Source organism: Rattus rattus, chromosome 15 (genome assembly GCF_011064425.1).
Source record: "Rattus rattus isolate New Zealand chromosome 15, Rrattus_CSIRO_v1, whole genome shotgun sequence".
Lineage (NCBI taxonomy): Eukaryota > Metazoa > Chordata > Mammalia > Rodentia > Muridae > Rattus > Rattus rattus.
The window spans coordinates 51,747,563-51,819,441 of record NC_046168.1 but is presented as its reverse complement, the minus strand read 5'-3'; the positions used below and the strand labels follow the sequence as shown (position 1 = coordinate 51,819,441).

The following is a 71,879-nucleotide window of genomic DNA, read 5'->3' as shown; positions in this document are numbered from 1 at the left end:
CTGCGGGAGGCGGGCAACACTGACGGAAGGAGGACCTTCTCTGTGAGTAAAGCTCACACACACAGAGATGGCTACTGTCAATGCTGGTGCCATCTGGTGACTTTCCTCTGTCAAGCAGCAACACACACTTCATGACGCCTGGACGGCCATCAGTCACAAGTGTAGTTCTGTATGGGAACTGACTCCCAGTGAGTTCAAGGGTCAGCACTGCTGGGCCTCCTCCTTTCTCTAGTGCCAACCCCTACTCCCCAGCCCACCCCCCAGAAGGCAGGGAAATTTGGTTTATACTTTGGAAAATTTTCCCACTTCCTCCTGGAATTTGCTGCACAGACCTCAGCCACACAGCCTGGTTTTGCTTGGAGAGTTTATTCCCTTAAGCACTTTTTTTTTTTTTTAATACAAACTTCTTCATGGGGAGAGGTCATGAGATAGGATATCAAGTAGCCAAGGGTGCTCTGGGGCTCTCAGTCCTCTGGCCTTTGCCTCCCTGGAATTACTCCTATGCCACCACATTAAGCTTAACTCTGAAACAGTAGGCAGAGTATAAACACCACTTTTTTCTGTTCTTTAGAAAATCCTGTGAAGATCAAATTGTTTTTTAAATTTTTTACTGTTTTAACTGGTTTTAAAAGTTATACATATAAGTAAAAGGAATGTAAAGGTGGAGTACTGTTTCTGACCAAAAGCCAAAAGATGAACTAATTTCAATTTTAAATGAGAAAGGATAGACACTGGAGGCCATCTGTAAACAGGCTTCTTCTCACTTGCAGGGCACTGGCTTGACAGACTCTTTCCACACAGCCTCTGGGCAGCCTAGGGCGGCCTAAGCTGTAGCACCCACACCACTGGCCCCACACCACTGGCCCCACGAGAGTCACCGCTCAGCTCTAGTGGGCGCTATCTCCTGTAATGCCCACAGGAAGCACACTGGTGGGTGCTGTTTTATTTGTCTGAATCTCAAGGAGTTGACTCTCATGGGCTCTAAGCACAGGGGCAGTGTCTGACCCATGGTGACAGATCAGAGGGACTGCATTACCTTTAGAATAAGTGACTCTTCCTGAAACACAGGGACAGGCAGCACACGAGGACATGTGTCTGGGATGTGACTCCATGGACACAAAGCAGCAGAGCACATGCCTTCCCCAGAGATGGTAAGACCAGAAGAGGACAGATAGATTGAACCAACAAGACCACAAGGAAAACAGACAGGCCCATGGGAGGAGGAGACAGACAGATGGCGAGCAGGTCCACAGTGAGGATTCCTAGCATGGACAGCGGACTAGGCCAGCATGAGAGACCCAGGCAGAGCTTCATAGGAAGTGAAGCGCAGGCTCCACTCGGCTAAAGCAATGTTTGCAGCACTACAGTTTAAAATACACCACAAGAAAATTTAGGTTAATTAAAAATTACCTCAAAAATTAGAAACAGACAGCTGCAGGCCACAGCAATAAATGCCTACAACTGATAAGTTTCGCTTCCTCTTAGTGTAACATCCAATATTTATATTTTGTTCTTACAACCAGCTGCACAATTCCATAGAGAAATATTAGCAGATTTAATTCTGGAACATCTGAAAGCTTGAAAACAGCATATCAAATTCAATGTGGTAGAAGGATATAAATATGAATAATAGATGTAAATTTCCTCCCCAATATTTCAGCTTTCTGGATTCACTGTTGTCACAGCATACATGGACCAGTGCCAAGGTTTATTATTCAAAAAGATGCAGAACTATTTTAATAAACACAGTGCTGCTTTACAGCACGTCGAATGCTTTAAGAGTCACTGGCATCTCAAGTGTGCACTGATGACGCCCTGATCACACCTTGTGTGGTTTCTTTGGCAGACAGAGAGCAGAGGTCGGCAGTAGTCCATGGTGGTGTGTATTAGCCAGTTTACTCCTGTCTTCACTGAGTAGGGATGGGTCTGGGTCTGCTGCACAAGCAGATGCAAGGGTTTCTAACACAAATCAAAAGATTGGTTCCTGTGGCTATGCACGCACGAAAGTGTGTGACTTGGCGCACAGATAAAACTTTGTAGAGAACAAATGTTGTGCCTTCTCTTACACACACATTCACACACACTTTGAGAGGTGCGTCCTAGCATGTGGAGGTCCAGTTCTGAACAGGTAGAGCACAGAAACTGCTGTCGGGAAGCACGGTATGGTTCGCGTGTTTTATAAGACATTTGCCTTTCAGCTTTGGAGAGCCTGGACGCTCACACACGAGCGCAGGGGATACAGGTCTCCTTGAGTAGAAGCGCTTCTGAGTGGTTCTTGCCCCTCCTCCCTGCTAGCCCAGATACTCTGACTCAGGCCAGACTTCTCCATACACAGCAGTCCAAAGACCCGGAGCTTCCTTCCGCCCTCCCCCACAGGGGGAGCAACGTGGGTAAGCCAGCATCACACGTGAGGCTACAGCTACGAGCTCGTAACTGCTGGTCCCCACCCACCTCCTCTACGGCATGCAGCACTTCAGTGTGCCGTAGGCCCGAGGGTACACCTGTGTGCACAGGTAACTGCCAGGGAGAAGGAAGAACTGTACAGCACTCTGACCACGGCTGCCATGTACTTCCTTCTGCCTGAGGGTTTATGATACTGTTGGAGAAGTACGCTCTTGGTCTAAAGGGCCAGGGCTTCCTGCTGGCAAGGAAGTCTTCCCCTGCCTGAAAGCACCTTTACCTCACTGGAGAGCTTCTGGCCATCCTTTCCTGCCTTAAGTTTCCTCCAAATCTTCCATGTTCATACTTTTGCTGTGCTGTGTCTGTGTGGGTTTCTTATCTTACATGGGGCACGTTGAACTTTTGGGTCATATTAATCAGTGCCGGCAAGTCTGGGGAAGTCGTTAGACATTTATTCCAGACAATCTTCTTCTGCCGAAACTAGTTCTGTGTGAGTATCTCCGCAGCAGTGCTTACTGAGGTCCATCTAAATGTGAGAGTTGGGGCTAACGGAAGCCTCCAGAGAAAGGAAGGGATGGGGGAGGCTTGGTCAGCTGTCTTGGCCATGGTAACCACATGCTCTCAATGAGGAAGACAAGACCAGGAGAGGGAACTTGTATATGGAATTATTCCTTTATAAGGTAGGGCTATATTCTGTGTTCGCTCTGTCTGTGCTGTCATTCCTAGGGCAGTGGCAGATAAGAAGCAGGGCCTGCCCGGGGCTTTGTGTCCATTTGGCACATCCCAGGCTGCTTCCAGGTCCTCAGAGCCAGCATGTGTGGAGCACCAACAGAGAAGCCACCTTGAGATCAACATGCCCTAGACTCTATCACCCAAGGGTTACGTGTGGTCTGCAAAGCTGCTGTGGGCTTTGCCTTCACTTCCCCAGGACCTCCAGGAACAGACTATGGTCACGCTGCACTTCAAACCTGACAGCTGATGGCCATGGACCCTCACACACCCCCAAAAACGCTCCTGCTGGAAGGGAAGAGAGCCATGAGGGGCCACACCTGAGAGGTCATGAGAGGTCATGGTGCACTGCGTGATCGCCCTACTGGGTGGCAGACACCTAGCAAGCTCATGCTGGATCTCTCACCTAGGGAATGTGTACAGAGAGTGCAAGTGCCCTGCCTGCTGTGAGATGGGAAGGAGCACTTCTCGGTAGACAGGAACATAATATGGCCTCCTTCCTCTGCTAGTCATCTTCAAGTTCAAATGGTGCTGATTCTGAACAGCGTGGCTGCATGAGTCTGACAGGAAGTGCTGCCAAGCTGGGAACCACATGACATACCAAACCTGCATCTCGGCTGCAAGGCTTCATCACACACAGGAGCAGAAGTATTAGGACACTGGCAGAGATGTGAGACCCCTAAGCTGATGGGAGCTGGACCCGTCCAGAGTGCCGCCTTCCTGTCCAGTTTCTAAGAGGCTGGGCTGGCTCTGTTGGCCACCATATCTATCAGAGGCAGCTCGTGCATGATGGTATCAAAGGGAACTTGCAGCGCTCCCTGCAAGACCTGCTGTGGATGACATGGGTCTTGGGGGTGAGGAATGAGCAGAGGAGGTGAGGGGTGTCCTGTGTGTTTGCTAGCAGGCTCTCCTTCAGACTGTGGGCTATTTGTTCTTCTGCCCCCTCTAAGTTCCAAAATAATTAGTCACAACCAGAGTAGCAATGACAGAAACAGGAGCTCTTACCCAAGGAGCTAGTGAGTTGACAGGCCTGTTCCCTAGCGATCACATGAGCATATACCAGCCTAGTCCATCTTGAATGCTGCACCACAGGCCAGCTACACCCAAATGCCTTTTCCTAAATCAGGTGGGTTTTGCTTAGAGGACTCATCCTGACCCTGGCCAGCCTGGGTTCATTGAATAATGTTAAAATGGGGGTGTAGAGTAGATAAAATACAGGCAGGGATGTGCCCAAGAGCCCAGTGAGCAAGGGACAGAGCAGGGGCCAGAACCTTGCCCACCCCACTCCCCCGGGAAACATTCTGTGGTTCTCTTCAGCTTAAGAGGAGAGCGTCCCCTATACCCAAGACTGAGAATCTAGAGCTTCCTTAATTCCAGATCCACACAGAATTAAGACTAGAGATGCAGCTTGGATGTGACCTCTCTAACCAGAGGTGGCAACCATGGGCAGGACAAGTAGGGGAGAGCACGGCTCCAGCAGGTCTATGGAAACAGCTCCATGTCTTTCTGTCTAGACTGAAAGTCCAGCAGAGACTGTTAGAACATGTAGCCCACTTACATTCAGGCTCACCTGGGGGCAAGGGGTCTAATCCTAAGAGCAGACTAATCCGCTATGATTCCCTCCCCACGGCTGGCCCCAACATTCCCTAGGACCCTACTGTCTTCCCAGACACGAAGACATATCTACCAAAACACATGACTCCTGCTCAAAGACCTAGTACAGAACCTGCTCGTCTCTCTGAGTGTGACGTGACTGCAGCATTTCAGTGAGTCCAGAAAGTTCTCCTTCCTAACTACACAGCCAACCCTGAATCCTGCTCAGCCGCGATCCCAGCTATCCCAAGCCACTAACTATGGGGCTAGGACTAGCCCTCTGCAAGCCACCCCATCTCCAGTTGCTGCTGGTAACTGGACCTCAGTCACAGCATTCTGAGTGCTGCACTCACTACAGAATGGTCAAAGGGCAGGCCAGATGAGAGCGCACCGATGTAAACACCACTACTGCTACTCTCACTCAGCTTTCTCACGCCGAAGCCAGGAGGCTCACATCAGTTTCCACACCACACAGCCGCTGGAAACAGCACCACACACTGAGCTCTAGATGAGAGCCTGAGGATGTATCTCGCTTGCATTTCTTTGTGAACGGAGGCTCTGCCAGACTGCTGAGCTCGGTACTTCTCTCAGATGAGCTGGTTTATGGACAAAGCATGCTGGTGAGGTGGTACAGCCAGAAGCACACTCTGGGCTGTGAGGACCACACAAAGGACAATGCTAGGGATAAGACAAGACCCTGAGAGAGGGGATAGGGCAAGGCATCTGGGTCGAAGGGCCTACTGTAATGGAATTCTTGGACAAGGACACAGGACAGCACGATATTCTTTGCCAGAAAGCAGCTGTACTCATGTGGGCTTAGTGGATTCACATCCAAGGGCTGAGCGCCGAGTGCAGTGGGGCTTAGTCCCTTTGTCCCCTAATATGGTAGCATGCACTTTCACTGGGTATTTTATGGCCATGGGGCTACGTCACCAAGGCTACATGGATGCAGTAGGTCACGTGACATCAAGGCCACAGGAATGCCATATGGCTGTGTATGTATACACCGACACTGAGGAAGCCATGTTTTTGTTTTTTTCTATTTTTTCTAAAAGGGCCCTTAGCACATTGTTACTGAGCTCTGCCTCCCACCCAAAGCTGTGAGAGGACAACAGACACGTGTGCCTTTGTTCTCAGCTGTTCTTTGCACAGGCAGGCACACACGCTAAGCAAACACAAGTGAGAGAATTATCAGGCCAAGAAGAGACCAGAGGTGGTTATGGAATGATTTAGGTCAGAATAAATGCTGCATAGTCCCATAATTTAACCCTGAAATGTCTACACTGGCAGGACTGAGCAAGGAAACGGTTAAAGCACAGTCTTTCTCTCTTAACAGTGAAAATGTAACTCAGGAGTTAGAGAATGTCAACAGGGCAAGGTCAGGGCTGGGACACTTGACTTGGTTATCTTCTAGTCCATACCTTGTAGTGTTTTTCTGAGTTTTACATAAATCCACGTCAATCTGCTAAAGCACACTTTAAAGGCTGGCTAACGCGCTGAGGATGTGTCCTACCACCACCCAGTAACAGCATACGAGGCTCAACAGAGCAGACCAGGAAGCCCACCACATATCCAGAGACTCACTTCAAATTAGTGGCGAATAAGGGACCTCCCATTAGTAGGTCCCTCATTTGTTTACTAAAATAGGTGAACTTTTACACTGTGACGCCAGGAACCCAGCTCCCTCCACAGCTATGCACGAGGGCTATTTAGCAGCTGTGCAGTGGAACATCGAGGTAAAACCAGGTGATAGGCTAAAGAAACACATCGCAGAGATGAGACCATTTTGTCAACTGAAAAAGCACCAACGAGTCACTAAGAGGAGGGTGAAAAGACACGCATGGCTCCCAAACCCGTGACCAAGTACCACATGCTATTCTGACAGCAGCAGATGGAGCCGCTCGAGTCTTGCTCCACCACTAGACTGCCCACTAGTGACAGACACCCACTGCCCAGCGGAACTCGGCATCACGATGACCCCTAGATTTAGGAAGCGTTCCCCCCGGCAGGAGCACCTCATGTGTGTTTACACTTGTACACAGGAGACGGAGGACAAGGTAGCTCCCCCATGGGCTCAAGAGTGGACTCTTGGAACATAAGGACCATGCTCCTACAAGCAAGGCCAAGGGTGCACTTCAGGCCACTCCTTCATCCTGAGGTGGGGCAGCCAGAACTCTCAGTGCAGAACTGAGAACCTAGTCCCCATGGATGTCTGACAATTTGACAGTGATGAGGATGCCAACACAGGTGAGGTTTCTTTTCTCCCTTCCACTGTTGTGACAGTGACCTACATGATGTGATGTGTGGTACTGCCTGCTGTTTGCCTTCCCTTGAGCTTCCATGGTCTCTCCACTTGGACCCCTACTTCCCCACTCACCCTCCTTACCTGGGCCCACGCATGCCAGTGGTGCTCCTCTCGCCAGATGAGGGCAACCCTACAGGCTGCTCTCTTCGGATGCCTGGGGCCCTGGGCTTCCTGGGCTTTGGTGTTCTCTCCTGTTCATTGTCTTGGTCTTCTGGCTTCTTCTTCTCGCTGTCGCTGTCATCACTGCCTTCTCCAAGGATGTCGTCGACCTAAGGTGGAGAGTCAGTGAGTGAGCTGTTTTGCAAGTTAGCTTTCTGCAGGGGTCATGTGACCCACAGCTGCCCAGGAAGAACTGACAGATTCACACTGTCTTCATGCAAGAGCAGACACTCTGCAGTGCCACTCTGCAGGGGTTGGATATTCACTTCTGCTTTCTACTTGAATGCTGGGGACGGAAACTAAGCTTAAACGACAGCGGGGGAGCAGAGGAGCACTGAGACGTACCCCGGATGCCCACGGAGCCTGCACACTTGAGTCCTCAGAAGGGGTGCAGCTTCCATCCACAGGCCCACCCTCTCACATAGCGCTAGGACTTCTGTAAGTCACCTTCTCACATAGTGCTAGGACTTCTGTAAGTCACCCTCTCACATAGCGCTAGGACTTCTGTAAGTCACCTTCTCACATAGTGCTACGACTTCTGTAAGTCACCTTCTCACATAGCGCTAGGACTTCTGTAAGTCACCTTCTCACTTAGCACTACGACTTCTGTAAGTCACCTTCTCACATAGTGCTACGACTTCTGTAAGTCACCCTCTCACATAGTGCTAGGACTTCTGTAAGTCACCTTCTCACATAGTGCTAGGACTTCTGTAAGTCACCTTCTCACATAGTGCTAGGACTTCTGTAAGTCACCCTCTCACATAGCGCTAGGACTTCTGTAAGTCACCTTCTCACATAGTGCTACGACTTCTGTAAGTCACCTTCTCACATAGCGCTAGGACTTCTGTAAGTCACCTTCTCACTTAGCACTACGACTTCTGTAAGTCACCTTCTCACATAGTGCTACGACTTCTGTAAGTCACCCTCTCACATAGTGCTAGGACTTCTGTAAGTCACCTTCTCACATAGTGCTAGGACTTCTGTAAGTCACCTTCTCACATAGTGCTAGGACTTCTGTAAGTCACCTTCTCACATAGTGCTAGGACTTCTGTAAGTTGCCGGTCCTTTCCTAGATCAGTGAGACCCACAGCCTGAACATGGGCTTCCCAGCAGGAAGTAGCTCTGAGATACTGGCATTTGGAGTGCAATTGTGTTCAGGATGGTTGAGCTGGCTTTTCTCCCTTTCCCACCTACCTCAAGCTGGGGACCTGACATGAGGTTGATGGGTAGGAGGAACTGGCCGGCCTGCTGGTCTATGTGCCTGGGATTCTTGCTGATATTTGAGGGCAGGCAGAGGAAAGTGAGGTGTCATGGTCAGAGAACTTGGGGATGGGGGGAACGACAGTAAATAAAAGCCAGATGACAAGCAGGCATTTGGGGAACCTCACTTGGGTCCAACACTACAGTGAACTACCTTGTACCTCAGTACCAGAGAGGAGAGGCTGGTGTTACTCTGTTGTGCACATGGGAGCCGATGCTATGTAGAAAAGGCCCAGAGCAAGCACCTGACTTTGGCATTCTGGCCCCAGCTCTTAGCTCTTCTCCTGCACGGAAGAGATGGGCAAAGGAAAACCTCAGCGTAGAATGGGTCTGCGTCCCACTGTACCAGGGAAATGCTTACTGAATTTTAGCAATGATAATGTACTAGAATCCTGCCCATCAGTCCTGGGGAGTAGCTCCACTGTGGGCTTCTACCCACGGCATAGCTTTGCTGGGCAACCTGGGCGAGATACATGGCCACCAGTCTTTGTGTGGTCGATTGCATCTATATCCCAATCAGAAAGGCATTGTAAACATCTATGCCAGCATTCCTGTGTGGCAGACAGCTAACCTGAGCATTCATTAACTCGGCTGGCTGTCCAAAGACCTAGAAACACCTACCTTAAAAGCCAAACCACGGGGTTGGGGATTTAGCTCAGTGGTAGAGCGCTTGCCTAGGAAGCACGAGGCCCTGGGTTCGGTCCCCAGCTCCGAAAAAAAGAACCAAAAAAAAAAAAAAAAAAAAAGCCAAACCACAACTGTGGGCCTACACTGAGTCTGGCCTCATTTCAATCAAGTTTCTGTTTGGGAATGACATGAATTTTCCAAAGACATTCTTTTACAAATGTGTCAACTGCCCTTTGAAAGCTATTTGTGATAAACTGAACTTAAAATATGCAACAGAAAAGTTGTTTTAAATGTTAAGGCAAAACTTATGAGACATGGAAAGAAATCAATATATACCCCATTGAGTTCTCAAATGTACAAAAAATGGCAGCACAGCACATCACTTGTGTTGTCCTCAGCACACAGCCTCATGTGGCTCTCAGCTCTCTGAGAATCTGCCTTTTCACAACGTTGCAGCCAAAGGGTGTGGTGGGAGGGCAAGAGTACAAGGTAGACAGTGACACCCGAACATAAGGGACAGGAGACAGCAGCCAGTCCACAGCACAGAGGCCTGGTGGCCCTTCCTCCTCTGCAGAGATGGACAGAGAGCCTCTTCCTAGCCTGGTACAGAAGCCAGAGGGCAAGCATGCAGAGCCGACGTCCCGGAGAGCGGCTCCACACCAGTTTCACCACACAGGGCTAGGGCTGCCTTAAAGGTGCCACCATTCACAAGACTGTCCAGGAGATGGCCTCCAAGGAACATGTTTCTATTAACCTTAAACCTTATCAATGGATAAGGTTTTGGAACCCACATATATATTTATTTCTTTGTTCCAAAGAAATGATATTCAGAGTGGTAGAACTTTCTGACAGAAAGACTGAATGCATTATAGATGCAGGAAGTCACTCTTTTCTGGAAGTTTCTTGATGATGTTACAAAGGATAGAGGGGACTCCACACACATTTTTTTCCTGTTGGACAAGGCCTTGTATTTTACAGAGATGGCGCTGGAAGCTCCTCAGTGTTGGGCACTTGAAGGTCAGCAGGGACCAAGCACTCCACTGAGAGCAGGAATCTGTAGCTCACTACTGAGGACACTGTCAGACAAGGCTGCTTTGGCCACCTAGAAGAGACCCTCCCACGTGGTCCAGTAGCCTAGTGGTCATACCAAGTAGAGTGTCAGCCCAGCCCTCTGGACTGCACTCCTACAGCAGTAAGAATTAACCTGTACCAGCAGAAGCAGGGAGACACTGAGCTTGTTGGCTGACAAGAATGCTCTGAGGCCCTTGCACTTGACTCCTGACCCCGTGAACATGCAGGAGAGGAAGAGAGTGGCTCCTTTAAGCTTCTGCATCTGCAATCCTTGTTATGCACCACAGAGAACTAATACAGTGGTAGGATGTATTTTAAGGGGAATGATGTCAACCGAGAAGCTATTTTTATGAACAGAAAATACTTTGAAGGCCAAAGAGAAACTTTAATGACATGTGAAAACCCCAAACTTGGAAAACAAACTCGCGGCATTCTGAAACTGCTTGAGAGGATTAAAAACTGTCACACAACGATGGCCTACGGCAGCACATATGTTCTGAAAGTGACTTATGCAAATTACACTCCAAACTCCCAGAAAGTTCTTTACCCCAGAGCAAGGAAAACAAACAATAACCCTGAGTCTCTCTCACAGATAAAGAAGCCATCTTCTCACTGAAACTGCAGGGACCAACAGGGAACTCTAGGGAAACAGAGGGCCAAAGACACAAGATCATTCTTTCAAACATTTATCAACATAAAAAAAACAAAAACAAAAAACCGAGCACAAACGCCCGATGATGACCTTTTAAATCACCATACCATCAAAGAACATCTGTGTAGGACAGCTTTGCTTAACTAGGATAACTGTCTATGATCCAGTCACAAGTTGACGAGAGGTGGCTACTGTTTAATAACAGAATATCCACAAACACTGCCTTGACATGTCTGCTGTGCATCCTGACACTAATCGTCAGATGTGTACACAGTACATGGCCACGGCTGAGGTGTTCCCCAGTGTTCCAGACAGTGTCTAATTCAGTGTGAATTACTACTGTTGTTGATCTTAGCCAAAGGCTAATTGATTATATGTAAATCAAATATAGACATAAACAGTAGTAATTACTGTTATGCTGAGAATGGGAGCAGACCTGAGCAGATGAGTGCTGAGAATGGGAGCAGACCTGAGCAGATGAGTGCTGAGTTCTCCGGAACACACCCACTCTCACGGCGTCAGCTGTTAATTAGGGTGCAAACACTGGTGATCGGGATGCTGTTTTCAACATACCCTGTTGCAACAACACACAACCCAGCCTTCACCTGGCAAGCACCAGCCACAGTGCTTAGATTCTCTACCTAGGAGGAGCAAACCTTGGGGGCTGGGGATGGCCTGAAGGCAGGCAGTCTGCCAAGGAGAGCGGTGACAAGTGTGGCACTTGGCTGCTGGCCACTCTGCTCTTCTCCCCGGCCGGCCACTGAAGGCACTGAAGGCCTTGCTTCCTCTGCTGAGGGTCTTCCCCAGGAGCAGGCAGGCCCAGAGATGATAGCGCTCCAGTCGCCCATAGTGCCCTCTACCATCTCTTCAGCTCTCAACTCCGCCTGCTGGGTTTTTAAGTTATTATTTATTAATATCTGAAGAGAAACAGCTGTCCACAACAGTAACGCAGAAAGATGAAATCACAGACACAGAATTCTCTAGCACTGATCTGAGTCTCCTGGTCTCATGGCTGACCAAACACATTCTGTCCAAGAGAGTATATAACACAGGGGGACCATGAGACAGAAGACAGGAACTGTCACAAGATAAACTCACAAACCAGCAAACAGGTTGAGAATAACACACAAGAATTTACATTTTGATCTGCACAACATCTCTCCTGGTCCATAGGAGTCCATGGGGTCACAGACAGTCATAGACAGGAGTCCACGGGGTCAGTCAGGCCTTGGATAACCCCCTCCTCTCTCTCCACACCACATTAAGGAGAGAGTCTACACAAGTCTAGCTAGTGACCATGCGACAAGGGATCCCCCACCTCATGTGCACAAGCAAACACATCGAGCCATGGTCTCTCTGACCCCAGCAGAAGGTACTGGAATGTCTGAAGCTGAAGCAGACACAGTGTGGATTTAACTCGACTGCCTCCACGCCCGGCCAGACCAATCTGTACAGAGAGGCTGCCTCCTCCTCCTCCTCCGTTCTGATACTCCAGCCGCCATTTCTTCTAGAATTGTCCTGCTCCAGCCCCCTTCCTCAGTCAGATTCCCTGTGAGCACTACTCCGAGGTTCCTGTACTTCTGTGTGTTCCCTTCCACGGTTCTTAGGTGGTCTTCAGGATGAATCACTCCTGAGATTATGTCTTGCAGGATCCATGTCATTTCCCTGTCACCTTGCCCACGATGGTTCCACTGGTGGGTTTCACTGGCTCTGCCGCACTTCCTGCAGTGCTGCTTCTGGTTCTTTAGTGTAGTTTCTACTTCTGCAGTCACCGAGGGACAGCTCACCTTCAGTGGCCACATCGGGGGGCACTGACGTTTCTGTTTGACCGTTTCACTGCCACAGTCCTGCCTCTCAGTCTAGGACTGACTTAGCAGATGACTTTGCCTTCTGTGCCTTCAAAGCCTGGAGACCCTGTAATGCTATACACGGCCTCAGGCCCTGGGGGGTGGGCTCAGGTATCTCCTTCCCCTGCACTCTATCAGTTCTAAAAGCCGCTGGTCCCTGTCCCTTTCCTGTTGACCCTGTGACAGGCTTGGGCTCATAACCTGCACAGAGGATTCCTTCCCAGGTCCCCCTCTGAAACTGACCCTCAACCCCACTCTGCACTGGGCAGTAAGTAACATGAAGAGTTTTGGGACCACAGCTGCCCTTAACAGTGATGAGAGTCATAAGCAATGGCACACTACACCCCACCCCACCCCACCAAACCCTCAAACCACAGGGCTGGTTTTGATGAAAACACTGACATTTTACTGGGACCACCGATGTCCAATGGCAAAGAAGAAGCTCGGCATCCCTGCCTTACCGCAGCCATCCCCTTACCGTAGCCATCCCCTTACCACAGCCATTCCTTCCCTGGGGAGCTGGGTGAGCTCTGCACGTAGACACGCATGACTCCAGGAGTGCCTGTGCAAACTGGAAACCCTCCTTGGAGACCGACAGTCCTCAGATACACATAAAGAGATATTTTCAAGATTTATAAGGACATCGAAAGAAATGGGACTGTCAACGGTCACTGTTCTACAACCCACATCCTTGGTGTGGCAGGACAAAGGCTGTCTGTCTGTCTGTCCTGCCTACTCTGCCCAGAAAGCTTCACACCGCTTTTCCATCAGCTCAGTGCTCCTGGAATGGGGGATGGTATGGCTCCACACTGTCAGTGCAAACGAGACCAGCAGAGGTCTCAAGAGAGTGTGCTCTTAGCTGCTTCCCGCCCTCATGTACAAAGTGGCCTGACTTTTACAAAGTGAAGGCACGGTAGAGCGGCTCAGGCGTGAGATGATGCCAAGGATGGGAGGTTCTACTAGCAATGCTCACTACACTGTGAGGGCTTGCATCTGTGCCCTGTCCCCGGGGACAGTTACAGCTCCCCAAGAAAAATCTTAACTCTTGCAGGGCAATGGAAAAGAACCAGTTTCCCTCAGAAAATACTAAGTGCTGGACAATTTGCCCCCAGCAGAGGACATGTCTCATGCAGCCGGCATGTGACACGGTACCCAGCAGGAGCGGGGAAAGCGTGATGTGCAGCAGCACAGCCCCACACTGACAACAGCCACCACCACCAAAGGGACAAAGTGCCATGTCACATGATACCTGCCACTGCTAGGTTCCCCAGAGCTGCAGGTGCCTAGACGGGGACTGTGCAGAGCAGTCTGTACAGAACAGTTTGCAGGCTCACTCTGGGGTCTCTGTAGGACCCAGCAGTCACTCCCCTAAATAAGCTCAAAACAAAGAGGCTTTAGACAACCAGGTAATAATGAAGATGCCTCAGGGTTTCCATTGTCTCCAATCACCTTTAACTCATAAGCATGAACCGAGCACACAACCATTAAGCTTACAGCTTGTACACATCCTAACCAAGTGTATAAACGTTCAACAGAAACTAACCTCCAAGACCAGCATAGGACTCAGCTGTAAAGGTGTTTGCTGTCACACCCGACAACCTGAGTCCTGTCCCCTGGCCCACATGGTAGGAGAAAACCCACTCCTGCTACTTCTCCTCTGGTCTTCAGTACGCATGCTGTGACATGCTCCCTGCCCCCAAACAAAAACCAGTAACAAAACAACACAAAACAAGATGACCTTCAGACTACAACCTTGCACTGGGGTGGCTCAGTAGTGGAGCTTATGCTCGATCCCCACCCACTTAACAAGGAACTCAATCTTTGAGAGAAGGTGCTATACACTGGGAGTGGGAGTGGCTAACAGTGCAGCCATAATGCACACAGGCTGTGACTGAGGGCAGCCTGACCAGAGCTGCTGGCTCCACAGAACTGACCTGTATCAACGCCTCCTGCACGGATGCTCACCCACACACACAACTCACACACATGGTGCTCACCTTCCACCCAACCACATCTACGTCCACATGCACTAGTGCCTGTCTTCCATTTGCAGATGCTCAGCATATACAGGACAAAAGCCAACACTCACAACCCTCACTGGATCTGCTTATATTTTAACTCTCTCAACAAAGAGCTGAGACTGTTTTCTAGAACTTCTGACTCTGCTGAAGGCAATGGAGTGTTCAGGTGCTGCCCACATGGCAGGGCACCGGTCAGGCCCAGCAAAGGACCAGGCCAGATGGGAAGCCATGGGAGCCATGTTAACAGTGACCCCTCGGCAGTATTCAGAGAGGCACTGGGAGGCACGGGGTGGCGAGCTGCTGGGAACCACCTTGAAGACCACAACTCAGAACATGCTCAGGGACATAGCCTGCCTTCAGAATTCCTCTGTGGGGCCACAGCACACACGAGTGACTCACTGTCCCAGGTATTCTAGGATCCCCGGGGACTTCCAGGTGGAAGGCGGAGAGCTGCAGAGACAGCAGGAGTGAATGAGCAGTGGAGCCTCACAGACCTTTAGTTCAAGAAACTATAAGCCATATTTAAAGTACTGTTACTGGCAAAACCAAACCAAACCAAACCAAAACACCCACCAAAGAACTGGGGGGTTATCTTTTAATGGAACAAAAACCTGCTGATAAGACAAGACAGAATCCACATCCTGGCAATGAGCTATGTCACCAGAAGAGGAAGAGGTAAGTGACTCTCATCTTTGTTATGGATGACAGCTGTTGTATCTGAGCAGGGACTCCGGTCTTCCTCCCACGCACCAGTAAGCCGGGGCGCTGTACTGTGCTGAGCGACCTTCAGTCGTTCTGTGCTTCACAGGAGATGAGTCACAGGACAGGAGTCACTGCAGTCAAGACTTAAGAGATTCAGGCAGCTTAGGGTTATGAAGTGCTGTTGCACCTGCACCAAGCTCGACTGTCCCTGCATGATGTGACAGGGGATTGTGCATCTCCATGCTTAAAAGGACACAGGCATCTTCCATGAGAAACACATCTTTTAAATAATTCGATAGTGTCTGCGAAGGCTAGAGGAACCATGACCTGCAATCCAAGAGACGACAGTGGGCCTTCGTGAGAGACCTAACTTAGCGAGAGCCTTGCTGCATGTGCTAGGGGAGCCATAGGAGAAAAGGCAACTATGTGCTGGGTATGGGTCCTCCCTCTGACTGCCTGTAAGGGAGGTACTGGGCTCAGGCCCATCATGTAGAACCTCTGGGACGGAGGAGGGACTGGTGGCCTCCTGTGGCTCTATAGGTTTCTCTGAACTACTTGGCTAGGCCTGGGATGCACGGGCACTTGGCCTCAATTGTTAGCCATGGCCATGGGTGGTCAGGGTTGTTGGTAGCACGCTAACAATTACATCACAGGAGTGTGGACTGCCAGCACCCCTCTCAAGGGTGGAGATCTTGCCCATCAGGTCAGCTAGAAAGGCCATGGCTGGGTTCTGCTCAAGGGAGGAGTGTGACTGCTTCACTGTTATGATGTGCCTCTTCTCTCCAGCATGGACTCAGGAGGCTGAGGCCATATATTGGTGCCTAGACTGTTCTCATTTTTCCTTGTGGCTGGCAAACTGAATAAATTAGGAGTGTAAATTAGAGTGTAAATTCTGACCATAAGCCGGACTGACTGAGGTAGTCTCTGCCTCCAAGAGGTCTGTCAGACTAGCTGCAAAACTCTTGGTTCTGATAAACACTCAGGCGGTCAAGTTCGTGCTGTTCTGAGACAGCTGAGAAGTCCCTTTGACAGCGTCTTGGTAATGTAATGCGTATTACGTTGGTAAACTGGCATGTGTTATTTAAGCTCACTGAGAAGCTGGCTCAGACCCACACACGTTGTTCCAAAGTGTCCTCCAAGACTTCCTATCTAAGGATTAGCTAGCCCACCTCAACTCTTGACAGGGAGCGAAGAGAACAACAAGCAGCTCGAGAGTTAAGTGTCATGTCCTCGGGAACACCTAGGAGCCTTTCTATCCGTGGTAGTGTTACTTAGTCTACGGTAGAGCAGTGCCTACAGCGGGATGCGAAATGAAGTTCAGCCTAGGAAGCTCTTCCACAGAGAGAACAATCAAGAACCCCAGCCGACTGCTTCAACTTAACATGCATTGCTGCTGGGTGAGTCACAGTGCCTGGTCCCATGACAGTCTATGTGCTGTTTGCTGAATGCTCTTTCCCATGGAATCGTTATCCAAGGGGACCCTGTGCTCTGCCCGAAACCTGGATTGGTAATTCTACTTACGCCCCCACGGGGCTTCCAGTTGATTTCTGGGCATGTTTGTAAGCACCTGACTGGTGATGCTACTTTCTGTTTGCTCTCGTAATTGGGCCACTCCAGTCATCTCTGCTAGATGTTTTAAGTACTTGATTTGATGGTTATCTACTGACACTTCTATCTGCTATTCATTTTTCTACATTTGCTTGCTGTGTACTCAATAAATTCACCCACTCAAAACCAGGACAGCTACCAAAGACCATGGTCTGGACTGTACAGAGCAAGTAACTATTAGAGTAGTTAATTAGTGATTAAGGTCTGGGCAGTCTAATTAGTCTGGTGACTTACCCAGTGCTACTAGTGATGCAGCAGCCCACATCCTGCAAGCCTGCTTGTTCTGACACAGAAAAGCAGCCTGCAGGTAGCCCTGCCCCCTCTTCATGCTGGTCCTACCTTGGGGGCTACACTGGATTATCAAGAACCTTTGGCTTCTACATGTTCCTAGAAATACACACAGGATTAAAGCAGCTAAGAGAAAGCACAGTGTTGGCTTTTATTAGCTTTGCACATTTCTGCCGTATCTTTTTTTGCCCATCCCAATCTCTAACTTGCTTTCTAGGGTTGTGGTTCTCTGTGGTTCTGGACGGAGAACGCCACCCTCAGTGCAGTGCTTGGAAGAGCACTGGCTCTGTCCCAGCTCACAGTGGTGGCAGCGGAGGTTCCATTAGGTGTTTGGACTCGGGGCAATACATCTTCACCAAAACCTCTGTAAATCGAGTCAGGAGTGAGGGGTGACATGGGGAATCCTGCCTACCAGGTCAGGGAGAACGGACACAGTGGGGAGAAATGGAAAGGGTTAGGGTTAGGGTTAGGGTTAGGGTTAGGGTCCTGAGTCTCCTTTTTCTGTAAGCAGGCCCTCCCTCACCACAGGTACAGTCACAAGCACCATGCCTCAGCCATTCACCATGGCTCCCTTACTCTTGTGTCTTTCATGCCTTCAAAACCAGTATGATGTGGACAATACTCATACATTGCTAGGTTCTGCTGGAAGCACAAGATGTAGCCTGACCCCCTTGGCAGCCACCTGTCTGCTGACCCAGAGGAAACATGTTCCTCTTGTCCCAGTGAAGCCTAGAACATTTCACCTCAGTGGTGCTCAGCTCTGACAATCAGACGCTTCTCAGCCCCAGGCACACAAATTTGCAGCAAAAACATCCACAAATAACCCCAATCCAGTTAAGGGCAAAAATCCTGGTACCTCTCTGAAACATTTCTCCATTGTTTGCATTATTCTTACCATACTTATCTTCCAAGCTCCTACCAAAAGGCCACTAAACAATTAGCACTCATAAGCTTTTTTGGCCCAAAGTTCCAAAATCTCCCACAATCTGCCAATAAAACAGTCCACAGCACCAGAAGGCACGTGGTCAGGTTCTCTAGTAACAATCCTGTTGCTACGATAAACACCTCAACCAAAGCAGGCCTGAGGGGAAGAGAGGGCTTACTTGGTTCTGATTCTAGGCCAGTCCATCACTGAGGAAAAACCACGGTGCCAGGACAAAACAGCTAATCACAGCACACCCAGCGAAGGTGGAGACAAGTGATTTCACCAGGGCTCGCCTGCTTGCCACCATGCTGGGCAGACTTTCTTCACTCTTAGACAGTTTAGGGCTCTGTCTGTGAATTGGTGCTGCCCACATTCAGGGTGGGCCTTCTTGACTCAATTAGCAATCTAGAAAATACCCCATAGACATACCCACAGGCAACCTGATCAAGGTCATTCCTTGCTAAGATTCACTTTCTGGGTTATGTCAAGTTGACAGTTAAAACTAACTAACAGAGTTATGGACAGACGTGTACATTTTGTACCCTGCCATTACACACAGTGCCAGTGGATGCTGTCTGAAATGCCTTGGCTCAGAGTGGAGGCTGATGTCTGTCATGAACTGCAGTGCTGTTCATACAAGACTGTCTGCTCTTAAAGAAACACAACAGTATAGAAAACAATGAATATTTTCCTATCATTAGGAAACAAATATGAAATTAGTGTATTGCTTTCATGTGTATTGTATTAAAATGCTGATTTTTAAATTGCTGTTTTGAGTTGCTGATTTGAATTACATTTAAAAAAAATCATCAAATGAACATTGGTTGGGATTAACACATAATTTCCCAACAATTTTTGAAATGGCTCTGAGCATATTACTGCTATCTTCTATGATTTTTATTTTTTATAAAATGGTACCATCAGAATTGATGATTACAAAAGCAAAATATCAACTAAAATGAAAAACGCTGAGAAGTTCCATGTTCTGCAGTATCAAATATTTAATCGAGATTTAATGTTTTAGAAGGAAAATCATCTTTTCCTTAAAAAAGAAGAAGTTCTGAATTAAATCCCTAGAACTTACTCAAAGAGCCAGGCACAGTGGTACACATTATAAGCCTAGCTCTGTAGGCAGACAGGTGAACCACTGGGCTTACTGGCCTGGCCAGTCAGCCTAGCCTAGCTGGTGAGTTCTAAACTGGTGAGACCCTCCCTTTCTCAAAAACCAAGGTGGACAGCACTGTAGGAACAATGTCCAAGGCTGTCCTCTGGCATTCACATGCATGACAACATGTATTTATAAACACTTACTGAATAAGCATATTATTAGAATACAAGTTTGCTTTGACTGTTAATAAGCGACAAGGTTATTGGTATACCAAAGAATTCTTTTAAAATAAATTTCTTCATGATTCATTACAAGTAACTGTGTGGTTTGCACACCTAGTCTATAAACCAGGTTAAAATATCTCAGGAAAACCCCACTCCAGCTCACCCAAGGAAGCACCTGGGCAGCAACATGGATGGAGGGGACTGTGTGCTTCTCGTCAAGCTCCCGGGAGACCGATCACGCAGGTTGATGCCTCTCCCCATCCCAAGGTCCTGCACCGGTCCTCGTGTCTATGGTTTTATTGGAGATCAGGGTCTCTGTAGATGTGACAGGCCCCTGAGTAATGACCACTGTCTGCTGGAAGCGGGACAGACACCGATACAGAAGACAGTTAGCGCACCCACGTGGCTTATCACTACCTAACGGATGTGGACGTGTCATGAGGATCCTAAGTGGACAGAGGCTAATGCTTTCTGAGACTACCTGCAGCCCACTTTGTCCCCAAGAAAACTGGACAAATAGTCCAAGGTGACCCGGGGCCCATGAACTCAGAAGGCATCTCCCTTATGCCCACACGGAAAGCCTGGCTCTGGCTCTGTTGAAGGCCAAGGATGCTTTAGTTTATGGTCTTAGGACACAGGAAGGATCAAAGCCCATGTAGGAATGTGAAGCTGCCAATCTTCTCCCCGCGGCTTAGCAAGATCAGCAAGCCAGAGCTGCAGCTCCTCCCCAGGAGGAGGAGCTTCTGTAGGCCTGAGGTTAGGCAGGGGTAAAGGCTGGCTTCTACGGCTAAAAGCATAAGATTTCAGAGTAAGTAAAATTTGCTGTTTCACAGCACAATTTGAGGTCTTAGGATATGAAGGGAATAAAAGCCAACAATAAGGCCAAGTAGTGTCAAATGGACTGCAAGGGAATTCCTGTGAAGCCAGAAGGGAAGCAGCAACATGGCAGGCCCCAGGGTGGGGAGAGCCAAGTGTGCTCACAGGAGCCAGCACTGCTCTCAGATCCAAGACAGCTGGGACTGAGGACAGGGAAGCAGTGGCCGAGCAAACACTCACGAAATGACAACAGTTAGGTCAAAACCCACAGAACATGGTAGACAGTTCAGAAAAGAAGCTACCATCTGAGAGAGAATCTGAGTTACTGATGAGAGTTCATCTTAAAAATAAATGTATTTTCTTGCTTTTGCTAAAAGCATAGATAAGAGCCATGGTTTCTTCTTCCTTGAGCACTCTGCTGCATGGTCAATAGCGAGGAAGCCTTTCTGTCCTCACAGCAGAGCAGTGTCAGGTGGATGCACTCACCCGCAGCTGTAGGAGGCGTGCAGAGGGCAGCTCCTGTCCCCGTGACCTGAAGCCCATCTCTAGAGTGCACTTGGCTCTCCCCACCCTGGGGCCCGCCATGTTGCTGTTTCCTCTCAAAGCAGTCTGCAGAGCAAATGACTGCACAGACCACACCACAAAAACCCCTGGAGCAAAAGCCCAGAGGAAGATGTGTAAGGCCAAGGGACACAAGAATAGCCTGGTCTAAGCTGGTATAAGAACATGAGTCTAGAATACAGACAATACTGACCTGTGGCACAGCTTTGCTTTTAGCTCTAAGGGATAACCTGCCCCATTCCATATCAATTAGGCTGTAATTAAAACACATCTGTAGTCAGGGTATTCAATTCTCCATACTGAGCATTTGAAAAAACTAACTTCACATTATGAACTTAAACATGGTGGTGTAAAAATGACAGAAGAAACTGGTCTTAATTTATCTGAATTCATGTATTTAAAAAAAACTGTGACTGAATGCAAGCTAATTAAGCCTTTCTTCTCTCGACTCCTCTCAGCTTTCTGTCTGGACGGCTCCCTCAGCAGGGTACCCTAAAAACTCATGTGGCTCCTGTCCCTCAAAATGCCAGAAGCGCCCTCTTTTTACGCCAACTTGGAACACCTGCAGATACGACCACGCACCCTGGGAGTGGCGGCTGTGTGCTCTTGTTGCCAAACACACGGGCACGTCATTTCACATGGTTACAAATCCTTCGGAATAGGAAACCGGGAGCTGGCTCACCATACCTGCGCCTACCCTGCATGGAAGGAAGCCCAGCTTCCGGGGTCTGGGATGTGCTTGTGCACAGCAGCCTCTGGAGACTGGGGCCTGCAGCACGTTCTCACCTCTTTGTCCATACTCTCTAAGTCCTCCTTACAGAGAGTGTACAGCGGCATTGTCTCTGACATACTGGGCTGTCGCTTTCTTCTAGCAGGGCCAGGCTGCTCTCCATCTTGGGATTCTGGCAGCTCTTCACCAAACATTTGCTGCTGATGTGGCTGAACAGCTCTGTAAGGAATGTTACAGTCCCGCGTGAGGAAGGCAGTTCCACAGTACCTTTCCAGCTCGGTAGCAGACACCTGACTCTTGGATGGGTGAGACACACAGACAACATTTGGAGGGAAGTCAAGGCAGCCCGTCCATGCTACCCACTTGCTATCTCTGCTTGTGTAGCAGACCCAGCATCTCCTCCTGGGACATGTCCTGACCCTTGAGGACACCCACACTCACCTCCTTACAGAGAAACCACCTGTCTACAGGCCATCACCTGACAAACTGCTCGAAATCATCAGGGAGTGCCATTTACCCTTGAGTAAAGCTAAGAATCATTAAAAACCAAAAAGAAGCAAAAGTGGCGTTTACGTTCTATTCAGAGCACAGAACAGAAGCCAAACAGGAATGGGGAGTTAAGAGGTGGATCTCAGTGGGGTGGAATTAATCTGCCTACGAAGGAAGAAACATTAGATTGCGGGTGCACAGCTTCATTGAGTACTACAGTAACCAATCAGCTGCCAGGATCAAAGTCAAGACACTTCCAACCTGGACACCTAAGATGCTAATGTTAAACTCGTATTCTTACCAGCAAAACTGCAGCTCTGTTGAAAAAGTTTCTATCTGCAATGTGCATCTACGTGTGCCAAACCTCACTGAATATATTTTATTCATGTTTAAATTGGTGTCAAAGTTTAAGGTACACCAGGCAAAGTGGCTCCCATGCACAATTCTAGGACTTAGAAGGCTGAAGCAGGAACACTGTTGTGAGTTTGAGGCCAGCCTGTGCTAGAGAGTAAAACAGTTGTTTCTAGAACAAGTCCTTCCTGAGGTGAGGAGTGAAACGAGAAGCTGAGCACCACTGGCCACGGGATCCCAGGCTGGCCATTACAGACACTGTGCATAAGGTGACAAGCCCTCACTACCTCAAGGAGAAGTGTGGCACCTGGCAAGCCAGTGCAGCTGACAAAGGCACTCGCGGGCAGGCCGGACCACCTGGATCGGCTCCCCAGGATCCACAAGGTGGAAACAAAGAACTGACGCCCACAAGTTCCCTGACCTCCACAAGGATGTGATACCATATGCACGCACACACACACACTCTCACAAACACACACACACACACACACACACACACACATATACACACACACTTAAAATGTAATAACAAAGAATAATGGGGCATTAATTCTAAGTCACAAAATTAAAAAGAAATTATATTAGGTTAACTGAATGTTATTTATTGAGGGCAAAAGATTTTCTACCCAGAAATCTAAAAAGTGCATTCTCTGCTTTTCCAAAGGTAAGACTCCATGTTCCTAGCTTTGGAACTCAGTGTGACCTCAGACAGACAGCTCAGCGGAAAGCAGGAAGAGGATGTGTGTAGCCAAGGCCCAGCACTGCCCTATAAGACAGATGAGGACTTGAACAGTGAGATACCAGGATTACTGGTAAATGTGCTACAGTGAAACCCTCATGCTATTTTTTGTAAATAAATTTGTAAGGGATTTGGGGATGAGGCAAGTAGACCCTCACGGGTAGCTGTCGGACTCTCTGTTGCTTGGTTACCTTAAATAGTCAGCTGAGCTATCTCTACACAATACTGGCCATCCCTGAACACTCCACAGACACTGTAGGAAAGCTACAGGGCAACCTCAGCTGCTTGCCCAGAGCTGTTCAAACCCTCTGTAGCCATATTTTGATATCATGAGACAAGCCTAAGTAAGTTCTAGATGACCCAAAACAATTTCCCAGTAGACTCAAGGGACAACACTTCCTCTGGTGGCCTACCATAGACTCTACCGACTGGTAGGTACCAAAGGGCAGTGCTTTGAGTGCTGTGAAAGCCCCTCCTCTGGCTATCACAGAGCAGCCCGACCGATGGTTCTCTTGGTGAGCTAAAGGGCGACGCTCTCCTAAGAGGCAACATTAGGCTTCTCTTTAATCTTTATTTGCTTATTGCTAGTAGAGTGGGCTAAGAGACTGCAGTCCAGCCACGCTGGAGGCAGCAGAGACTGCTGAGTGTCAGCAGAGCTGTCCAAGTGCCAAGGCTTCAGTGCCAGCTCAAGAGGGAGCTCGAGAAGGGAAACCAGGGGCCGTGGTGGCTGGAAGACTTTCACGAGTACTGCTAGCCCTTGGAGTCCGAGCCATCTCAGGCTTGGACGCTGTGACACTAGCTATAGTCAAGAGGTAGGGAATCCTCCAATGCCAACTCCTGCCAGCATCTTAAGGAATTCCAAATCTCCTAGGCTTGCAGGGAGCTGTTCTCTTGTAGAACCTTTATAAACACTTAGAGATGGAAGGGCCTGGGCATTTGAGGCTTGCAGGAGAACTGTAACACCAGAGGGTGCCACCTCCTGCCACTGTTGCTCCTGTCCAGTGCTGAGTAACAAGCCCTGGAAGGAGCCTCTCCCTCCTTACGCTTTCTAACCATGTTCAGCAACAGGATCTGAAACATCTGACTGACCATGTTTACAACTGCTCAAAGTACCACCCTTTGCTCCTGCCAACAGCCACAGAAAACAGGGAAAAGGCTCATGCAAGTTTTCCTTTCACTAAAAATAATACTATAGTTCTCTTTAAGGTTGTCTAAAGGTTTCAACCAAATCTGAAGTGGAAGAACAAGACCTCTCTACCAAGAGCTTAAGGTTAATCTTTAAAGGTCAGCACTGCCAAGGCTATGCCGAGTTCATAGCCACCCTGGTCTGACAGCGCCAGGAGAGTTCTATAAAGGGTGACAGGCTTGAGGTGCATGAAAAATGCAAAACCACTTTCTTTGACCTGTAAGACATTACAGATCAGTCACTACACGGAAGCTCTCAGGTACCTTCTGAAACACCTGTGGCCCCTGCTCTTCCAGGGCTGTCCTGGTGCAAGGTCAGTTACTCTAAGAACTACCTACCACCAAGAGAGAAAGTCTGACAGAGCCATAAAAATGGAAAGCACTCTCATTCTACTCCTTCTCAATTTGAAGAAGTAAATAAATGAAATGAAACGTGTATTAACAATGATTCATATGCTAAATGAGTGGATAAAACAACACTGAGACGATTCCAATTCTACTATAACCAAACAAAGCAAAGACCCAGCTTGCCTAGCTTGTGCCATCCCAGTGCCAGCAGGGAGGAGACGGTAGAAAGCCTAGAGTCTAACAGTGCTGTCTTTGCAGGCAGACCACTCCATGATGGGCACCAGAAGCAGCCAGGAGAGATGAGGCGTGGTTCATGTCCCAGTTACTTGCCGCCCCTCCCCCACCTCAATATCAGTTGTCAGTTAAGACAGAGGATGCTCCAGAGCCAGATTCTTAACACGATGGGAAACAGCCAAGCTTCTGTCGGATTTACTTGTGCAAGAACAGGACAACCTCTACTGGAAAGGACAACAGCAGAGGGCTGTTAATTCCAAGGTGACAGTTTATCTTACAAAGATTTTAGACCATCCATGACGAAAAAACTTTAATCATCAATTACAAATATATCCTTCACTCCAGTCTCAAAATCCACAGCAGCACACAGTGATAGATCTTGCAATTAAAGACCAAAGCAGACAAACAAAAGAACATCATGGAAGCGGTGTGAGGAAAGATGCCTCCCTACTCCTGTAGGAGAAAGAAAGCCAGCAGAGAGCCTGCCTGTCAAATTCAGAGACCAGGAGGAATCCGATGCATTCAAGGTATGGAAATGGAGCTATTAGGGCACAGAGTCCACCACAGGTCTTTCTTAGGGAAAGGAATGGAGTCTGAAGTACACACAACAGACGCCTGCTCGAACCCTCCCCAGGAAGGACACGGCAGGTAAGGGCACTGGGTCTGAGGGAGACTCTCAACTGCACGACCACACACCATCTAGGCTGGCCTGAGGATGACAGTGAACTTTTGATCTTCTTGCCTCTGCTTCCCAAGTGTAAGTAACCGGATTTTAGAAGAGATCTCCAGCAGAACTGTAGGTTCTGCAAAAAAAGAGAGAAGACTCATGGTGTCAGGGTCAGTCAGAATCAGGGACATCCAGACACTCCAAAGTATGGCACCAGCTCTCTACAGGCTCAGTGAAGGAAGGAGAGAGGACAGGACACTACTCACGCCATCCTGTGAAGAAAGCCACATTGGGCATGTGACAGTGCACAGAGTGGGAAAGAGATCACAGACTCATGGCGACTGTGCCTGCCGACATAACACAAGCCAATAGCAACAGCTCCACTCCAAGAGTTCAACCATGTTGTTTTGTTTTAAACCAACCAACGGGGCAGGGAGACGCTCTGAGTAAAGGTGCCAGCTGCCAAACTTGCTGTCCTGAGCCCTGAGTTTGGACTTACATGGTGGGAGGAGAAAAATACGCCTGGAAGTTGTCCTCTGCCCTTCCTAATCACTCTGGCATACCTCGCAAGTCCACACGCCTTCCCTCCAAAAAAGTGAGTACATAAATGTAATAAAATCCAAACAAGGTGACTACCCATGTAGAAGCAGGTTCAAGGAGAAGATTGTTTATAAGAGTTTATAATACATGCAACCACTGAAAACACCCAGTCACCAGTAACAAAACTTCACATATGAGGGAGGGAGGAGGGACGGTCTCCAGTGTGACAAGGAAAATGCCACAAACTCCACAAGCTCCCCAGAGACAGTATTTCACTCAAGACTGAAGGAAAGGTGCCACTCAAGTCCTCTGGTCAGTGCAACTGACAGAGCCAGGAACCAGATCCAGAAAAATGTACTTGCTTGACTTGAAACAAGCGCCATCAAAGTCCAGGGTCTCTGAGGAGCAAGGAGAGGTTCACAATGCAGTGACACACGCCTGTGACCCAGCAGGGGGAAGCTGCGGCAGGAGGACTGCAGGCTTCATCCCACACGGGCTAAATAGAGACTGTCTCAAATTGCTAACCAACCCATCCCTGTCCGCATGCCCCTCTGTGGTAGGACAGGGCTGAAAAAGACCTCAGTAAACTATCATGGATGCTGGGATTGGGATCCTTAGATCCCTGTAAAAGCCTGGTGTGGCCACACATGCTCCTTTCATCCCGGTGCAGGAAGGCAAACAGGCACATCCTGTGGAATTCAGTGAGCAGCCTGCTTGCTTACTAAGTTGGTCAGCTCCGACTCTGTCTTAAACTATAAAGTTATGAGCACATGAGGCTGCCAGGGGCACACTAACCTTGGCTGGTCTGTCTCCACATGCACATGCACATGTGTGTGCATACACCCACACACCTCTTCATATCACCCTCCTCCCAGAAACAAATGACAGCAAACAGACCGCATGTAAGCCTATGTAAACGTGAGGAAGAGAGCATGCGCAGAGAAACAGTGAAACAAACGGTGAGACACTGGAAGGTGAGGGTGTCGGTAACAACTCAACATGAAAACACAGCTCACAACAAAAACACTGCTAAGTAGAACTCCACAAAACTCATGGAGTAAAAACTTACTATCCTATCAAAGGCCAGTTAGGAGGTAAACAGACAAACTACAGTAAACTGAGAAAATGCTTGTTTCGGTGGAAAACACACAAAGACAAGTTAGCAGTAATAACCAAAAAGTTCAATTAGAGAATGGGCAAAACCACAGTTATTTCACCAGAGTAACCATCTCCAATGGATGCTCCGTGCTCAGTGAACCCCTAAGAGGGCCGTGTTTGGCTCTCTGGCTCTACCTTCCACATGGACCTCCATCATCTTAAGTTCAGTCAGCCCCTGAATTCACCTGGCCAGGGGAACCTGTATCTCACCCTGCTTCAGGCACCAAGAGTGGGATCAGATGACATCACCCACCAACTGGACACAGTCGGCTCTCAAGCCACACATTTACTGAGCCTGAGTCTCATTAAGTAGCCTGCATATTTCCCTGACTTCACTTATTGACAAGTCTAGGGGACTCCACTGTACTTCTAGCCCCCAAGTACAAAGCAAAACTTACAACTTCACAGCCAGGGCGACAATGCTCACCCAGGATGATGCCTGGTGCTGTTGCCAAGCACCCTGTCACAATGGGTCTGCAGAGTTCCAGGCCCAGCATGGGCTGGCTGTCACTCTCATAGAGCTACAAGGCTGAGCTCCCAGAAGTATAGCAGGCATGGGAGCCCTGGGACAGGCAAAGCAGGAGCCACACGAGTTGTAGGATGGCTGGAAGAGTGGTCCCTGCCACTATGCTAGGGGTCTGGCATGGGCCGAGGATTCTCTACTGTTTTCCAAGGCCACTGTGAATGGCTGCACCTGTGGTGGGTATGAGTACAGACGAGGAAGCCACCAGTGCCAAGCATGGAGCACTGAAGCAGAGCACATGAGACTCAGCAGAAAGGAAGAAGTCTCTAGTTTAAATCAAAAGGGAGTATTCCACATGGTGGTAGTCTTAGAAAAAACACTCTAGTTTCCTCACCCAGCAAAGAAGGGCTTCTGGCAGGGTAGTCTGACCAAGGTGGGATAACAGTTCTCAGCTACATTCCTTGGGTGTCCACAGACACGGACAAGGAGTATATTCCTCAGCATGTGATGCGCCTGGCTCCCCAGACACAGTTCTCTGCACTCAGACATAGGCAGTGAGAAGGGAGGGGTGGGGCCCCACTTTTCCCTATGTAGACGGGTCAGTTCATCAGCTGTGGAATCAGGGTCATGACTCAGTAGTTCTCACACTGGCGACCTTGCAGCGTTTCTAAGGCTCCTGTGCATTCCAGCAAGGTAGCAGAGTACGGTTTCCTGACACGGTCCCTGGCAGCCTCCAAAGTGAACTAGGCTAAGGTGACATGTTGGTGTCCATTGTCAAGTGTATACAGCGACAGAGTGATGACTGCCATCCTCTTATGTACCAAGACAGGTCGGCAACCTGGATGCACCAGATACTTGCAGGTCTAAAAGAAAACATCGCCTCCCCAGAAAGCACCACCAGAAACTGGCTCCTGCAGCTGCATGAGGCAGCGCCCGCCACATTTCAGATATGGCTTCCTCTGCTGCCGTATTAAAAGCTTTATTGAGCTCAGCCTGCCAGATGCAAATTATTTTCAGACAACACTTACTTTTCACTCGTCTTGGAAATCCCTAGTCTACTGACACACGCTTAAACAAAGTGGAATAATTACAGAAAGATCGTACCTAACGCTGTACTCACCTTAGGACAAGGTGCCTTTGCTTTTTATTTAAGGAAAAATAAGTGGGAGGCTGGGTTGGCTCCGCAGCGTGGAAGGCAGACTGCGCAGGTGTTACGCAGGTGCACACCAGCACATACTGACTTTGCGGCTGCTTTAAACTCTGGAGGCACTGCTGTCCAACTGCAATTTAGAAACTGAATTTCAGAGATAGCCTTCAACGCACAGCTCCTTCTATTCTAACCCTTAGCAGGTCATAACGACACTGCAGAACAGCCAGCGACAGAAACGTGAACCCCTTCACCACTGGGACTGTGTGCTCAAAGGGGAAATCTTAGGGTGCTGCTTGTTCCTGACACTAAAGTCAAAACCTTGCTGTCTCCATCACGTGTGAGATGGCTTCATAACAGGGTTGCTTCTTACAAAGACCCAGACCTGAACTTCAAAACCCAACCTCTGACCTCCAGAAAGCCAATCACTTAGAAGCAGGGATTTAACCTAGTACGCCCATGTGAAGGGACCTCCACAAACCCCAGAGTCGGTTCACAGAGATTTAGAGTGTGTCCCAACTTCATAGGTGCTGAGGCTCTTCTGACAGTCTCCACTATCCCAGAAAGGCCCAGACCTTCCCCGACTCCTGCGTGAGTTCTCCATTGTTTCACCCTTTTCCCATATCTGCCTCTCTGGCTGACCAAAGCACACCCCTCCACAGCTACTACTGGCTGGGACGATGTGGAAGGACTCCACATCCAGAATAAAAAGGAAGTCTGTAGTCACCAGGCTCCTTGCTCCTCCCCTCTCTTGGTTTTGATTCTCAAATCCTGGATGCTGTGGTGGCCTCAACTCCCCCTGTGTCACTCGAGATGAGAAGAATACAGCCTGTATGGCCTCCTAGCACACCAGCCCAAAGAATACCACTTGGGTCCCAACACGGTCCGTTCCTGTTACACGTGACGGCTTTCTGACCATGTTCAGCAAGAAAGAAACAGAGAGTTTCACATCTTGCATCTCACTCCACTGCCCTCAGACTACTGCTAGGTCACACCTCCTAAAGCAAAACCTGGGTAACAGAGCCTGCACTCTCAGTAAACACTGCCAGGGATCAACCAATGCTCAACCCACCAGACCTTCCTCAGCAAAACCCAAGCACACATCGCCTCGGAATGAACAGGCGGCCCTAGAATGAAGCCTTTGTACTTAGTGATGTGTGGAGCTAGTGTTCGTCACACCCCAATACCTACAGCCTGAACACTTCTTCTCTCTCCACTGCCAGTCTCCTCCTGAGATCACCTAGTATCATGCATGACATGGGCCCCAGGTATCTAGCTCAGTCCCAAGACCACACTTGCCGACCTCCATATGTGCCTTCGTCCCACATGAAGGAGGTGTAGACTTACGGCCTCACCTGGTTCTGAGCTCTTTGGTACCACGTGTTTGACTTCTGGTACGCACTTTGCTCTGTGGCTTTCCTAGAAGACTTCAGAACATTCCCACTCCACCTTTCCACGTTGCCCTACACCTGTGCCTCTGGCTTTCATGTGCCAGAGAAGCAGAGATAACAGAGGTGACAGAGCAGAGGCCTCGGCACTGCTGCCCATCTCTTCGTTACAATGTATGTAGCATGAACATGTCCATACGAGTTATGTGCAAGGCAGGCCTGAGGCTGCCATCCTGTGACTTCTCAAGCACCCTCCACCTTCTATGTCTCAGGCAGGGCATCTCTCCCTGATTCAGGCAGCTGCCGCTCACTGATTTCACCATCCGCCTGGCTCCACCCGCCCTGGCACCAGTGAGACTGCACATGCCCTCCACTGTGGCCGACATCCATGTGCACTCTAGGTGCACCACCCACCCACCCCACCTCACTCGTGTCCCCACACACTCCTCCTCTCTATTTGCAAACCAAGACCTCAGAGATGAGGACAGCGTTACCATGGTAAAAGACACGTTGGCAAAAAGGTAAATGTTTACCTGAGATATTTGATGATAGTAAAATAAATCCAGTGCTCTGAACCAAACTCAAGATTTCTCATACTGTGACACGAGTGTGACTGTTACCTCACACCTGCTCCGACTAGGTTTCTCATACTGTGACACGAGTGTGACTGTTACCTCACACCTGCTCCGACTAGGTTTCTCATACTGTGACACGAGTGTGACTGTTACCTCACACCTGCTCTGACTAGGTTTCTCATACTGTAACACTGAGTATGACTGTTACCTCACACCTGCTCTGACTAGGTTTCTCATACTGTGACACTGAGTGTGACTGTTACCTCACACCTGCTCTGACTAGGCTTCTCATACTGTAACACTGAGTGTGACTGTTACCTCACACCTGCTGACTAGGCTTCTCATACTGTGACACTGAGTGTGACTGTTACCTCACACCTGCTCTGACTAGGCTTCTCATACTGTAACACTGAGTGTGACATACTGTTGCACTGAGTGTGACTGTTACCTCACACCTGCTCTGACTAGGCTTCTCATACTGTGACACGAGTGTGACTGTTACCTCACACCTGCTCTGACTAGGTTTCTCATACTGTGACACTGAGTGTGACTGTTACCTCACACCTGCTCTGACTAGGTTTCTCATACTGTAACACTGAGTGTGACTGTTACCTCACACCTGCTCTGACTAGGTTTCTCATACTGTGACACTGAGTGTGACTGTTACCTCACACCTGCTCTGACTAGGTTTCTCATACTGTATGTAACACCGAGTGTGACTGTTACCTCACACCTGCTCTGACTAGGCTTCTCATACTGTGACACTGAGTGTGACTGTTACCTCACACCTGCTGACTAGGCTTCTCATACTGTATGAAACACGAGGGTGACTGTTACCTCACACCTGCTCTGACTAGGTTTCTCATACTATATGTAACACCGAGTGTGACTGTTACCTCACACCTGCTCTGACTAGGTTTCTCATACTGTGACACGAGTGTGACTGTTACCTCACACCTGCTCTGACTAGGCTTCTCATACTGTGACACTGAGTGTGACTGTTACCTCACACCTGCTCTGACTAGGCTTCTCATACTGTAACACTGAGTGTGACTGTTACCTCACACCTGCTGACTAGGCTTCTCATACTGTGACACTGAGTGTGACTGTTACCTCACACCTGCTCTGACTAGGCTTCTCATACTGTAACACTGAGTGTGACTGTTACCTCACACCTGCTCTGACTAGGTTTCTCATACTGTGACACTGAGTGTGACTGTTACCTCACACCTGCTCTGACTAGGTTTCTCATACTGTAACACTGAGTGTGACTGTTACCTCACACCTGCTCTGACTAGGCTTCTCATACTGTAACACTGAGTGTGACTGTTACCTCACACCTGCTCTGACTAGGTTTCTCATACTGTAACACTGAGTGTGACTGTTACCTCACACCTGCTCTGACTAGGTTTCTCATACTGTGACACTGAGTGTGACTGTTACCTCACACCTGCTCTGACTAGGTTTCTCATACTGTAACACTGAGTGTGACTGTTACCTCACACCTGCTCTGACTAGGTTTCTCATACTGTATGTAACACGAGTGTGACTGTTACCTCACACCTGCTCTGACTAGGTTTCTCATACTGTGACACTGAGTGTGACTGTTACCTCACACCTGCTGACTAGGCTTCTCATACTGTAACACTGAGTGTGACTGTTACCTCACACCTGCTCTGACTAGGTTTCTCATACTGTGACACGAGTGTGACTGTTACCTCACACCTGCTCTGACTAGGTTTCTCATACTGTAACACTGAGTGTGACTGTTACCTCACACCTGCTCTGACTAGGTTTCTCATACTGTGACACTGAGTGTGACTGTTACCTCACACCTGCTCTGACTAGGTTTCTCATACTGTAACACTGAGTGTGACTGTTACCTCACACCTGCTCTGACTAGGTTTCTCATACTGTGACAGAGTGTGACTGTTACCTCACACCTGCTCTGACTAGGTTTCTCATACTGTAGCACTGAGTGTGACTGTTACCTCACACCTGCTCTGACTAGGTTTCTCATACTGTATGTAACACGAGTGTGACTGTTACCTCACACCTGCTCTGACTAGATTTCTCATACTATATGTAACACCGAGTGTGACTGTTACCTCACACCTGCTCTGACTAGGCTTCTCATACTGTAACACTGAGTGTGACTGTTACCTCACACCTGCTCTGACTAGGCTTCTCATACTGTAACACTGAGTGTGACTGTTACCTCACACCTGCTCTGACTAGGCTTCTCATACTGTAACACTGAGTGTGACTGTTACCTCACACCTGCTCTGACTAGGCTTCTCATACTGTGACACTGAGTGTGACTGTTACCTCACACCTGCTCTGACTAGGTTTCTCATACTGTGACACGAGTGTGACTGTTACCTCACACCTGCTCTGACTAGGCTTCTCATACTGTGACACGAGTGTGACTGTTACCTCACACCTGCTCTGACTAGGTTTCTCATACTGTGACACGAGTGTGACTGTTACCTCACACCTGCTCTGACTAGGCTTCTCATACTGTGACACGAGTGTGACTGTTACCTCACACCTGCTCCGACTAGGCTTCTCATACTGTGACAGAAAGTGTGACTGTTACCTCACACCTGCTCTGACTAGGTTTCTCATACTGTGACACTGAGTGTGACTGTTACCTCACCCCTGCTGACTAGGCTTCTCATACTGTGACACGAGTGTGACTGTTACCTCACACCTGCTCCGACTAGGTTTCTCATACTGTGACACGAGTGTGACTGTTACCTCACACCTGCTCCGACTAGGTTTCTCATACTGTGACACGAGTGTGACTGTTACCTCACACCTGCTCTGACTAGGTTTCTCATACTGTGACACTGAGTGTGACTGTTACCTCACACCTGCTCTGACTAGGTTTCTCATACTGTGACACTGAGTGTGACTGTTACCTCACACCTGCTCTGACTAGGTTTCTCATACTGTGACACTGAGTGTGACTGTTACCTCACACCTGCTCTGACTAGGTTTCTCATACTGTAACACTGAGTGTGACTGTTACCTCACACCTGCTCTGACTAGGCTTCTCATACTGTAACACTGAGTGTGACTGTTTCCTCACACCTGCTCTGACTAGGCTCTGCATAGCAGCCAAAATTGGCTGTGGCTAAGGCAGGAGGTGCCAAAACTTCTGTCCTTGTGTTCTGGGATCAGGTTACACTTGATAAGAGTATAGAATTTGCCAAATAGTATTGATCACAATAGAATCTGAAAGGAGGCTCAGTCTGAATTGTGAATAATTTCCTGAAAAAAAGAGAGTGAATTTATACTGCATGTAATTTTATAGACACTGAATGAATGAATGTCTAGCACAGGTACCTGCTGCAGAGGAAAGAGCTAGTACTCCATACCACTGGGAACTGAGGATAGATACACACAGCCAGGGAAAGCTCTGGCAGCATGGTGTGCGCCAAGGCATCTCCTGTAAGCACGCAGGCGGGCAGGCTGCACTGTACTTTTTTACGACCCCTCCCCAGAGAAGAACCCAGCAGAGAAGGAGCAGAAGTGAAGAGGCATTTGCTGCAGTGACTAACAGTGAGCCACACAGCCAGAGGCTGCCTTCACAAACCCATTAGCTTCCCAGGACCAGCACACAGGTCACCAAGAACACAGGTCTACTCTTCTGGGCGTCTGGGCAGATGCAGCATGGTTTGTCAGAGTGGCTGCTATGCTGTACCACAGTTAAAAGCAGTCACAGCCATCAACTCAGTGACTTGGTGACGTGACGGTCCAGGCTAAAGCAGCAGCACGTGGACACACTCCAGCACATAGTGGCTACCGGGAAGAAACCCAGCTGCAGTAATGATGACCTTTCCCTTTCACATGCGAAGCAGCGGGTGCATTCCAAGGGGCATCGGGGAAGCAGAGCCACTTCAGACCAGTCCTGAACGAACATCCGGGCTGTCCGTGCTGATCCTGCTTCCCGCTGCCTGTGTGTCACTGAGCTGGGCACAGGTGTGGACACAGGACTAAGCTCTTGCTTAGCTCTAAAATACTCTGCTGAAAACATGCAAACCGCTCAGGCCTGCCAAAGAGCACTTGCAGTCGGAGCAGAACCAGCAGCTCTACAGCTCTGGGTGGCTGACCCCCAGGGTGACCCCCGGGGTGTGTTGGTGCTTGTGGAAGAGCAGAGGTTGGGCAGTGGCTGTGTGCTGACTGCAAGTTGAACACGGTATCTACCGCCCCAAATCTCTAAGCTCTGTTTAAACAAACAGGACGTGCATTGGCTCCAGAAGGGTGGTCTGAGGGTTCAAAGGAGTGCTGGACTAAGACTGCACAGTAGGGACTGATAAGGGTCTGTCACCTGTGGGGCATCACTAAACCCACCATCGGATGACTTTTGATCTACTCCACTGTGCTCATATACCTGTCTGACAAAACATCTCTTCTCAGTGAATGGAAGAGTCCAGGTGGCTAAGACCGAGTGCCTGTGAGCAGAGACCTAGGAGGGCAGTAAGAGTGCCCTGGACCTCCTCTGCGAGGCACCCCAGGACTCTCTTGGGTACTCTATGAGCACTGAGCATCCTGTACGCACGGCTCATGGAGGTGTCCTATGCACTGGAAATCACCATTGTCAGGCAGGCAGCCCAGCACCAACTCAGGACCGACGAGAACCTCAGCTATCACTTGTCTATACGGTAGCCCAATAAAACCATCTTAACAGGTTCAGAAAGCTAATGTTCAACACTTTAGACACCCGTTTTCTCAGCAAAGGAGGCTTCCATGTGCTCTAACATACCTGAAGGAGGAGGGCTCTCCATGGATAAGTGGGGCACTGGAAAGAGCTGGTGCAGGACCCTGGGTGCCCATCCGGATGAGCTTGCCTGTGTTAGAGTCATAGATCCGAACCTCAGGACCAGGATGGGCCTTGGAATGGATGGGTGTTGGGTGGAACAAGGCTGTGGGAAGCATACTGTGTCTGTCTGGAAAGACTGCAGGGCTGTTATCCCTGTGGGATGAGAGCAAGGGACATGAATTATTAGTTATTAGTAACACATGGCCCAGGGACACAGGATCAAAGGGAGGCACAGCAATGTGAATGGCATGGATTGAGGAATGGGCACAATGAATCAGGGACAACAGACACCACAGGCTAGGCACCGAATGAGATGCTCTTTCAAATCCTTCACTGATGCTTCTGACGAAGATTGGCAACTCTGAGTTGTAGAACACAATGACGTGTAAAAATAGCATCATACTTAACCACCGCACCACCAGTGGGCCCTGCCTAGAGGAGCCCTCTGCCTTGGCAGGGCAACCTTTGTACTTTGTGGCTTTGTGATCTCTACTTGAACTGAAGATGACCACAGCTCCCCTCAGAAACTAGCATTTGTACTGACTGCCACTTGTCCCCAACAACCAAGTTTCTCACAAATACACAAAAGATGAGAGATTCCATTTTCCAATATGCCTCCCTTTGAGTAATCTTGTATTCCGGTGCCATAGCCTCTATCCCACACCGTTTCTTCGGTTCTGAGATCTAAACCAGCCTTTCTATGTGTGATATTATCAACCCTGAAGAAACACACGCAAGCTAGAACTTACTACTGAGTACCGCCACTGAGTCTTACTATGAGAAACCCCAGTTCTAACGCTTCTCTGGCTGTTACCAGTCACTCGTCTCGGACACAGAGGAACTGCAGCATCACTCTGCAAAGGCCAAGACCAGGGTGGACAGAGCTGACCCCCTCTCAGGCTCTGCAGCCTTGGGAGTCGGGTAGCATTTGTAATGGTTAATACAAGGCTCTGGCCGTGCCTGTGAGGATTATTCTGATTAAATTTATTAAAGGAAGACATCCTAGAAGTAGGTGGGGGTACCATTCTCTGGGCCTGGGGAGGACGGGGGTGTCCTGACACTACCCAAAGGAGAGCTGAGCACCAGTATTAATCATTCCCTCTTCCTAAATCCTGCTACAATGTGACTAGCTACCTCAAGCTCCTGTCACCATAACTTTCTACCAGATAGAAAATAAACCCCTTCCTCCTTTCAATTGTTGTCAGGGCATTGTGTCACAGCACCAGGACAAGTAGCTGACACGTGACGGGTCCTGGACGGACGCCTCAGCTATAAGGTTCTCAGCACTGTACCCAGCTGGAACTCAAGCTGTCCTGCTGACAGCACCGCTGGACACAAGAACAACTGAGGTTACAGAAGCTCCCGGCCCAGCTCGGGAAGATCACGGGGAAGGGGGTGGGGCCCAGGGAGGGGAGAGTGCATCAGATGTCTAGTTGTGGCTGGGTACTTCAGGGAACTGGAAGGAGAGAGGCAGTGTGGGACAGGATAGATGGGAGGGACCTACCTATGTGTCCGGGTATCCTCATCCACGAGCGGGAAGAGCTGCTCCTCTACCTTGTCCCAGCGCTCCAGGCAGCTCCACAGCCATTCAGGGCTGACCACATGCAGGTGTTTGCACTCCTGTGCCTGGCGCACCTTCTCTGTGCCTGCAGAGACAACATGTCAGCCTGCAACCATGAAGTACAGAGTGGGGCCTTCTGTTCCTCTTAGGAAGGAGCCCCACACCAGGCTTACAGACAAGCATCCTCCTCACCACTGGGGCAGAACTTCTTGTCAACACGGTTTCTGTTCACCTACTTCCTAATCCTTGAGCCTTCCCTGCAGACAGCCTGAGGTCTGCCTTCCACCTGCCGATCAAGATGGGCTCTGGTACCAGCCACGGCAAGAGATCCCTCAGGAGTCCCTGCTGACTCTCCCTGCATGGAGGCACACCATCTAACTTCTGAACTCGGGGCTTCCTTAACCAGTTTGGCACCTGGCCTGGTCTTGTCCCCTGCCTCACAATCTTCTCTTTTTGTCCTTCTGGGTCCTAAGGGCCCCTGGAAGGCTACTGACTCCCCACTGAGTGGCTCCTCACCCCTCTTCAGCTGATCCTGCCCTGTCCCAGTGTCTTATAGCCATTTTATACCCCATGCTGTAGGATGACCAACCGAGTCCCAGACCAGCCGAGTTTTCAAGGAAGTCACTCTCTTCAAAGGAAAAGGTAAAATGAGAACACGTCTCACATCTCAGAGCATCCCTAAGGCTGTAGTGTCCACAGAGAAAAAGCTTCACAACCAGGCAAAATAGACATGGACACTAGTTACTACAACAGTCTCTATGACAGAGACTATATAACACCTGCATGACAAGCACTTCGTCCACTGATTCATTTCCCTAGTAAGGCAGCCTGTTTGTAAACCGTCGTGCCTATAAAGACGCACAGCACTGTGACCTAGCCTGGAAGAGAGGGACGGAGCTGAAGCACTCCTGGCTGCACGTCCCTACCCACAGGAGCAGGGATGGTGGCACATACCGGCCCGCGCTGCAATGAGGTGAGTGGCCCTGTCTGGAGCGTCAGGGCTCAGCACCAGCTGGGTGAGGACCTTGGCTCCCAGAGCTGTGGCATGATAGTGCTCACGAGTCTTCTCCACAGGAAAGTTTGTTGGGTGCAGCCCACTGAAAATGACGGCCACATCTGCTAGCACCTTGCTCTTGAGCTCTGGCACAATTTTCCGTATATCTGGAGCTTCCTCAAGCTCCTTGTTGAGGTATCTGTCATACTTTGTGTAATAGTCAGTGTGTACTCGCACTAGGATCTCCTCGAGGTGTATCAAGTGGTCATCGTCATCTGTGTCCTCTTCCTCTTCCTCCCCAACACTCTGGTCTAGGGACTCGCCTGCAGTGACACCTGACTGTTCACTGTTCTGTGACTCTGTTTCAGCCTCCTTCCGGTCCACACTGCCGTTGCCCAGGCCACAGAGGCTGTCTCGCTCACCCTCCTCCTGAGTATCTGGGTCGGACACTTTGTCGTGTGGGTGGAGAGGCCCAGACTCTCCCGGGGGGCTTGCTGCAGATCTCCCCCCACTCGTGTCAGGGGGCCCACTGTGCTGTGGAACTTTTGTTCTATCCTGGGTGGCTGGAGACTTCTTTCTGCGTCTCCTCTCCTCATTCTCCCCGTCGGAAGCAGAGGAGAAGGACTTCTGGCCTTCTGACCTGCTGCTCTCGCTGCTCTCGCTGTCGCTGGACAGGTCAAAGTCCAAATCCTGGGTGGCATCTCCCTGAGTAGGTTGCGCTCCTGGTGCTGTCCGACTGTCCCACTCACAAGACACAGGGAGCTCTGGGGCTTCTGTCAGCTCTCGGCCACCAGAGCTGCTGGCAGGAGAGGCCCGGGTGAGGGACCAGGTTTCCTTCTCATCTGTTTTACTGGAAAAAACTCCTGGCACAGCCTCACCACCATTGAGCTCCCGGGAGGCCTTCCCAAGGCCATTGCTCTGTTCCACCCCAGGAGGTTTGCCTTCCTCAGGGTCCTTGACTGGCAGAGCTTGTTCCAAGATGTCCGCTCCTTTGGAAGAATGATTTACTAAATATACATACAAAAGGAAAAGTTCCCGTTATTTAATGGTAAATAACTTTTGAACCTAAACCTCACCCTTCTCCAGGACAGTCTGAACTGTCTGTCCTCTCTGGCTCAGGCCTAGGGAAATTTCTGATCTAAGAGCTGACAATAACCAGCTCATGTCTGTGGCCATGAACAGACCTTCTGCCTTTACAGCCTATGTGGGCGGGTGTTCCGGGGCAATGTCCTCATCTACGAAAAGTTTACCCTCGTTGTCTACTTCAGTGTCTACAGAAGCAATACATGCCTCTAAACATTCTATTTCAGTTCACCATAAAAACTTAAAACCAAAACTTGCAAACTGAACTTGGTGGTGCACACCTGTACCCCCATAGTTGGGAGGCCGAAGGAAGGGCCCGTGCTACATAGACAGACTACGTCTTAAAAGCTCCATAGAGAGAAATGTAATTTCCTTCAGATGACCTCTGGCTTCTGTGTGCCTCAGACTCGATTCCCTGCAGTTTTCACGCAGGCAACATAGACTGAGTCCCGGCTGTTTTCTAAGAATCTGCTGGTTCTTACAGGGGAACCACTGCACCTCACCTGTACCTCACACACACCTTCCTCCCTCCCTCTATGAGTGTACAATCCCAACTCCTGGGATGGAATGCAGCGGCATCACACTCAGACCAGTGTGACATCTCCCACCACTCCCCACCCTTCCCCTCCAGCACCAGGGACTGATCGTGGTAGACACAGACAGCACCAGCCCCGATATGATTTTTAAATATCCTACTTCTCATTATGGAAACCCAACTGCTTCAGGAAAGTTGAAATACAAATAAGAAGCAAAACAGAATGAAGTGAATATTCCATTACAGAGATTAAAAATAAAAGATAGACATTTACCAAAATGCTATTTTCACCCACCTTTTCTCCTTGTCTGAGATTCCCGGGCCCCAGGGGGTGCGTTCACATCACCTGTGCCTGGGAAATAGACATACTTCTTCACAGTTATGAGGTTAGGGGCGAACTTCCACACATCCTCTCGGTCATCAATGATGCAAACCATTGAATCTCCACAGGGAAAGAGATTTCTATGAGCAAACACATACGGTTTACACAGAAAGTGGTTTGCCAGTTACAATAATCTTTTATTCTGCTAAAAAGAACAATCGAGGACTTTCAGCTATCTATGAAGAGCAGAGAGCAGAGTCTGTAAAAGGAAGCATGCTATAACAGGGGGCTTTCATATGTTTGTAATTTATTGTTTTCCAGAGAAAGTAAAATTAAAATATTTTTCTCCATTGCTTGATTCTCCTTAACAAAACTTTAAAAAATGGGTAAATATTTCAGTCACAGGTCAGAACACAGCCCTGAAAACTCAGTTTTTGTAAACAATTGGGGCAGACCACATTAATAAACATAATAATAAACAGCGCAAAGGCCAAGTGTTCACCAGGCACCCTTACAGTGGACCTCAGCTGTCCCTGAGCACAGGACAGGGCCAGTCTATTCCTGCCCAGCGCTTCCATTAGACTCTATCACCCACCCCTTCAGACAGCTTTGGACTCCGAAGAAGCACCAATGCTACCTCCTGCTACCTCCTGCTTTGCTTTGCCCCCAGTTTGCTCCCTCTATACTATCTAGCAATAGTATTCTTCTAGTTAATAATAACGTGCACAATTTTCAAATCTCCATGGATCTCTTAATCTAAAAATGAAACTTCAAAGGAAGATGTCTGTATATCCACACCCCGTTCACTGCCATACAGAACTGCTATGGTCCAGCTCTTAAGAGAAACACACTATAGAAACAAATGACACTTGACAATGAGAACGGTGGGCACAGCTCTCTACTGGTAGGAATGGGACACATCTTATGCAAAATGACAAATTTCAGACATAGGGCTGCTTCCCAAGCAGGACTGAGGAAGAGCAAGCCCGGTCACAGAGCTTAGAGAAAGACAGAAAACAGACAGATGACAAAAAAGGAAGATGGGAAACAGCAAAGATAAAGCAAGTTTGGCTGTTTATTGGGTGTTATTCACTAGAGGAATGTACACCAGGCAAATTCCTAGGACACTGTAACTCTGAGAGGCTGGCACTGGTGTCCTCATCTTTCAACCCAGAAAGTCGTGTGGAACAAAAACGGGACCTTCTGGCAGCTGCTGTGCCCACAATGCTGTGTGCATCCTACAGGCCCCGCACCTTCTCTGGCCTGCGCCTTCCTTCTCTAGGCTACTTTGCCTTCTCAGCCCTAACCCTTCACCTGTGTGGTCAGTGCTTCACCTCTGCAGCAGTGAGCTCTACCCTGAGGCCTAATCTCTGAGGCCAGCTGGTAAAGGGCGACATGGAAGGCAATGACTGAGGTGAAGAGAAGCTAACACCCAGCATGTGTGGGGCAAGATGACCATCGCGCCTCTTCTGAACCACACAAAGGTAGTTTCAGAACGATATGGCCTGGAATAGGAAACAGGACAGGAGGACACAGAAAGAGTTGGGTTCTCTCAGGGCCTGTGATGCTCTGAACGAGAATGGACCCCATAGGCTCACATTTCCATATGCTCCCTACAATGACAGACTCACACTCTGAAACTGTGAGCAAGCCCCTAATTAAATGCTTTCTTTTGTAAGTTGTTTCCGTCATGGTGTCTTATTACAGCGACAGAACATTAGCAGAGGCAGGGCCCAAGCACCCAGAACAGGAACAGGACCCACGTGGGAGGAATGCAATGCAGGGTCTAATCTAGAAACGACCTGTCTGAGTACTCTACGGGTTACGCTGAAAGTTGGAGGTTACATTCCTAGAAAATGTTAATCACAGAACTATTACGCTACTTCTCAAAATTCCATTTTTAAAGAGGAAAGTGAGTAGTAAGTTGTCTCCATGGAAATTCAGCCAAGTACTTACCTAAGGTTTCCTGTTTTAGAAAACGGGTCAATACATTCATCTCTAGACAATATTCGATGAGAAAAAAGCTTCTTCTCAGGGTCCAAAAAGCCTGTAGAAAGATGGGACAGAGGTCATGCTGTGCACACAGCACCCCACACCATGCCTTGTGCAGTTTGGGTCTGTTCTTCTTGACCCACGGATCTAGAAGTTTCAGTCCACGGTTATCTGACCCTCTGTTTGAGGCCTTTAACAACATAGTACATCAAAGCTGGAACACGAACTTTGGGGAAACTGCCCACTCCACAGCAATTTAAACAGGAGGGGCATAGCCCCAATATTCCCTTTAAGGACACTGCCCTAACTTCCTCCCACTAGACCCTACTTCCTCTTCCTAAAGGCTGAACTAATTCCTACTCCCAGTAGTGTCCACAGTCACTGTGCTGTGTCCCGTGAAGCAGCACACGTAGGACTTAGTTCTTTGGGTGTGACTAGCACTGGATTTCACACCTTGTCCACAGCTGTCCCCAGGCCTGCCTGGGAGAATTTATACTCATGTTCTTGAAGGTACGTCTGGAGCTCTAGTGGATACTGCGTCCCACTCTGTCCAACACTCTCTGGATGAACTAGATACTAGACGTTTCCACAAAGCCACAGCTAGAAACGGAGTAGGTGCCTAAGGCCTTGAGTGCTTGACTCGCCCAGGAAGACACAGCAGCAGGACTTGCTTTTGGCAGCCCCACAAAGCCAGGGCTGTTAGCAGACTCTTGTGGCGTGGCCCTGCCGATGACATCATCAGCATAGACACTATGAAAGCAGCAGGCAACAACATGCTCTCTCATGCTTCAGGTCTGAAAGCAGACTGGCACCCTTCCCTTTCCTCTTACTTTACCCTTCTCACTGGGGCCTCTCTGACAAGAACTGAGTGTCAAAAGGACTAATGATGGTCTGACCTACAACAAACTCAGGGATGTGGCCTCTTACTCAGTACTGACGCAGTCTCCAAGCCTCCTTCATGCTGGACCTTGTTGTGTTCATGAGGTCACATCAACAGAACAGTTTCTACAAGGAAGAGTGAGTGACTCTAGAGCAGTGGTTCTCACCCTTCCTAATGCTGTGACCTTTAATGCTATGCTTCATGTTGAGGCTCTGGACCATAAAACTATTCTTGTGGCTACTGTAATTTTGCTACTGTTATAAATCATAATGTAAACATTTGATATTTATAATATCTGATATGCAACCCCTGTAAAGGGCTCTTCAGCCCACAGGTTGAGACCTCCTGCTTTAGGATGTGTCCAGCGACTGTCTCAAATACCTATGGTCAAGATGATCTGAAAGACCCAAATAAGACATACTGGCATTGCCACTAGATGGACAGGATGTTCGACCAGAATCCAAATCAAGACGTCTATTCATGCTTAATCTCAGTGGGTGTTTATCTTGTGATGAAAGAGGAGAATGGGCACAACTGTTCAAAAGGAAATCGCTCCGTTGTAGTTTTGTGACACAGATCTATTAATGACTACGATGATATACAAATCCTATATGACAAGAACTCTGCATGGATGTGCACGGACACAGACAAGCTATGCAGACTATGCAAACAAACACACTCAGCACGAGGAGAGGGAACACGTGCACGTGACAAGAGGAGGGAGTACACATGCACGTGACAGCACAGAGTATTTTCTAATTTTTAATGTTTCTGATACCTTTAACTGAAAGTATCAAAGCACTCATTTAACTGGGATGTTTTCTTCATTAGACTCTGCTGGTGCCTCTCCCAGTCACCTGCCTAAAGCTTGCCCCATTACCACTATTAGCCTGCGTCACTAATCAGCACCCAGAGAGGCGAGGTTTCAATGGGAAAGCCACAGCCCGGGTGTGGATCTGCCGTTTAATAGAGAGGCCTCAGCTGTTGGAGCTGGTAATTTACCACCCACAGGGAGCTACTCATCACCGCTCTGCAGGCTGTAAGCCCAAGATGAAGGCATCAGCAGCTTCCCTGACAGGTGGTGGCTGTTCTGCTGAGGGTACCTCCCAAGGTCACCTCCTAATAGTCACCTTGCTGATTAAAGGTTAGCATATTAAGTCAGTGCACAGAGCTCTTCTTTATTGGTCTGAGATGCCTTACCTTTCCATTATACAATTACACACCTTCAAATCCTTCGTCCCACCCAGATACACACGAGTGACAAACCTAAACCCTGAAACTCAGACAAAGGGAGTCAACTTTAACACATGGCCTCGATGTTCACGACAAACACTGTCAGCGTAGGCTGACAAACTATAAAAAGTACACATTCTGGTGGGAGCCACTGACAGTGGGGAGGCAGGCAGCACTGTGTGGGGTGTGCACAGCAGGCCAGAGTATAAGGAGGGAAGAGTGTATACGGGAAACCTCTGTAATTCTGCTGTGACCCTAAAGCTGTCCTAAAACACAAAGACTGTTTTAAAAACATAGGCTGTAGAGATTCTAAACTACCAACTGCACCAGATTTCTTCCTCTATCACCTTTGGCATTGCTTCTTTTGTTGTTTTCTGGTTTTGGGTTTTTTTTGAAACAGGTTATTTGATCTCACTGATTCAGAAATTGGCTGGCCATTTTGATTTTTAGTGGGTACTAGGGATCTGGGGATCTGAACTCTGGTCCTCACGCTTGCACAGGAGGGGCTGTGCTCATCGACCTTTGAATTTTAAACTGCTCAGATGACCAAGTTCTGCACCTGCTATTCAGGTGCCGCAGCCTGCTGGGCTGCAATGTGTCCCCCTTATTCAGGCAGCGACTGGAACGTACTCAGAGGTAATTTCCCATCTGGCTGCAGCCAGCACTAATTCCCCAGCCAGTGCTGCCACCAGGTGGCCACTGCACACAAAGCACATGGAAGGGATTGCCAGTGTAGCAGTTCATGTCCACCCAAGACAAGCACGAGTCACTCGGTCTTAAGGACTCACTGTGGCTGTTAAAGTGTTTGGCACAAACACACGCGAACCACAGAGCACCAAGGCCATCTTTAGTCAGCTAAAGGAGCCACCTTTGAAAACACCACATAAGTTTTCTTTCCATCTATCTATGGTCCCAGACACTGTTCCCTCTGCAGCTGTCAGTCTTAAGCCCGGGTTCCATTCTGCACCACCCCTCAGACTGTGCCAGACTGACCTGCGATGGTGTGGGCATACAGACGGCTGCCGAAAGTGAAAACATGCAGCTCATACAGCTTGGCGATTTTCTCCAGGAAGTCCTTGCAGTGAGGCCTCAGGCGGGTGTGCAGCATGGGCTCCCCTCGGCCCAGCTGGAAGTGGAAGATGCCCTGTGGACAAGAGTCGAGTGTGAGGAGAGGATGAGGGACAAGTGCCCAGCCAGCACCTGAGCTGTGGGCCCAGCAAGGGTTGGCAGATGCAGTCAGATGTGGAACCACAGGACACATTAGCTCCACATAGTGCATGAGTAAAGCACGGGAGGGTCCATGATGATGGATGCACTAACTACCTTGACTATGCCGACCAGCCTCGTAAGAACAGGCTGCAGTAGCTACCTCTCATAAGTACAACTGTCCATGACGCCACTTCCTATAAACTGCCCGGTAACCACCAATCACTATAACCCGTCACTACTCAGGACCAACCACCTCAATAACTGTCTGTGATAACCACAACCAAGATAACCCAATAATGGCTGTAGTGACATCTCAGGACAGTGGGTGGTGTCTTGGGATCAGTGCTGTTATCTTGGTGACATCACTGTTCTGAGCATCCCCATGGTGACTGCTGGGCTTCTAATGAGGGTAACAATCACTAATGGTGAGGCAGCTTCATTCAGTACACGAGTGCAGAAACAGTGCTCTAGGTCACCTTGCAGGCTGGTGACACCGGTTTTACTCCCATTATTAATTTTCAGCTAGAGATGCTTGTTTCTCATAGGAAACTAAGCTGTCATCCTTCTATTTCCCATTATTTTCTCAGCAAAAAATACTGATTTCTTTAACAATTAAAAAGATTAATGACTTAGGCCAGATGTTTATAAGCTCTAAAAACAAAACACCCAAAACCCAAAAAACCAACCAACCAACCCAACCAGCAGGATGCTGAACCTGAGCCATCCGAGTTAGACAGGAAACTCTAGGGTTGGCTTTCCTCTTCTCAACAGTGGAGTCCAACAGCCGTCATGTCCACTTCCACAATGGTTCAGGCATGGATGATGCTCAGAGCAAGAACTAAATACCCTTCCCTAGGTGTCCAGACACCAGGAACTCAACCCAGAGGCTGAGCCCCCAGGCCTGCAATTATGTTTCATGGCGGCCCAAGCCCAGGCCAAAGGTATCCTCAGACACTGACTAGAGGCTTCCTAGCAGCACTGATATTAGTAGAGGAAGGGTCCTACGTAAATCATCCCACACCAGTGCTTCTCAGCCTTCCTAACGCTAACGCTGTGACCCTTTAACACAGTCCCTCGTGGTGTGCTGACCCGACCATAGGTTATTCTTCTCGATACTCATCAGTTTGCTACTGTCATGAGTCATGATGTAAATCTGTGTTTCCTATCGTCTAGGTGGCCCCTGTGAGGAGGTTGAGAACCACTCACTGCCCTGTACTGATGGGGAGACACTAGCTCCCTGGATCCTTTACAAGTGACAACTGTTCCCAACTGTCTCACTGAACTAATTTAAAACGCGCAGCTCCAACAGAAACAAATAAGGCTCACACACTGAGTGCAGAACCTCTTCCACCTATGTGCCCTCCAAGGGGCTGTCTCTGGGCAGGCTGTGACTGAAAGAATAGAATGTTTGGAAGAGCTGACCCCAAATGGAGTGGACGGCTCTGTTGGACCCCACGACACAGAGACACCTAACATAAGTGTATCAGCTGTGCCGTGCATGGAGTCCCAGCTCTAGCCATGTTAGGGTGCTCTTCACAAGTCTACCAGCACAGGTCATCACCCATATCACCATCACAGCCACAGTGGCTCACTCAAAGCAAAGGCATTTGGCTCTGTGGTAAACCCTACCCTAGGCTGTGATCAGCTTCTAGCATCTTCCTGTCCCTACACCTGGGCACAGCAGGACACATGAGACCTGTAGTGGTACCCAAAGTCTGAAATAGTCTGTGGGTAATTTGCTCAACAGCTAGCATTTAAAAACATGGCAACGTGACAGCATCCAGGCCTTCCTTGTTAGTGGTCTCTGTCACCACAGGGTTTAGGCCACCTTCCTCTAATAGGCACTGAACGCTTTCTGCTCCTGAACCTCGACTCCCAGTGTGTGGTTCGTCTCCCATTCAGGCTTAACTTGCATGGGACTCTACACTTGGCCACGTCCATGTCACCCTGGAGAATTCAAGTCCTTCATGGTGACTCCCAGGTTCTCTTTAACACAGACCCAGATATCTTCTTGTTCCAGACATCTAACTACAAGGCACTACCTCTTCCCAGGACCATGTTCCCAGCAGCGTTCCTTGTGCTCCCGGTTGCTGTCTTTACAGGCCTCTGAACTCTTCTATCTAGTATGACCCTAGCAAGTGTGAACCTCACACAAAAGCTCAATGCCAACATAAGAGAGCACGTCTACCACCTGGACCAGCACAAACAGCTATGTGCGATCATGCCCACAGCAGCTGACTGACCTGTTCCCCACATCTAGGTGGTCACAGGAACCCACTTACCACACGATCGTGTACTTTGGAATGGAGTCATGGGGTCTAACACTGCTGTGAGAGCTACCAAGGGACAAGCTGGAGTCACTCACTTTGTTGGACATCTGGGGACAATGCTGCTCAGTCGTATGAATCAGGGTCTGGTCCAAGTCTACCATGAGAACCAGCTTTCTGTTTCGATGTAGTCGCTGCTGATCTTCTCTTCCTAGTTTTTCAGCTTGCTAAAGTCAAAAAGTAAAAGAGAAAAATGACAAAGTATGTAATTTGGATTCAGAATGAAATTCAACTTTATTAAGAAAAAAGAGCACAGACGAGTCCTAGCCACACCACTGCTTCCACGATAGGAGCCCATCACAGCATCTCTAAGGGAGGTCTGGCTCGTGCGGAGCTCAGGCCACCCTGCTGCCGGATTGGCAGTGCCAAGAAGGTGGCTGATATACAAAACTAAGAGCTGTGGGGCCTCAAAGCATCCATGGAGAGAGCAGAAGAAAGGACAATGGCGGCCAGTGGAGCCCCATCTTAGAAAGCCGTCCTGCAGATGGGGGCTGCCCATACACCTGCCTGCTAACCCACGCCATGTTCCCACAGAGCCCAGGAGTGCTATCTTCTCACCTCAGAGCTCACCATCAACTCCGGCACACTGTGCACCATGGAAACAGTCGCTGTAGAAAGTGGTACCTGCTGCTTTCCGTTTTTACTCTGCAACCTGTAAGTGTGGAGAGTGTTTGGTTAACTGTGTGTGGAAAGGCACATCTGTCTAACTGTAAATGGAGTGGTATGATTTCAGCAAGTGGTTACCAACGCTGCTCTCTTAGCACACAACTCTCTTGTGCAGACAGCTACGTGAATGCTGTCTTTTCTTTAAAAAAAAAAAAAAAAAGGAAGAAAGAAAATATGAGAATCTGGGCTCTAGGTCACACCTGCAGTCAGATATGGCAGTCAGTACAAGAGTCAATTCTCCATGCAAACCGACTGCAGTAAGGTGGGGACAGTTACAAGTAGAGTCAGTTCTCCATGTAAACCGACTGCAGTGAGGTGGGAACAGTTACAAGTAGAGTCAGTTCTCCATGTAAACCGACTGCAGTGAGGTGGGGACAGTTACAAGTAGAGTCAGTTCTCCATGTAAACCGACTGCAGTGAGGTGGGAACAGTTACAAGTAGAGTCAATTCTCCATGTAAACCGACTGCAGTGAGGTGGGGACAGTTACAAGTAGAGTCAGTTCTCCATGTAAACCGACTGCAGTGAGGTGGGAACAGTTACAAGTAGAGTCAATTCTCCATGTAAACCGACTGCAGTAAGGTGGGGACAGTTACAAGTAGCAGCAGCTACCCACCACCTACACTGAGGAAGGAACAGAGGTCTTTGAAGATCAGTGTCATCTACACAGAGCATTAGAAACAGGCTCACTGTCAACGCGGCAGGGGATTTGCTATCTTCACAGTGAAGACAGAAAGCACCATGTCCTCCAGAGATACTGGGGAAGAAACTCAGCCTAATCTAGGGTGTGAGGAAATGACAGCCCGAAAGCAAAGGGCTCTTTCCTTGGAAACTGCTCAATCCTGCCCAAGGCAAAGGCAGCAGGACCCTGGGTCATGCCTCAGAGTCCACAGCTCAACCACCGAGAGCCAGACACAGCCTCATCCCAGGTACTCACTGGGTCAGGTCCTGGCCACACTCAGCACACAGGCCCTTCATGACAACAGGGTGGCTACATCCTTCCAACCGCACCAGAAGTGCCCTGCAAAAACAAAAGCAAACATTAAAATCTCTCCATGGGCCACATGGTATGAGAAAGGGCACCCAAACGGGAACAGAGTCCCAAACGAGCCTTCAGGCTGGCTCTATCTGACTCTCAAATCACTCTGGCCGGGACAGCCATGCACTGCATAGGATAATGAAAGAAGTGCAGATGTCTGCACAGATGTCTCCACGAGTATGTGCACACGATTCGCACACTTCTGATAAGAACACACCAAAGCCAAAGTTCCCCCACAAGTACTGTAAGCACATGCTGGTGTAACTCCAATACACTTCTGTCCCCTCCCACAGATGCTTCCCAGTCTAGACTGGCTCATATTCATCCATGTTTTTCTGACAGAACTACCATAATTTCCCTAGTTGTTTGTTTTACCCTTTAAAACAATACTTGACCATGTAGCCCACGTTGACCTTGAACCCTCTGCCCTCAGCCTCTCAAGTACTGGGTTCACAGGTGTGTGCCACCATGCCCACTTTCTAGTTTTTAAATCAGCAGAAACTATTTTTCTTGTTATGGCCACAAAACTCAATGCCTTAAGGATTTATTATATATCAATCAAGATCATAAAATAGAGGCTGTCGCCTGCCCCCAGCAGAAGCTCCCTCCCAGAGGCCTCTCCTATCATTCTGTAATCCAGAGCACTCGCTCTCCCAGGGACCTGGCTAGAGGAGACTTCCATTGCTCCCCTCATGCACTTGGAAAGAGAAGAAGGGAAGCAGGAAGAAGATTGGACCAAAGCACAGCCTGGCAGGCACAACAGAGGGCACTTCCCTGGTATGTCACAGAACTAGAAGGCGGAGACCTAGGACTCATGCACACAGCCTGTGTCCAGCATCAGCTGACAGGGTCTTGAGTTCAGGGTGCTCTGGCTTGTACCCGCCTCCTCCCTTGTTGTTGTGCATGAGGTTTCAAAGAGGGACTCACCTGACCTGAGCATATGCCCAAGGGTCTACACTGCAATCCAGTAAAGCCAGGAGAGACTTGTACTAATGCTGTGAGATACCACAGCCAAGAAAAAGCACCACAAAAGGACATTTAAAGGCTCACACCTTAGACAAAACCTGACTTAGAACAGGTAACAACTAAACATAAAAGCAGTGCTAGGTACCTACAGGACCTCTGAGTTTTTAGTCAGGGAGGCTCCATGACAGTCCTAACAAAAAGATACCACTGAGCATGAAGAGATCTCATACCTCAACAGTAAAAATGGATGAGGTCTTGATTGTTGTAGCTCTAAAATAAGTCTAAACCAGTTAATACAAGCTCAAAGCTATTCTTTTTTCCAAGTGGCTGTTCTAGGTTTCCTGTATTTTTGTACAAACATCAGGACCAGACTGACATTTTGCACAAGCACAGCTGCTAAGCTCTGCTGGAGTAGCAAGTCAGCATCTTCCACACACCCAGTGGCCACACCGACCACAAGGCTGACAAGGAAGCATGTGCTGTGCAACCTCCTCCCCACCCACCAGCAGTGGTCACCCAAGTCCTACCTTACTGAGGTTAAGTCAGACACACCACAAGCTCCTTTAAGTACCCCGCCCAGCAGCCTGTGTGGACTCAGCCGGGCTTTCTACTTCCTGTCCCAGTCTAGAAACCTTGTGCCATTTTACAAGGTAGCACTGAGCTGCCATCAAGGACCTGGGTAAGATTATGAAGGAAGTGTGCTGTAAGGGCAGAGCTAGTAACAAAACCAACTGTCTCGGGGGGTTACCTGCCCAGTTGGGTCTTCCCTGGAGCGTGGGCCTAATATCAGTTTTGCCATAGGCAAAAATTCCTCTGAGAGTAGCCTCAGCTTCATAAACAGGAAAGCACGACCATGATCCAAGCAGTGGGCTACACAGCCTTGCTCTCAAAGCCTTGATGAAAAGGAAAGCTCAGTCAAACTCCCATGAATTAAATGACAACATGAAGCACCGGAAGCAAGAATTCCTCCAGCACAGATGGTGAATTCTCGGCAGTACAGAGGCTGTGAGAGGGAGTGAGGACAGCCATGCAGTAGTCTGACCTCTGCACTTTGGACACTATGAACTCAATTATGTTTTTGTACTAGATTCAATTCTACAAGCAGATTTTGCCCTGGAACATGTGACTATGCTTACAGACACTCTAGATGTCGCTCAGTCATCCCACAGTGAAGGAGAGGTGCAGCACAGTCACCCGACCCAGAGTGTCCCTGTGCTGAGACTGGAAACCGAGGCAGAGACAGGAGAGCAAGGGCACAGCCGAGCGTTCACTACTGGGCTCACCTAGTTTACGATGCTCTCAGCTCTAGAGACGCCATCCCTGATGAACAGCTGCCAGCCGATACGCTCATCTACATGGAGGGCTATCTGTGACCGCTTACATCACCAGAATGACCTGGGACCATACACAGGTGACACTTATCTTTGCATCCCTCATAGCATGCCCTGGATTTAAAAATCTCAGTGGGCAAAGGGCAGAGCTCATTGGTAGAGCACTTGGCTGCCATATACACCAGCCTGCGTTCCATCTCCAGAACTGCAAAAAACCCAACCCTAAACCTCATCTGTGGAGTTCTGACATTGACTTTCCTTTTTCTAAAGAGGTAATACGCAAATTATATTCATTAAAAATATTAAAAGTTCCCAAATTCAAATTTGATCTCCCCAACTCCAAGTGACTTTAAGAACTCTTGTTCTTTGCCATCTGATGTCTTGAGGATTTATGAGAAAAAGCCATACTTAGACACTAAGACGTAGGCAGGAAGTGCCTCCTCCCCTCTGAACTCATGGCTGACGGCACCTCAGAGAGTAGGAAAATGCGAGGCACAAAGCACGAAGTTATGATCCAGCAAGGTGACCACTAATCTAAAGTCCACTCTGAGGCATATCTGGAGCCCTACCATAGGACAAAAAGATTGCTCATGCCACAGGTGCCAGTTTAAGAAAAAAAGTGACCCCTCAACAGAGCAGGAGACCCCGGTTCTTTGCAAGCCGCTGAGGTCTGGACAATGTCAGCTAAAGCTAAGCAAATCCCACATGGCGTCTCCTGCCACACTCTTGTTGCCTGTGTCCACTTGATGAACCCCAACCCTTTCTGTTTCTGGAACCTGGAAGACGCAGGTGTTTGGGGCTGGGCCTGTGGTCCATAAACACATGGCCAGGTAAAACATACCATGATGAGAGCACACCTGCACGCACTTCCAAGAACCTCAGCACTGCAGCAAAGGCTTAAATGCGTGCGGCTGGGTAAGGCCGAGCTGCTCCTTAAGCCCCAAAGCTGCGGGGTGCACCTACAGCCTGACGGCAGGCACAAGACCCTATCCCCACCTCACAAGCACACACACTTGCACACAGTGCATAAGTGGATGAAATTCACATCATTCACACTTTCATGTGCCACAGGAAAACTGAGACTTTTACAAAACTACTATGAAACAAAATATTTAATAAAATTAAAAATAAGTCAAGTTTTTAAAGTTAAATCGATTAAGATCTTGGTTTTTAAACTTTAAGATGTATATCTTTATTTTCTAAACATTTTGAAATTTATTTGTTCTATTTTCTCTTCCCCAATATCAAATGTTTTTCTCCTGAGACAATACACATTTTCACTTCTTATATGTTGAAATAACATCAATTTATGGGTGACTTAAGAAATACAAATGAAATTAACTTATCCATTCCTCCACATCAATATGAGTATTTCTTTTGATCTTTTTTAAAAAAGGATTTACGGGATGTGTTTGGGCATTTTGCTTGCATGTATGTCTGTGTACCACATATTCCTGCTGCTGGCAGAGGCCAGAGAGGGTGCTGGGTCCCCTGGCACTGGAGTTACAGATGCCTGTGAGCCACCCCGAAGAGCAGCCAGCGCTCTCGACCTCTGAACCCTCTCTGCAGCCCCCTCATTTAATCTCTTTGAAGATGAAATAAAGGAAACATGAAGGGAAAGAAACGTTTTATAACCACATACCCTTCTTATGGCTTAAATGCTGTTCCTAAGCAGACACAGGTCAAAGCCCTACCTCAGAGGCTTTTTAAAAGCTACTTAAGTCTACACACGTACAATAAATAAATAAATAAATATAAATAAATAAAGAAAATAAATAGATTTTCCTAAATCTAGCTTTAGGGAAAAACCCCTCAACACACAGAACTCAGGAACCAAAAAGGCCTGATGAGTTCTTCCAAACTAGGAGCACAGCACAGTATGGCCCAACGCCATCTAAGACAGATCACCTGACTCCGCCGCTTACAATTCTCTTAAGCTTCAGGAAAGACCGTCTTCTAACCAAGTAATCATTTAGATAGGGCAGATAGATGCCAACAATGAGTGCTTGGCCAAAGAACATTCATTCACAAAAATTCTGGGCACCGGAGTGTAAAGAAATCTAATTCCTAAAGCCAAACTGTGGACAACAGCTTCTGTGGCACCTGTGATGGGCGTCTGTGACTCTGAGCCTCCCTCCCCATCTAACTTCCAACCCTCCCCTTCCAACACTGAAAGGGGAGGAAGGCACAGGAGCCACTGAGTTAGTTTGTTACAGACTTTCTAAGATGGTTTCGTCCTCTAGGCCCTGCTTTTTAGCAGGGAGCTCCTGCCACAGCTGGCTAAGCAAATGCTCTTCTCCCAGTGAGCCACAGGGGCTGAATGTCCTCCACACACAGGTCTGCCTCTACTGACTCATGGTGTTTGTCTTATAGATTACATACTTAAAAATTACTTCTTTAACATTTTTTAAGATTATAATATATTGTTTCTCCCTTCCAAACCTTCCTGGTTACCCTTCCTTCTCAAAAACTGTTGCTACACACATACATATATTTGCCTAATTATGTAAGTACAACCGGGTCAATCTGTATGATGTTACTCACATGTATGTCTCCAGGGTTCACCATTGGGTACTGGATAATCAAATGGTGAGCTCTCCCCCGTGGAAGACTATTTCTGCCACTGTCCACATTCTTAAGTTGCCTGTAGTTTTTTTAAGGACTCCCTTATCTAGTACTGTTATTTTATAAGTGTGTTGCAGTTTTCCTCTATCCCAGCTAGTGCCCAAATAATTGAATCTGGACTATTATATTTATTTAACAAGCTTTAAGGGCACAATGACCGAGCAGTATTACTCTGTATTAATCCTCCAAACTAATCTGGCAACCTCTCAGTGATATCTGCATTTTAGTACTGATCTGGCTCTCTGGGCTCCAGACGTTTTCTCACGGTGTCTCCTGGATTCTCTCTTCCAGTGGCTAATCCTCACTTCCTCCTCCGTCCCTGTCCCTCCCCCCCCCTCTGGCAGACAGGAAGTCCAGTCCTATTCTCTCCTCTGCTCAGTCACTGCTGATCAGCTACTGTATTGACCGATTATGGGATAACTGAGGAGCAATGTTTATATGACATTGAGACAGGAGAGTAAGGACTATAACCAGATGCAGGGCATAGAAACCAGCATCTGAATACAAGGCTAAGCTTTACTCAGGGTACAAGAACACTCACTCATGCTCCTATGCTTACTGTTGTCCTTGCTCCACTCAAACTTAGGCGTCAAGGTCTTAGGACAACCTTGCAGCAAACTCCTGCTCTTACTCCACCCTACTCCCCCTTCCACAATGGCCCTGAACCTTAGTACTGTACTGTAAATGTATCCATTTGGACTGTGCTCCACAACTCTGCACTTTGACTGGTTGCAGCTTTCTGTAATGGTCTCTACTGCAAAGTGAAGTCTCCTTGATGTGGGGTGAGCTTCTCTACTGGTTCTTATTACCTCCTTCCACCCTACTCTCCCAGTAATTACATGTTCAACCCGCTCTGGGAACTGAAATCCATGCAGATGATCAGGGTCATATGACAAACCAATTCATGGGTTTGTTTCTAACAGATGGTGAATGACCAGTGTTTTTAACCTCAGGAACTGTAAACTGAACACTACAAAAAGGCCAAGCCACCAACACACACTATCACCCTCCCTATAAACTGGTAAGGAGTATCACTCTCCTGGTTTGCTACTGAGCTCTAGCTTTATGATAGGCTTAAAGAGCACACTAGGTGGCACTGGCAACACCTTATACTCCACAGCCTACCACGCAGCGCGCCACACGTGTGCACCTTCTGCTCCCCACAGAGTTCCTTCTCTCATCCAAGAGGATGAAGTGCAGTGGAAACAGCCTTGCACAGCTCAAAATCACTTTATTCCAGCTTCAACCTCACACAGATCTTTGGGAACAAACACAGATGAGGCAAGACTGGATGGTGCTAATGACCAAGACAACAGTGACAACTACAACCACAGGGTCTCATTTTTGTTAGCACACAAGCCACCAACTCTGCTCAGCTTCATGGTCTCAGCAAAACAAGTTAGCGTCAAGCAACCTGTCAATGCGGTCTGCTGTCTACCACCAAGTGTGCACTCTGGGCTCAGCTGTGCCACAGCACCCAGGCCTGGAAGATCACCCTTCAAAATATGGTGCAGCCAACACTGGGAGGGATCAGGAGGAATGACAAAGGGAAGGGAAACCAAAGATTTACAAGTGGCCTGATCAGCCTCAGAAGAGATATCACTGAAGACCAAGTAGTGTGGCACACATATGAAGACTCTGGTCCACTTGGCCCCAGAAGCAAGCTTTAGGTTTTGGCAGACCGGCTCAGCTAGCACTGTTTAGACAGTCATATAAGACTGTCACTCTAACACGGGCTTCTCAGCAGTGTGGTGGGCCTGCTGCTGCTCATACAGCCACAGAATCCACTGCTCCTGTGTGTGTGTGTGTGTGTGTGTCCTCCTGCAAATGTCTCCTCTGCCCACGGGCAAGCTGAAGGTGGGCAAGACCCTCCTCAAAACAGTTCTGAATCCACCAATCATAAGTCTATATAAAGTGCATGTTGTGGGTGGAGGTTAAGAACCACCATACAATAATCACTCTACAAACTTTAATGCAAATGTCAGTAAGTGTTGGCTCTCCCATGTGATGTTAAGAATAGGAATCTGCAATCCAGCACTGAGAAAGACAGAAGTGGTGCTGCTAGACGAACAGAACTTAGATCATGAGCAAACTTCAGGACTGCTCAGATGAGTTCGTTATAAAGTAGTCTTGAGTGTGCTTCTGAGACATGCTCAGAAAGAAGCAAACTTCTAGGGCTCTCAGGCTTGGCTGCTCCTTCCTGACACCCTCCCTTCCTGCCCCCACCTGGGGTGAAGAAGTTCTGTGATGGAACAGATGCTGGATGAGGCTGCACCAAAGCCAGACACAGAAATCTAAAAACGGAAGGCTTTGGCTCGGCGTCCGCGGTGTGTGTGAGCCAGACAGGTCTTTGCTGACCAAGGTCTACCAGTCATGGCAAGTCCAATTCAACACCAGATCCAATGGTGTCTACTACTCTCTGTTTTCTCAAATAGAGACATGCGGATGCCTTTTAGAAAGACTTCCTAATATTCAAATCCCTCATTCGAAATGCTGGAGACCAGGAGTGCTGCTGTTTCGGGACCATTTGGAGTTTGGCGTGTTTGCACAGGACTCACATGCCAAGCACTGGAAAACACAAGAGCATCCATGCCCTAGTTTTAGACCTTGGAATGTTTTAGATTTTGAATGTAAGATCAAGGACACTTGGCCTGTATAACGAAGTTGTGGGGGAAAGGCCTACTTAGGTGTAACTGTGTGCTACAGAAAGCCTGTAGGGACCATGGATGGTGAACTCTGTTGACCGACTGCTGCCTGCCCTGCACAGACCTGCTCAGTGGGATGCTGCTCTCAGGCTGTGCCTTGTGAAGACAATCTGTGCTTGGTGGTCTTGTACAAAGTGACTCAATCCAGTGATTTCTTTTTAAACTTTGTTCCGCAAAAGTATGACAGGCATTTTGGGGGAGGCCTAATTGGTGTCCAGAAGAGCCAGTGGCTGGGGAAGAAAGTACCTGAGCCCTGGGTCCACGCCCAGACACCTAAGAACGCCCTTGACATTTATTACAGAGAAGCTATCAGGACTGACACAGGGAATACAAATGGAGCTTTAAGTCCAGGCCTTGGAACTTGCTTCTTCCTGTCACCCTCGTACCTGCAGGCATACAGGAACAGTACGGGAAGCACACATGTCATCTCACTACACTCCTCCCCAGAATGCTGACAAGAAGCCATCCACAAATGCGGATAACAGGAAAAGGGAAGGAAGCATTTTAAATAAAGTGATGCTGCTAGTGACTGTCCCAGAAGCAGGAACTCACTTGACACCACTGGACTGGTAGCCACTGTGAGTCGCCCAGGATCCCAAGAATCACTTCCAGAGGAAGCCAGACAGACAGGTCTCTCAGAGTCAGTCCCAAAGAAGCAAGTTTTCCTGGTGGTTGTGCAATCCAGCAAACCAGTGGGCAGGGGTAGGGATAGGGTCCACAAACCAAGAACCCAGGCAGTATCTCCAAGAAGCACTAGGGGGAGTTGACCAGGAAGACAGCCAGGCGGGGTTCTCGGTCTATGACAAGATCAGTGGAAAATAGAAATTTCCCTTGTGGAGAATGCTAGACAGGAAATACTCAATAAAGAAAAGACTTGACCAGTCCAAGAAGTGAGCAGTGGGCATCAGAAAAGGAGCAGAAAGAATGTTTTCAAAGAGAAGTTCTCAGCCCAACCCACAGTAGGCAGGAGCATTCACTTCTCCCAGTAGTTTTTGTTCTTAGCAATCAAAACAATCACAGCCACGTGACCCACATGCCCACGTGTTAATTTAGGTTCAAAACACAACCCTGGCAAAACTCAAACACAAAACTGGACAGTGGCAGATCGAACCAAACCAAGATCCTACAGAGTCAGGACACAAGTTTGACAGCTAAAGAGTCCTCACAGGACTTCGAGGACCAAGTACATCACCCGATACAGTCTGGGTTCTGCCCTCTCCGTGGCTATGTTGCAGAACCACCGGGTTTTTACAACGGCGTTTCACAAAGTTTTATAAGCGTTTGTAGAAGAAACACACACGCCCGACAGCTTCTATTTCTGTAACAAGCCTGGAACCTGCCTGAGTAGTCCCGCGGCCACAGCCACCCAAGTTGCCTTCACTTTACAAAGGTGGAGTCCACCAATTATAGAAGAGGGACGAAAGCAAAAGATATCCCAAAGGGAGTAACCTTGGGTCACCGAGAAGTTTTCAAACTCAAAATATCTCAGGGCTGGCAAAATCACTAATGGTGACAATTCTTTCTATGGTCTCACCCCGCAGCCCCTTAGCGTGGCTTTCACGCCCAGACTGTGACTGTAGCCAGAAATCCACCCCACACCCCCGACATCTTGAGAGCCCGGGTGTCCCTTTTCTCTGTACACTCACCCAGGGGCCACCACCTGGCCTGGCTGCGCACACAGTTCACGGACCACGCCGGCGCGCTCCGACCTGAGCCTGCGCTCTGTCCGCGAGGCGCGCACGCAGCCCCCAGAGGCCGCGCGAGCCGGGGCTGGCCCTGCGGGCTGCGCGGAGACTGCGGCTTCATACACTGCCAGCACCGAGCCAATGCGCACGGTCGCGCCCGCCGTCACCTTCCACTCCAGCAGACGCAGCGGCGCGGGGCCCGGGCAGCGCACCTCTGCCCCGGCCACCGCCGGAGTGCACTCGGTGGGAACGCCGGCCAAGGGCGGCGCTTCCATCGTGACCCAGCGAGCGGCACGGACGGTCACAACAGAGGTGAGAAACGAAAACACCAGGCGCTCAGGGCGCGGCGCCCACCGCGGGCGGCGGCGACACTGCTGTTCCCGCTCCGACACCGGCTTCACCCGCCGCTCGCTGCGCACCCACTTCCGGGGGGCGTGCTGCGTCATGGAGGGCGGGACAAGCGACGTGCATCCGCGTGACTGCGTGCGCTCAAGACACCGGTAAACACTCGGCCCTCGCTGAGCCAAGAGGCGCTGGTCCACACCTACGGGGCGCCGGTCCGTGGTATGGAGACTACAGCCATGTCACGCGGATCGCTGTCACAAGACTTTTGTCACACACTGCTAGTCCTGACGCATCAAGACTACCAGTTCCGGCATACAGTGCGTGTCTATGGCAACTCCCGTCGTACACTGCGAGTTCCAACCACAGGAGACTTCTGACGCCGGCATTCGGCGCGGACCGCTGTATTGGATAGTACGTTGTAGTCCTGACGTCAAGAGACTACCAGTCCCAGCATGCATCACGAAACTCGGTCCCACCTTTTCCCGTCGTGCACTGCGAGGCTTATATGGAGAAACTAGAGATCTCACTCCGCAGAGCGGTCCGTACGCCTGGAGACTTTGGGTCCGGGTCTTGCTCATCCTTCCGTCAAGCACTGCGAATGCTGGACTTAACAAGACTGAGTTCCAGCGCAGGTCGCGGCCTAGACTCGATCCTTCTTTAGTCGGCTACGCAGCAGAGGAGTGTGCGCAGTGGCTGCTCGCAGCTGCGGCGCTTTTCAGAGTGGAGTTTCTAGCATCAGACTGTGGATTAAGGATGTCCACCTCGCCTGCTCGCTCCTCCTGGGGCTGCTGTGCACTAATTACTCATCAGATCCTGCTTGATGCACACATCAAGCCTACAAATGGGAGCCAAGAGGCACTCTGACTGGGGATTTCGCAATTCCTGAAACCTTTAAAATAGCATTCTCATAAAACTTGAGTGGGTGACCCGAGGTGTGAACATGTTTGTATCAAGATGCGTATACTCGTGACTGCATCTTCTGCAAGTCCAACAGGCCTTTGTTGTTACGGGTTGTTTTAATGAATTGCCTAAACTGTAGCCTATAGCGTCCAAGGTGTCTGGTTTTCTAGGGAGAGGGCTCAGGTGCCACGCCTGGGCTGGTGGTCCTGAGTTCTAAGATGGCCGACTGAGTTAGCCAGGAGAAACAAGACAGTAAACAAGACCCTCCGTGGCCTCTGCATCAGCTCCTGGCCCTGGTTCCTGTCCTGACTTCCTTAAATGTGGATATATATGCCAAATAAACCCTTCCCTCCCCAATCTTTCTGTTTCACCAACTCTAACCCTATATATGCACACATGTAGCAATAGTTACCTTAACTAAGACAGGCAGCGATGTGGAAGTGTAAGCAAAATAGACCCTTTCCCTCCCAAGTTGCGTTCAGGCTTAGTGTTTTATCCCTAACCATCCCAAAGACACCAGGTAAGGATTGCAGTTTGCAGTAGTAAAGAGCTCTCCGAGTTATCATTAGTCTACCAGTAAGTATCTGAGGAACTGAGTTGTGTGACCAGACATCCAGAGATGTGACTGCTGTCCTAAGGCCCAAATCCACCAGGCAGTTATTTTGTTTGTAGGAGTTTGAGGCCAAACATGAGCATTAAGCAAATTGTTAAGAATTGTTACTCCTTGGAAAGAAAGGTAGCTGTTTTGCATATGGTAGGGCCATAGCCTAGAGAGCTCATCATAAGCTACAACCCTTTATCCTAGAATCTTAGGAATGGATGGTCTCAGAGTCTACAATTTTCCAGATTTTAAGAAAGTGTTGTGCAGATGTGGATGTGCAAAGCCAGCCATCCGACTGATCATGGAATCCAATGGAGGAGTTAGGGGAGGGACTGAAGGAGCTGAAAGGGCCTTGTCTGGCATCAATGGGAGGGGAGGCCCTTGGTCCTGTGAAGGCTTGATGCCCCAGTGTAGGGGAGTGCTAGGGTGGTGAGGCAGGAGTGGGTGGGTGGGTGAGTGGTAGAGCACCCTCATAGAAGCAGTGTAAGGGGGGATGGCATAGGAGGTTTGCAGAGGGGAGACCAGGAAAGGGGATAACATTTGAAATGTAAATAAATGTCCAATTAAAAAAGAAAGTGTATGCATATATCATATGCAAGGCCTTCATGAAGCAGTATAGGGAAATGTAGGTGAAATGAAACCATGCCATGCCCAGTCACATCAGATTCTGCTGTCAAATAAGCCACATGAAAGTTCCTTTGTTTTAAACTGTGGCTTTGGGGTCCACGGGGAATGATGTAACTGCTATGAATAATAAATAAAGAAGGAAATAAAAGAACAGGACTGCTCCTGGGTATGATGGAGAAGGTTTATTGCACATATAGGGAAGGCATGGCCAGAGGCATCGCCAAGGGTCCAGACTCAACATGACCAGCTAACTGAACTGGGCCATATGAAGAGAATGTGGAGGGAAGAGGGAACCAGGGAACCAGGAGCAGCAATCAAGCGGCCAAAAAAGGACCCGCATAGCCAAAATGGCTGGGCTATACAGGGAAGAGCAGCCAGAGGAAGGACAGCCCAGCCCCGTACCTGGGCTTGGAGAGTCAAGGGTGGGGTATGCCAGTCAGGAGGACCTTATAACAGGTAGGGACTCAGGGAGACTGGGAGAACATGGCGGCTATTGTTAGCTTTGCTATGCTCATAGGCACCTGTGTTTGAGACGTAACAGACCATCCGTGTGATGCAGTAACCTTTATGACCAAGGGGAAGAAGGCCCCACCTCTCTTGAATTCCAGCCCGATTTGCTTTACCTAGACTGTTTTTCAAAAGCCGGAACATTACCTCATCCATTTTCCTGGCTGAGATACGCTCCTTTCAGACTCAACTGTGTTCTCTGATGAGCAGACTCTGGTCAATGCTGGTGAGGCCAAAACTAAGAGGCAGCTGAGAGGAGAGATAAGACGACTACCAGGGCCAGGGTAACCCCTCAGGAAGGCTAGATTTCCTACACTTGCAGACCTTCATCTGCAGATTTGTATGCCACAGGCTGTTTCATGCGCCAACTGTGGCTTTAAGAAACGCTATGAGCACACATCTTCACGAGGTAAGTGAACTCGAGCTTGGACTGGGTCGTGATAGACGTAAAGCTACAACATTTCTGAAATAGGAGAAGCTTCATGACATCGGGCTTAGCACTGATTTCTTACCATGACACCGATCAACAGGCAACAGCAGGAAAGACAGACGAAATTACATCAAGCCTTAAAAATGTCTGCTATCAGAGGACACAGTCATAAAAATACAGCCAGCAAAATTAGAAAGCTTTTGCAATTAGGGGCCAATATTCAGAACACGCAAAGGATTTCTACAACTCAAAGGAAATCAAAGCAAAAATCAACCTAATTTTAAAATGGGCGGGGGGTGGGGTGGGGTTGGGGGTTTGATCTCCAGAACTGAGTGCAAAAAGAGGCATAGTAGGCATTTTCTCCAAGGTAGTATATATTATAAAATGATCAGAAATCACATGGAATAGGGATATAACTGAGCTGTAGACTTCTTAGCTAGGAGGATGTTCAAAGGCTCTCTGCCTTTGCCCCCTCGAACCACAGAGGGAAAAGAAAAGGATTCATTATTCCGATGTGCCGGGAGGCACATCCCGTGATCCAAGTACTCCAGGGGATGTGGGATGATTACAAGTTCAAGGCCGAAGAGATACATATAACCCGTTTCAGAAACCCCAGATGATAATAAATGAAAGTGTGCTTACAGTTACTAATGATGCCACAGCGAGCTGCCTTGACTGGCTGTTACCAGGTTCCTGGAATCTTATTTAAAAGCACACAGCACACGAAAGCAAGGAGTTTTATTCAGAAGCAAAACAAGAGAACAGAGCAGACAAACAGCAAGGGAACCTTGAGCTACCTGAACTAGAGTGCTCAGGAATACCGGGCTACTGTTTGAACCTTTCTTTTTATAGAATCTAAAAGGAGAAGGGGTCGGTTACTAGGGGAGGTGGTTTTCTGTTTTGATCGACTGGAATTGTGGAAACCTCTTCACTGTGCATGACCTTTGCTTTGATTTGGCTGATTTCTAATCAAATGAATGCCTAGGCATGCCTAGACATAAGTAAGGGACCCCCCCCCAAAGTTAATTTTGAAGACACCTAACTGTGTTAGCCTTACCTACACCAAAAACCAATATAAGTTGGATTAGCCACTGTCCTTAGATTCAAGAGGAGAGATTATGGTGGTTCTGGCTTTAGAGTCATGAAGGTTGAAGGAAAGGAAGGGTTGTGGAATCTCTTCCTAGGAAAGCTGCTGAGGCCATGTGGCAAGGGAGGCCATGGTTGGAGACCCTGAGACCATGAGTGAATCTGTGAAACTGACTTCTGAATTATGCTGTAGACTCTGAGGTGTGCGATCCCTGCCATGGAGAGCTGCACATGGGAAGTGGAACCAGCACAAGAGAAGTGTGTTGCAGTCAGCAAAGCGAGAAGGACAAAGCCATCTGAGTACTTTGACGTGAGACACGGAGTTACGGGATTTTGTCCTGCTGGGGTTTCAGTCTTTCTTTGATCCAGTATTTTCTCAGTATGCCCCAATTCCTCCATTTTGGAATGGTAATGTATATTCTGTGCCTTGAATGTTGGAAGGATGCAATTCACTTCTTGACTTGCAGAGGGTTACAGCTAAGAATTGCTTTGAGTCTCAGAAGAGACTAGACTTCTAGACAGTCTTGAGACGGAAAGACTACAGACACTTTTGAAGTTGGACTAAATGAATTTTGCATTATGATGTGGCCATAAGCCCATGGAGGCCAGGGAGTGGAATAGAGTAGTTTGAATGAAAATGGCCCCCATAAACTCACATATTTGAATACTTGGTCCAAAGTTGGTGGAACTGTTCGAGAAGGATCAGGAGGTATAGCCTTGTGGGGAGAGGTATGCCACTGGAGATCGGCTTTGAGATTTCAAAAGCCAGCACCAGTTCCAAGTTAGCGCCCTCTTTCTCTCCACCTCACATTTGTTGTCTTGATGTGCAAGTTCTCAGCTCCAGTTTGCCACGTGTGCCTCCCTGCTGCCATGCCACCATCACGATGGCCATGGCCTTACCCTCTGGAACTGTAAGCCCAATAAACTTCTTCTTCCATAAGTGGCCTTGCTCATGGTGTCTCTTCACAGCAATAGAGAGGCAGCTAAGACAGGGAGTCATTAGAGGTGACCAGGGATCTATGCATCGGACTGTGCATGAATTATTCTTTGTTTCTGTGATAAAAATACCACGACCCAAAGCAGTTTCTGGAAGAAAGGGTTTATTTTGCCTTAGAGGTATAGAAAGAGACTCTAACGGTGGGAGCAGTATGGCAGCAGGTACGAGAGCAGGAGACTAGAGAACACCCCCACCCCCACCCCGACCTCAATGGGAAACAGAGAGTCCGCTGGAAATGACTAGGTGATAAACTTTCAAAGCCTGCCTGCAGTAGCACATATCCTCCAGCAAGGCTCCACATGCTAAGGGTTCCATAACCTCTCCATATAGCACCAGCAGCCAGGAAATGCATTCAAACACCTGAGCCTATGGCATACTGCATCGCCCTGCTTGCTATGATCCTGCTTGCTATGATACCGTGGATTTCCAGAACTCTGTATCTGCTAGACCAGGCCTACCTCCCTTCTTGCAACCATTGCATAAGCAAGGTGTACATTTTTTTTTTTTTTTTTTTTGAGCTGGGGACCCAACCCAGGGCTCAGCTTGCTAGGCAAGCGCTCTACCACTGAGCTAAATCCCCAACCCCCAAGGTGTACATTTCTTGTCCAAAACACAATTGACATCGTAACACAGTTGCTTTTGTCTGGAGAGGGATGTGCATGCAGCCTAGTGAAGAAGTCTTTGGTTTCTAAGTGCATTGTTAAGAAAGGTAGGTGGGGGTTGGGGTTTAGCTCAGTGGTAGAGCGCTTGCCTAGGAAGCGCAAGGCCCTGGGTTCGGTCCCCAGCTCCAAAAAAAAGAACCAAAAAAAAAAGAATGGTGTGTGTGTGTGTGTGTGTGTGTCAAGCCAAACAGGGCCACAGGTTGCTAACTTCTCTCTATGCTTGCAAGCTTCAATTAGAGGAATGCAAATGAGCGCTTTATTGGACTATCCCCCATACCCATTAGGACAGCCACTATCAAAACAAAATCAGTGTTGGAAAAGGTATGAGAAATTGAAAGCCCGCTTACCAATAGCAGGTATGTAAAATGTCACCACCATGGAGGCCCCTTGGGATTCCTGTGTACCCCAATGATCCTAAAAATGGCCAGGGAGTGTACTCGCCCAGGGGAATTAGAAGCAGTGTTTAGAAGAGATACTTTGATGTCCAGGCTGGTAGAGCCATTATCCACGGCAGCCAAACAGAAGCAACCAAAGAGCCTGTGTTTGCAGTGACGCTGAACAAAGGGTAGTATATACGTGCTGGGGGCACAGCCTTACAGATACCGAAGGCCTGGCTCCTATTATAATGTGGTGAGTGCTAAAGGTAGAATACATGAACTAAGCTGCTCACAAAAGGACACATAAGTCCACCTGGGGTAATTGGTTCCTAAAGAAAAGGCTGACGAGTTAGTTAATGGTTGCAAGAAGGGGCGTAGGCCTGGTCTAGCAGATACAGAGTTCTGGAAATCCACGGTATCATAGGAAGCAGGGCGATAGTGTTTGCAGGTTTGTCGTGGGTGTATGGTTCTCTGTGAATTTTTTTATTACAGCAATTACCAGTGGAATGTGATGATCTTCTCTTAGACTCTTAAAAAAAAATCCCTTTGCGTGGTTTCAGTTAATTCTTGGCACAATAAAATAGATAATGTAAGAATATTTTTGGGAGTGCCGGGAATTGAATCTAGGGCCTTCGACATGCAAAACCAGTGATCCACCACTGAGCTATCTCCCATAAAGTTAATATTAATTTTTGTGAATCAAATATTCTAATAATACACTTGTTTTTATTTCATAATGTAAAGTAGAATTGCTGGAAAAGCATGAAGACAGATCAGGGGAGTTAGTTACACAGAATAAAGAAAGCACCCCTCCATTTAGATCCTTTATAAATTAAAAACAAAACACGAAACTTAGTGTGTGATGTGTGGGTGTACAGAAGCATGCGTACCACAGCGCTCACGTGGTTGCCAGTGGACGGTGTGAAGAGAGCTGGTTCCCTCCTTCTATTATCTGGGTCTTGGGGAGTGGACTGGAAACACCAGTCTTGGCAGCAAGCATTTTTTTTTTTTTTCTTTTTTTTTTTTTTTTTTTTTTTTTTGGAGCTGGGGACTGAACTCCAGGGCCTTGCTTTGCTAGGCAAGCGCCTACCGCTAAGCTAAATCCCAACCTCCCAGCAAGCATCTTAACATGCTGAGCCATCTTGCTGACCCTCAATGCTCCTGAAGGGTTACTACTTGTTGTTGTATACTTCTAAGAAATGAGTTTTTCTAAGCAAGAAAGTAAGACAATGAATGTCGCTTTCCACTGTGCTAGATTGCTTTTCTTAAAAAATCTTTTATCTTTTTCTTCTCCCAAGTAATACATAGCTTTGGATTTTAGTTACATGACGCGAATACTAATCTTAATTGCCAACTCGTTGGGACCGATGTCCACTAGGAAGGCGCTAAGAATGATTGACAGATGGAGAAAGAACACCCTCCTCCAGAGTGGGTGGCACCTTCCTGCAGACGTCCTAAATATAAAGAGGCCTGGGCAAAAGAAGCAGTGTTCCTTGCCTTCCTGACTTTGCTTCTTAATGGCAAGTATGTCTATTCTGTAGCTGTTGCGGCCACACTTCTGACATCCCATTACAGCTTTCTTGGCCTTCCAATGTGGACCGAACATCAGAGACTTTCCAGGAATCTTGTAGGCCATCTGCATTAGCTTGGAACTGGCCAGGCACCCAGCCTCATGGACTGAGCAGCTACTGGGATCTCAGGCTCTCTTTCCAACATGGGGGCAGCCATTGTTGGGCTACATAGCCTTTCTGCTGTGGCAGACTGTATCTCTCACTAAATCCTGAGCCAAAATAAATCTTTAAATTGCTTCTGTCAGATATTTTCTTACAGTGACAGGAAAAGTAAGTGAGGAAATTGGTGTTGAGGGAGTGGAGCTGTTGCCATGACTACAGGACCGCCTGGTTTGTAGGACTTTGGAACTGGTGTGCGGGAGGAATTTGGGAAAGCTTAGTCCAGTAGAGTAGAAGCTCCCAGAATGTTTGGTGAGGAGGGTGTAAAGATACAAAAAAGCAAGTAGATAAGACTGCTACAGAGTTTCATAGGAGAACAAAGGCTGTGTTAAGGAATGGAATGAGAGGCCATTCTTACACTCTGGGGGGAAGGGGGGTGGGAATCTGGTCGCATTCTGCTTGTGTCCTAAAACTTGAACTTCAAAAGGAACAGACCAAGTTGTTTTGCAGAGGAACACTTGAGGCAGAGCAGCATTAAGTCTGTGCAAGGGTTAGCATTCACTGTACTTGAGAATGTTAAGCATACGAAAAGTATGCAGTTTGACAAGGAAAGATCCACCAGAGTTTAAAGTTGCAAGCAATGTAGGGGAGGAGGAAACAGCGGTCCTTAAGGACATTAGTGTAAATAAAGTGGAAACCCTGGGCTCTGCACTCACCCACTGAAGGCTTCACTCGTGTGCAAACACAAATTCCTTTGAAGGAGGAGAGGCTGAGCTGAGAGTGCCTCCGAAGGGCTGTTTGGTTCCTAAACACTGGATAGGAAAATGTTCTCCCAGGTTCAGAAACGAACGCTGCAGAAAGCGTTACTGTGGTGGTAGAAGGACGCCAACTATACCATGACCCAGCAACGGAACTTGTCAATATCACATGGTGATGGCTTTATAGGCATTCAGAGTGCAAGCATGGACTGGAGAGATGGCTCGGAGGTCAAGAGGAAAGGTGGCTACTCTTCCAGAAGACCAGGGTTCAGCTCTCAGTAACCACGTGGTGCCTAACAACGGTCTGTAACTCCAGTTCCAGGGCGTCTGACATCCTCTTCTGTCCTGCAGGCATGTGCTACAGAGACACGTGCAGGCAAAACATGCATATGTCTAACAGAAAAGTAAAACTCAAAATGCAAAAGCAAGAGGGCTGTGGAGGCTTGCACCAAAGTTTCATGGCAGCACTGGTGGCAGGCAATGCTGACAGGGTCAGAGTCCTCACAGAGAGGCCGTGGAAGACCATTGTGTGAAACACGTAAGCTGAAACTTAAATTATAGTGGAGACCCCAGAGTGTTGGAGATGTCCGAAGCATGATACATCCACCAGGAAAGTTACAGGTATTGGATGAAGCTGCCTTCGAAGAGAGACCATGTGTGCTATAGGCAGCGAAGGTATAGATAGAGTGGGCTACCCAGAGGTCACTGGAAATTAAATGATTTTATTACGAATTCCAGATGCTGGCAATGGAGATGAGTGTTGGATGTTTTCCTTGCAGGGTTTCAGCTTGCTCTGGGTTCCGTTTTCTTTGCTAGTCCTCCATTCCTCCCTTTGGACAAAAAACTCGTCCCTGGAGTATTACAGCTCAGTAAGACAGGCACACACACACACACCCCCCCCCGCCCCCAGACGATCTTTGATGAAATAACTCATGCTCTTTATTCTTTGTGGACAGATACCTTATAAACATCTTTGGGGTGGGATTCGGAGATAAATCTTCCTATTGGCTCAACCTGTGAAGGTAGGGACCCCCCTATTTGCATGGGGAAGCATTTCAGGTGCCGTCCCTACACGACTGATTGTTACGCTCCTCTTAGTGGGGTGGTCACGTGCTCCAGGACTGGAATCTGATTGGGAGCTAGTGCGAACTCCTGCTGTTCTCAATCCAGGTTCTGAACTTCGCTACTATCTTACCAGTTCTTCTGTCTCGTGGCACAGTCCACTGCCCCACAACTGTGGACCACAATGTGACCAGCCACCTCATGTTCCTACCCAGGCCTTGGGGACTTTTGAAGTCTCTCTCCTGGCACCCTCACTATTGCCGTTTTCTAGTTCCTTAGCCATAGACTGTAGCCGGCCACTCGGCACTGCCTCTGAGCTTCCTGTGTGTGACCCTCCTGAATGCCAGTTACTGTGTTAGCTTCTTTTCTTGCTGATGTCACCAAACACCTAACAAGAAGCAATGTAAGGGCGGAAAGGTTTATTTTGGCTTACTGTATGAAGGGATGAAATCTATGCCGGTCTTGAAGGCATCCGGTCACATTGCAGCTCTAGTCAGGAAGCAGGGCAGGAAGTGGCCTGGGTTATTAAAAGCTCAAGACCCACTCGTTCCCAGCGACCCACTTTCTCTAGTGAGGCTCCACTTTCTGAAGGCTCCATAGCCAGGGAAAGAAAACAGCACCACCAGCCAGGACCAAGTATGCAAATCCGTGAGCCCTTGGAAGACATTTTACATTCCATCACATTCCGCCCTTGCTCCCCTTACCCCACAGGTCCCCTCATAAAGCAAACTGCACTTATCCCAACTTCAGAAGTTCCTAGACTTTCACAGCCCCAGCATGATGAAAAGTCAGACGCTAAGTTTTCCAGTGCAGATCCAGCTTGATTATCATAGCTTCAGGTCTTGCACTCTTCCAGTCTACTCTAGTCCCGCTATGCACTGCCTGGCTTCTCAGCCTTTCTTTTGAAATCTGGATGGAAGCCTCAATGACTGTAAATGTTATCTACTGTATGCCGGAAAAACTAATAGGACATTATATTTAGTTAGTTTTTTTTTTTTTTTTTTTTGTGACAAACACTTGCCAGAAAAAAAAAAAAAAAAAAAAAAAAAAAAAAAAAAAAAAAACAAGAACCCACAGGGACCAGAAGCTGATTTTTGCTCATAATTTCAGGGTTATTGGTATCCTTGGTGGGGGATGTGTAGTATCTAGCGTGGGTCACATCTTGGCAACTGGAAAGCAAAGGTCTTGGGTTGGAATAAGGTCCAGGCTATAACCATATGACCCACTTAGTGACACTTAATGACAACACTTTTGCTGGCCATTCACAAGCTCCCCAAACTGTTCTGTTGGTGGGGACCAAGACTTTAAAGGTAAGTTGCTGGGAGATGTTTTTACACTCAAGCCACAAAATTCTATCCAACTCCCATATGCTCACGACCAACCTCCTTGTAACAGTTTGACTTTAAGAGTCTTGACGTTCTTTTGTTTGTCTTGTTTTGTTTTGTTTTTCAAGACAGGGCTTCTCTGTGTTGCCCTGGCTGTCCTGGAACTTCCTTTGTATTCCAGACTGGCCTCCAACTCACAGAGATCCATCTGGCTGCGCTTACCAACTAATGGGATTGAAAGCATGCGCCACCACGCCCAGCAAACGTCCTCACATGCTTAACAGTTCCAGCACTGCTGAAAAGCCCAAAGTCCTTTCTGAGACTCAAGGGTCTTAACTACCAGCGAAAACCCCAAACCAAACTACATACCTCCAATATACAATAGCACAGAGGAAGCCTTCAGTAGTTAATTTGCCCATCCTGGTGACAGAATACCTAACAAAAGCAGTTTAAGCAGGAAAGGGTTTATTTCGGGTCACACATAGAGGATAAAGTTCACTGTGACCCCTGATGGGAGAGGAGTGGCAGCAACAAAGGAGGACAGCACTTCAGGTGGCATCTAGAGTCTAGAGGCAGAGATGGGCCGGGGTGGGGGACTGCGGGGGCAAGGATGCTGGTACTCAGCTCACTGTCTCGCTTTACTCCGCCCAGAACCCCAGCCCATTCGATGGTGTTGTCCAGAGTCCATCTGGGTTTTCGTACTTAGTTAAACATTGTAGAAACACCCTCGTAGGCACACCCAGAGGTGTGTCTCCATGGTCATTCTAAATCCAGTTTAGTTGATAATTAAGATTAACCATTGCTTATTCCTATTTTAAAAAAGGAAGAGGAGGAAAGGAAGAAGGAAGAGGGGGAGGAGGAGGAAGATGGGGAGGAGGAAGGGGAGGGGGGGGAGGGGAAGGGGGAGAAGGAAGAAGGAGGAGGAGGAGGATGAGGAGGAGCAGGAGGAGGGGGAGGAGGAGGGGGAAGAGGAGGGGGAGGAGGATGGGGAGGAGGAGGAGGAGGAGAACCAGAGGATAGCAAAGAAAAACCAAGGCCAGACCATGGCGAAATCCCATCGAGCAAACCTTAAACCCCTCAGCTAGCTCTAAGTGTGACATCTGGGAGACACAGTGGCACCACCTAGGTTCTGAGGACCTTGGACAGTGGTATGTGTGTTGGGGACCAGCTGTGGTTCCGAGTCCTCTGTTTTCTCCCTCGGGTATCCAGGTGCTGCTGAACACCACTGGCTGCAAGGATAAAGCAGAGCCCAGATCAGGTAGGGTCTGTGGGATCCCCGCCTGGCTGGGAGTGGGTGCGGGGGGGGGTCTTCTCCGAGGATTTTAGAGTTACAGCTGTTTCAGAAGACAGTCAATGAAACAGCCCTCTTAGTCTTCCCTGGAACAGCTGGTGCTCATACACTCTATTCGGCGAGACCCAGGGCTGTACATGAACCTCAGAGAGTGGGAAGGAGTTCTTAGGGTGACTGTAAAATCCTTGACTGCAGCTTAATCATACGTCAATGCCTCGTTTGTATGGAGAGGCATTTCAGGAATCCCGGGTGGGTTCTTAGTTGGGAAAGAGGAAGTTGAACTCCACGCGGGTTTTCCAAGGACTATGTGACAGTTCTCAGGGGTCGGGCTCCCCAGGTCAGGCAGAGAAGA

At 48.6% G+C, this 71,879-nt stretch overlaps 1 protein-coding gene across 1 annotated transcript; it reads right to left on the bottom strand.

Moving 5' to 3' along the window:
* Positions 1–17,801: 17,801 nt before the first annotated feature.
* Positions 17,802–59,336, bottom strand: Ctdp1 (CTD phosphatase subunit 1). Its single transcript, XM_032885393.1, has 11 exons — positions 58,851–59,336; positions 49,476–49,559; positions 48,433–48,526; positions 47,913–48,041; positions 45,332–45,482; positions 42,190–42,280; positions 40,207–40,373; positions 38,254–39,300; positions 37,243–37,384; positions 35,682–35,891; positions 17,802–21,845 (listed from the first exon to the last, which is right to left on the bottom strand). The coding sequence occupies exons 1-11, from the start codon at positions 59,333–59,335 to the stop codon at positions 21,590–21,592; spliced, it is 2,856 nt and encodes a 951-aa protein (XP_032741284.1). The 5' UTR covers position 59,336; the 3' UTR covers positions 17,802–21,589.
* Between the last annotated feature and the right edge of the window lie 12,543 nt (positions 59,337–71,879).

Coding starts and splice junctions, on each gene's coding strand:
- Ctdp1 (XM_032885393.1), bottom strand. CDS start 59,335: ATGACGCAGCACGCCCCCCGGAAGTGGGTGCGCAGCGAGCGGCGGGTG. Junction 49,560..58,850: donor GGCCAGGTGGTGGCCCCTGG/GTGAGTGTACAG, acceptor TTGTTTTTGCAG/GGCACTTCTGGTGCGGTTGG. Junction 21,846..35,681: donor GGAGAGCCCTCCTCCTTCAG/GTATGTTAGAGC, acceptor CATTCCTTACAG/AGCTGTTCAGCCACATCAGC.